At 38.0% G+C, this 72,089-nt stretch overlaps 1 protein-coding gene across 1 annotated transcript; it reads right to left on the bottom strand.

Annotated features, from left to right (window-relative positions):
• Positions 1–24,026: 24,026 nt before the first annotated feature.
• On the bottom strand, positions 24,027–59,779 carry TRHR (thyrotropin releasing hormone receptor). The gene is made up of 3 exons (XM_033126556.1): positions 59,563–59,779; positions 58,144–59,017; positions 24,027–24,614 (listed from the first exon to the last, which is right to left on the bottom strand). The coding sequence occupies exons 2-3, from the start codon at positions 58,930–58,932 to the stop codon at positions 24,207–24,209; spliced, it is 1,197 nt and encodes a 398-aa protein (XP_032982447.1). The 5' UTR covers positions 58,933–59,017; positions 59,563–59,779; the 3' UTR covers positions 24,027–24,206.
• Between the last annotated feature and the right edge of the window lie 12,310 nt (positions 59,780–72,089).

Below are 72,089 nucleotides of genomic sequence, written 5' to 3'. Positions count from 1 at the left end.
AAAATCCATTTATTTCCTGTTTACAAAAGACCCACTGAAGAGAAAGAAAATCAGCACACAGAAAGGTTGGAAATAATAAAATGACAAAAAATGTACTAAGAAAATATTAACAAAGTGAAAGAGAGCGTGGTGGCAATGTTAACAGAGAAAAAGTACATTTCTATGAATTGCCATAATGTATCTGTATGGGATGAGAAAATTAAATTTGAAGAGATGTTGTATAGTTTAGAGGACAAAGAGAGTTTATACCAAACGAGTACATATGGCCTATACACATCTAAATTCATAGTTATGAAATACATAAGGCAAAAATATCAGAATACAAGAAGAAATGAACATACTTACAATAGTTGCAGAAAAATTTATCACATATTTTTCAGAAATTAATTGATAAAGAGTAAAAAAGGATATAGCAAATTTAAATAATGTAATTATCAAACTGGATCTAATAAAGAGAACTTTGTACCCATGAACCAAGAATATATAGTCATTTTTATAAACATGGGTAAAGAAAGTCTCAATAAGAAAAGATACTACATATTAGTCTACTAAATATAAAATTATTTTAAAAATGGATGTAATAAGGAGTACGTTATTTGATCATACCACAATCAAATTAAAAATAAAGAAATTTATAGCAAAAAACCCTAATCACTTAACAATTCAATTCTAAGTATATTTTGGATCAGAGGAGAAGATAATAAAGGTGAAACTCTATTTAAGCCTATCTTTCATTTTGACATGAAAGTTAAAATGCATAAATTCCTAACTTGGAGGGCAGGAAATAATTTCTCCATTTTTCAACTGAAACAATTTTAGAGAACTTCAATGAATGAAACATCTGAGTAGGTTATCCTGCCAAATGGCATATTAATTTATGTTTTGTTTTTTATTTTATTTTTTATTGGTTTTTATTGGTGATAAGACTTACCAAAACACCAGGATTAGGGGAAGGAGTAAAATGTACTGAAGAAGGATGCTTGTCCTGATCTGAAAAAAAATTAAGTTCAAGTTAAGTGAGTGTCAATTCACACGGTAAGAATTAGGTTATATCAAGAAGTTAGTCAAATTTTCAGGGTCGGCAGGGTTAACACTGGTAGTGACGTGGTGGGGCAGCTATCAACATGTTACGAGAGGAAGGGACCAAAGATCTATCTGCCCAAAGGGGTTTCTTCTTCCTTTCTTTCTAAAAGTCCTCTTGGAGTCACTTGTATTGTTATTGTCTCCAGGTGGATCCAGCAAATGACTAAATGGCTTATTGAATAGCATGATACTTTAATCTCCTTTATAAAATGACATTTTATTTTGATATGAATGTCAGTGTCTAGTGGATCCAGGGCAGGGTCAGAGATCACCTTGTGACGCAGTTAAGGTAGATTAATTCTGGGGGGTGGTAAATGAGGGTAAAGGGGATCCAATATATGGTGATGGAAGGAGAACTGACTTTGGGTGGTGAACACACAATGTGATTTATAGATGATGTAATACAGAATTGTACACCTGAAATCTATGCAACTTTACTAACAATTGTCACCCCAATAAACTTTAATTAAAAAAAAAGGTAGATTAATTCGTAATCTACGAATGAGTAATGATTAAGTGACAGAATAAGGATTCAAACCTATGTCTTTAGAATCTCAATTCTGTTCTTTATTGATTCTTACACCACCTATCCATGCCTTTCCTTCTGTTCCTTTCCTGAAATCATCTTAACAATGTGTCTACCTATTTACAGCCCAGATGTTGTCATGCTGACTCATAGTTTGTGCTTTTGCCCATAAAATTCCCTTTTGCTGAATATGTATATTTTTCAACTCTTTATCTCAAGATTTTACCCATTTTAAGGACCTCTTAGAAACATTGCCTCCTTTGTGAAGGCTGTCCTGATATCTTCAGAAAGAATTTACCACTTAGTCTGGGTGATTTCAAATCACCTTGCAGATCTCTAGGCTAGAAAGCCTATGTCATTGTAGCTATACATATGTCAATTTACAACTGAGGATAGAGGTGGCCCTCACCTAGCACAGTGCCTGGCACATTGTAGGTACTTAAAAAACTATTACTTAATAAATAAAATTTCATCATTTTTACATTCACTGACTCTAATTAACATGGGTCTATGAATTGGAGAATGTATAATCAAAGCTAACAGAAGCTAATACTTACGGGCAGCTATAAGAATTTATCAACTCAAATCATTGCCTTAGATCACAAAGCCTGGTTTAAAAAAATGGTCTTTGGAGTCCAGCCGGCTATGCTTCAATCAGATCATATCAATTTTTCCATTTGGTATAATGGATTTTAACAATCGTTTATTCATTTCTCTGCAGAGTAGAGCTTAGACTTGGATATATGCAGACTATTCAATTATTTAGATTTAATTCTAGTTTTAATGCTGGAGGTTGCTAGCATAGTGGGGTCTCCGATGGAAACCGAGATTGTGTACCCACAGGATGTTCAGGTTCAGGCGTGTCCAGCTGTGTCTGAATGGCTGACAGGTAGAGTAATTGTCACCAGCAATTTTTTTTTTTTTTGAGGTAATCTGACAGCCTCACCCACAATGAAGGAAAAGTTGAGAAATGAACTCTTGGTGTGAGTACAATGGGGTATTTTGAATTTAGCAGGAGTGTGACTTCCGGCCCAACACTACTGGTATCAATGAAGTAATCTGTGAATTCAGGCCATCACCATTGTTCTTTTTCATACTACAGTTTACTCTTGAACAATGCAGGCGTTAGGGGTGCCAACCACATGAGCTGTTGAAAATCCACCTAACTGTTGAAAATCCAATAACTTTGGTCGGACCCTCCACATACTCGGATTCCCAAACATCAGCTGACCCTTGAACAACTTGGGTTTGAACTGGGCTTGTCAGGTCAATTGAACTGCTAGGGTCAATTGGAAAAACTCTACGTGTAAGTGGACCAGTGAATTTCAAACCTGCATTGTCCAAGAGCCAACTGTACTTGCATACTGATAACAGAGATATTTTAAAACTTTTAGAAACTTGCTCTCTCAAGTAGTTCAAAATATAGAGGTGCCCCTTCAGTTTTCTAAGTGTGTGAGTTATTCCCAGGTGATTCTTGGTCCACAGCTCCTCTCTTTCCTACATCCATTTCTTCAGAAAATCTCCCCACATGACTACAAAGCCAAGGACTACTGTACTGGCTACCTGACATTCATTGCCCCTTCTTCTTCCTACACTGATTTTGCTCAGGTATCAATACCTGCACCACACAGTCTACATGATTAAGGGGAATTGGACACTGTCCCCAGTACCAAGGGTGGATAATTTTTAGCCTAAAGGAATCAGCATGTGACATTCTCTTGGCAACTGTTACTGATGTAGAAGCGGGCTTCTGACTTTAGTTGGTTCAATCAGATTTATGTTCCATTCTTTGGCAGTAATCTCTCTCTCTTCTTCTCGATGTGAACAAGAAACCATGTTGTTATAGTTGCTGCAGGCAGCCATCTTGTGACCAAAACAAAAAGGACCCTTAAGATAAAGAAAATGCTAGCAGAGCAGACAGATAGAAAAATCTGGGTCCCTGATATCCTAGCTTGAGCCACTGAATCAAATCATCCAACAGTCAACTGCTGTACTTCTTGTTATGTGAAATAATAAAGTTTCTTACTGCCTGATGAATCATGGCTTCTATTATTGCAGTTGAAACCATACCAACTGATACATTATAAAAACAGCTAATTATGAAGACTGAGAACACAAAATGTTTTGTTGTACTCAAACAAAACAGTTAAGCTGACTCATGTAGTGATTTATGTAATTTTTATCACACCATGTAATAATTAGATATATATGATAAACAATTCACAAAAATAACTAATTTTCCAGGGAGATGGTGGGAGAAGCTGACATGGAGAAATAAAAAGCATACCTTGTTTGGAATTATAGAGAGAAATCTACTCTTCTTATTTCTAAGAAAAGGAGCCACCTATAAATTTGTGATCAATAATCTGCTCTCAAGTGGAAAAAGCCAGGCACTGTCCTGGGCACTTTTTACACAGCTGGAATCAAGCAGTCATTAAGCAGTAGATGGGGAGTCACTCAGAACTGGTTCTGTGGGTGCCCGTGCTGGAGCTGGCCAGTTCCGAATTGAAAAAGCAAGTGGAGTATATGTCTTTCCCACTCTGCTTCATCCAAATTGCACACTTGGATTCCCAAGACTCCCAAAATTAGTCCACTTAGCTCAGTCAATCTTTCCCAGCACACACAACCACTATGCCCCAAGGAAATGGTTCCAGAGGAATTCCGAAATTAGCCACATGCAGAATCAGAATCAGCCCTTCCATGCAAACTCTTAGGCTCTTGTGTTAAGGTTCCATTGAAAGCCCCTAGCTAGTTATGCTTTTCATCAAGGTAAGTTTATGCCGTATTGCTGTTTCCTGCCAATGAAACCTGATCAGAGCAATCCCAGAGAGCCCCGCCAGGTCTCCCTAAATTCTAAGCTCAGGACTGTGAGTCCCTGACTCTCAGAAGTCCCATGGGTTCCTAGGGAACTCCTCTGAGATCATGACCTGATGAAGTTACAAAAGGTTTCATTTTACACAAATCTAAGAGTGCTTCCTTTCCTTCACTGGAACAAACAAGGGGTTTGCTCAGGTGACCTTCACTTCATAAAGAATTTTAAAAATTTACATAAAAACGACATATACAAATTATACACATGTATATATGCATGCAAAATCAGATCATTACGCAAATGCTATATATCTTTTTAATAGTCCCATGGAATTTCTTCTGTAAGAATACCATATAGTTTACTTAATCTTTTAATACTGAATTTTTAGATTGATTCTAATTTTTTCTCTCTTATAAATATTTCCTTGCAATGAACATTAGATGCATAAGTTTAAATGCTCCTGTAACATTTAAAAATTTTTAATTCAATTTATTGGGGTAACATTGGTTAATAATATTATATAAATTTCAGGGGTACAATTTTATAATACAACATCTGTATATTACATTGTGTACTCACCATCTAGAATCTAGTCTCCTGTCACCATCCCTATATAAGTTCTGACAATTAAGTTCGCAAACTCATTCTAGAAAAAGTGCTACATACCTCATTGCTGAATATCACTATGGTCACCTTTGAAGTACTCCCCTTGGGAAGCTATGCACTGACGCCAGCACCTAGTCCACCCTTCAAAGCAATTTTGGAACTTTTTCTGGAATGGCCATCAGAGATGTAGTCGTATTGCCCTTCACTTCCTGAACGTCATCAAAATGTCTTCCTTTCAATATTTCCTTTATCTTCAGGAAAAGAAAGAAGTCATTGGGGGCCAGATCAGGTGAGCAGGGAGGTTGTCCAATACAGTTATTTGTTTACTGGCTAAAAACTCCCTCACAGACAGTGCCATGTGAGCTGGTGCATTGTTGTGATGCAGGAGCCATGAATTGGCAAAAAGTTTAGGTCGTCTAACTTTTTCACGCAGTCTTTTCAGCACTTCAAAATAGTAAACTTTGTTAAGTGTTTGTCCAGTTGGTCCAAATTCATAATAAATAATTCCTCTGATATCAAAAAAGGTTATCAAGATAATTGGCAACAAGTTTGCAAACTTAATTGTCCGACCTCGTATTTGACCTCCTGTTAAAAGGCCTTTCAAACTGAGAGTGAACTCAGGGAACTCCAGGTTCATTGTAAAATAATTTGGGAACTGCTTCCCACATTATCTTCCTCAGTCTTTAGTGATTCCTCATTACTTTCCCCAAGATGACCTTTAACCAAGGCCTTGCTCTGTTTTTGCCAACTAGGCACTGGGGTGCAATTGGGAACCCAGCCCAATGACTGCTTTCTTCCCGAGCCCCTTTAACAACTGACAGCTTGCACCAGCCCTGCTCTGTGGTGAAGCACAAAGAAGTGAACATAGCAGGGTTTTTCTTTCTTTTTTTTTTTTTTAACTAAAGTTTACTGGGGTGACAATGGTTAGTAAAGTTACATAGGTTTTAGGTATACAATTCTGTAACATATCGTCTATATATCACATTGTGTATTGACCATCCAGTCAGTTCTCCTTTTATCGGTGTTTCCCTGAAAATAAGACCTGGCCGGACAATCAGCTCTAATGCGTCTTCTGGAGCAAAAATTAATATAAGACCTGATATTATATTATATTATATTATATTATATTATATTATAGTAAAATAAGACCGAGTCTTATATTCATTTTTGCTCCAAAAGATGCATTAGCGCTGACTGTCCAGCTAGGTCTTATTTCTGGGGAAACATGGTAACGTGTTCGGATTAGGGTGGGAGCATAGGCAGGATGACGAGTTGTGCTGAGGCTAGGTAGTTGAAAACTTAGGGAAAACAACTTCAGAGCACAGATCCCACCCTTTTCCTACGTGGCTGGTAGCCATCATATTTTACTTTATTTCCTCTTTCTGACTCAGACTAATGTTTCAGTGAACTGCACCTGAGCTGTAAGTTTCATTTGTTTTTGTGTTTTACTTGCAAGCATCTGGCTGGGCTCCTATATTTTACTGAGCTGCACTTGCTTCTGACTATTCTTCCTTCTAACTTTTCTTGGCTCCCCTGGGGACCCAGGTGCCTCTCCTTCATCAGGTTCTCTTGGTAATGAAGTGGCTGTGTTGCTCAGTCATTTATTCAGTCATTCCTATTCAGAGAAAAGCATAAAGACAATTTTCTTAATTGCTGTACTTGATGCTGTGATGTGTCTCCCAATTTTCTATGTGTGGTTTCATCTGTGTAACAGACACTCTGCATAAATTCAACACTTTTAATTGCTGGGGAATGTTCTCCAGGAGAGGTAATATGCAAAGAGGGAAATAGACTTCTAAGATTCCATTTAACGAATGATAATTTGACTCTGGTCTTATTGGGTACAGGGGGCCTGGCTGAGCTGTTGCTTTGTGATTTACGTGTACAAACCAAAATTAAGCTTCTGGTTTGTATTCTTCATTTGCTAATAAAGTTCTGTTTTGTATTTACCTATAGGTGAAGATTTAGGTCTCTCTCTCTCAGGAAATCTGTGAAAGGAGGTATGAGTAATTTGATGGTCTCTAAAACATGGAGAGAGAAAATGCTGCAGCCTTTCACCATAAAAGTGAATTTGCGAATCCATAAATTAACAGCTATGGATTGTGGGGGTAGTAAAGTATAGACTCTGTGACCTCCCTCTACATGCAGTGGAAAAATTCAGCAGGTCTAAGTTGGTTGGGATGACTGCTTTGTGAGCTCAGGTCAGTCTGGAGGATTTCAAAATAACAGCAGGAAGGAAAATAAATATCACTGAATACATTTACTTTTAGCATCTTAACAGCGAAATCTTGTTTTATTGCAAACTTCCATTTTATCAGGTGTCAGTTGGTCAAACTAAGCAGATATTTGTCTTTTTAGTCATTTACAGTCTAATGACAGTCTAATATGTTTCATTCTGGCTCTGTCACTCACTCATTCCATCTGAATGCTTGAGGCTAGTTCTGCTTGACAGAATGTCTGAAACCAGGAATACTCATGTCTGTTGCTGGTATTAGCACCTCTTGTTGGGGGAGGGTTGAACTCGGATTCGAAGTAATCCTTGGGATTTTCTCTCCTTTAACATTTGTGTTTTTTTTTTAAGTCCCAGAAAGAAGACTAAATTAGCATGTCTACTTTGTTCCTCAAATTTAATTTTCAGTACAACTATAACTTTCACGGAACCTAAACTGGGATTCTGTTTGCTGCTCTTGTGAGCCAGTGCCCTTCGTTGTCTGCACTCCTGAGTTGATTTGTATTCAAGCAGAAAAACACACCAGAGGCAGAATTTTGTGATGAGTGTCTGAGAGCAGAGATGAGGGGAGGAAGGCAGAGGATAGTTTTTCCTTAGCCTTGAACTCAGGCCAGATGTGGTCTTCTAGCAAGAGAACCTTTGCCGGTAGAAGCTGAGAGCTTATTTTCATAGGAATCATTGCCACACACAGAACACAAGCAGTGGTATCCAGAACAAGGTTATTATAAAGGATGATGTAAAATAGGGGAGAGAGGCACAGTTTACATGGAGCAGGGAAAGAAGTGCAGTTCTTTTCAGCAATTCAAAAGCTTTGCACCTTTAGAAGTCAAAGGAGATGGTTACCTGGGCAAAGCTGCATTATCATGGTGAGAAGTGGCAGACACGGCAGTTAGGAGATGCTATCCTCTGGTGGTTTTGCATTCGTGAGGGGGACAGAAGTTGAAGAACAAGAGAGGTCCTGAGCATTGTGATACAACCCCAGGTCTGTAAGAAATAACTAAAGTGGAGGCTGAGGCCCTCTAGTTAGACAGATGAATTGACCAGCCAGTGAACCTGTCTACTAAGGCTAAGGTGACTTCATTTGTGTCTGCAAATTTTAATTCACTTGGAAACAGAGACATTGCACTCTTGTCCTAGGGCACTTTGAATTAGTGTCAAATTATTGGCAGAGAAAATCATCCTTTTTGCTGCGTTTCCATTATTTCAGCCTATTTGCATTTGATGTCTTTTTCTAAAATCTGATGAGGAAGACTTTTACATTCTTTTTGTGTTGTATCAAAAATAGAAGATTGGAGGAAGTGGTATGATCCTAGAGTTGATACAAAAAAAATGTGGAAAAGTTTATTTCATACACCTATAATTAGAGTTTTGACATCAGGAAAGCTAGATAGAAATTATTTTAATTTTAGCATACGTAAAAGTTTGGTTTTATAATTTCGGGTGGTTTTAATTTTGAATGACATATTTGTTCATGTGGAAGAAACTATATATTTTAGTGCTGCTAAAGATTATAATGTGACCCTGGAGTCTGGAGTCCAATAAACAGGCTGGTTTCTGTCTCTGCTTATGTGCCCTGAGCCCTTGGGCACAATGTGACGTGATGTGAGCTCCTAAACAGGGCTCTGAAGTCAGACTGTCTGGATGCAAATGATCCTTAGCTCTCCGCAAGCTGTGTGACCTTAAGAAATGTACCCATTGTCGGATGGTTGCTGGACTTATCATGGTGATCACTTCTTTAGGTATATAACTGTTGAATTACAATGGTATACACCTGAAACTAATATAATATTGTATGTTAGCTATATTTTTATAACAATCTTAAAAAATAAGTAAAAATCAAAAAATAAAAGCTAAAAAAGGCAAAGAAATAGCTTTTACCATGGAGTGTCCAGAAGGAATGTAGCCCCATGACCCATTTTACATTTCTGGTCTCCACAACTCTAAGATAATAAATTTATGATGCCTTTAACTTCTAAAAAGAAAGAAAGAAAGAAAGAAATTTACCCATCTCTCTGAGTCATAGTTTTCATCCTTGTGAGTGAAGGATAATAATAAGACTTTATGGAATAGTGTTAGAGATCAAATGAGACGTTCTCAGTTCTTTTTATGGTGGAGTTCCTTCATTTGTAAAAGGAAATACATAGTACATATCTTATGGGAATCTTGTAAGAATTATATGAGATATTACATGCAAACACTTGGCATGATGCATAGTGTATAATAGATAGTGAATGTTATTGATTTTTCTTACTGCACGTTCTTAAAACAAGGAAGCCACTTTTTGGTAATATGTCTATTGAAGGCAAAGAAATATTTTCACAAATTTCTGATTTGGACAAAGGAGATGTGCTAATGCATGAAAACATTGTCCGTAAAAGGAAGTTTCACAAGTGTATCAAAGAATTTTCATTTGAGAGCCATCTAGGCTCTCTTCATTCTCTATCCAGTTCCTCTTCCCCTAAACTAATGACCATTTTCCACCAGTGTGCCCTGCCTGCCTTATCTGACCAGCTTTGGAAATCTCCCCTGAATGTCAAGAGACTATTAAAAGCCAGGAAAGCAGAAAGCAATGGAGAGGTGTTTGCTCATTTTATTTACAAATGTTAATTATAATAATGATGATGACCTACCGTGTGCCAGGTACTTTACATACATTATCTCTACTCTTCGCAGCAACCCCAGCAAGGCTATAGTCTGTATTTTCTAAGTGAGGAAACAGCTCAGTAAATTGCAAAGGACACCCAGGTAATAAGGGCAGAGGGAAAGTTCAAACCCAATTCTGACTTTAACGCTGCTTTAGATGGAATGTTTCTGTTCCCTCCAAATTCATATGTTGAAATCCTAACCCCCAAGGTGATGGTATTAGAAGGTGGGGCCTTTGGGAGAGGATTAGGTCATGATGGTGGAGTCCACAGGAATGAGATCAGTACCCTTATAAAAGGCGTCCCAGAGATATCCTTTGTTCTGTTTGCTGTGTGAGGACACAGCGAGAAGATTGCTGTCTATGAACCAGGAAGCAGGCTTTCGGAAAACACCAAATCTGGGGCGGACGGGTGGCTCAGTTGGTTAGAGAGCGAGCTCTGGGCAACAGGGCTGCCAGTTCCATTCCCACATGGGCCAGTGAGCTGCGCCCTCCGCAACTAGAATGAGGTCAATGAGCTGCTGCTCAGCTCCCAGATGGCCAGATGGCTCAGTTGGTTGGAGCACGTCCTCTCAACCACAAGGTTGCCAGTTCGACTCCCACAAGGGATGATGGTCTGCGCCCCCTGCAACTAACAACGGGACCTGGAGCTGAGCTGTACCTCCACAACTAAGATAGAAGGGACAACAACTCAACTTGGAAAAGTCCTGGAAGTACACACTGTTCCCCAATAAAGCCCTGTTCCCCTTCCCCCTGCAAAAGAAATTATAAAAAAAAAAAAGAAAACACCAAATCTGCCGGTGCCTTCATTTTGGATTTCCCAGACTCCACAACTGTGAGAAATAAATTTCTGTGGTTTATAAGCCACCCAGTCTGTGGTGTTTTGTCACAGAACCTCAAAGAGACTGAGACAAAGGCCCAGGCTCTTTGCACATATGTACTCTGACTCTTTTATATCTATAGTTGGTCATTGTCTCTACTAAATGCTGTGATCAGTCAGGATATGCTTTCGTCCCCAAAAACCAAATGTATCATTGGCTTAACACAACAAAGGTCACTTGTTACTCATCTAGTCTGATGCAAATCTGGGTGACTCTCTAGTTGGATGGTTAGTGAGCCAAGCATTTTGATTTGTGTCACCTCTGTCATACACATATGTTATCATTTTGCCAGCAGGGAGAGATAGTATGAATTGTGTGCTGTGTCTTGAGTACTTCAACCTAAAAGCTTAGCCACAACTACTCCTATGACACCACCCAATTGCAAAGGAGCTGGGGTATGTGGTCATCCTGTGTCTGTGATGGTGAAGAGAATTAGAAATGTCGATGCTTTCCACAATGCTCAAATAGCTTTACGAGACATGGCAGCTCCAATTCCCTTGACATTTTTACAAATTTCTCACAATACCCATGTCTATTATTAATGTGTGTATTAATGTGCCAGGTGCTTTGAACCCATTTCTCACCCATACTTACCTAAATCTTTAGTTTGGTCATTTTATAGGTGGTCAGGGAAATTATACAGCCACCCTGAGATCACATAGCAAATAGTTGTAGAGCTGGGATTTCAACCCAGATCTGCTTTACTCTAAAGTCTCAAATGTTTAGAGTAAGTTTCCATATTGTGATTTGATATTCACCAAGACTGGACTCATCAATTTCTGTAACAACTGATGAACACTGAGATCATCTTCCCTTTGAGTTGATTCCTTTCTCCCACTGAGTGGGATTCTGAAAGACTAAAGTGTCTAATTCCTGACACACTCTTCTTTGCAAACACTGTATGGGTTGTTTTCCATCACCATAATGACCAAAACTTTTTTTCCCTAAAAACTCTACATAAGTCTCAGCATACAAAAATATCCTGACACAAAACAATCCTTTTAGTTATTCTTTTATAATCTGCATGTTTTATTACTTGTGATCCCAAATATTGAAATTTATCCTGCTACTTGTTATAGATTTTGGTATGAGAACACACACACACACACACACACACACAGGCAAGAGATCTTAATAATTTTTATCGATTCTGGAACATTCTTTCATTCCTAGTTTTGTGGTTAATCAGAGTTTTAAAACCAGTAAACATGGGTTTCTTTCTCTTTCCAATAAAAACTTTTTGTTTAAAATATTTAAAACATTACAGATCAAATTCTTCAAACATGTACCCTGCTTTGCTCTGGCAAACAGCTGGGGTAACACATGTTTCTGCTCATCCCATCTCTGAAAAGACAGACGGAAATTTTCCTTTATCTGAATAGTAATCATAATGTTTAAGTAGGTGAGGAAATAGGTCAGGTCTGTCTGGTCTTTGAGTCTCTGCCGTCTCCTTTCCAGGGCTGGGGCCACTTGCCCTCCCCTTGCGGGCCCAGTCCTATTTCAGGTTCCCAAATAAGTTGTGACATCAGTTGGCTCTATGTAAGCACATAGCTCATTACTGCAATAAATGCACAGCATCATACTCAGTGTGGCTCTGATTATTTACATTGCTGTCTGCCTAGGTAGGTTTCTGAATAGCAGTAAATTCTTGCAGGTTTCTTCTGAGTCAATAAACAATTCTACACTGGACTTCCTGTTATCTAATATATGTAGTGTATTTTGTATTCTACCAGTCATAGTGTTGACACACTGTAGACGCTCACTTCCATTGGCTGCCTTAAATTGAATTATATGGATGCCATTTTCCCTAATGGACTGGATTCCCTCTCCATTTCTGTAGATAGATGGGCCTTCACCCCAGCTTCCTACACAGTGCTTGCTTCTTATAGGCAGCAGTTTTGATGCTGGGTCCCAGTTGCTTTGTGTCTTCTAAGTGTCGCTCCGTTTGCTATATCATGCCAATCATAAGGCATAGCAATATTAATTTTTATAAAAATCCCAAACATGTATAACTGACACAAGAAATTAAAGGACAGCAATTCATATTAATTGCATCCATTGCTATTTCTGATCTGCAAGCAGAAGGACAGTCTGAAATACAGCTTAGGTGGATAGTACGTGATTTGGGTAAACTTAGCAAATGCTCTATTTGAAAGAAGCTATAGTTCACCATTTGACTATAGAAACCAGTGTTTCCACATCTCTTATATCTTGGCTTTAAGAAGAATGTGTTCGATGATCCAAGCAAAGGCAATGATTCTTTCAGCTATCTCAAATCAGCTGGTGGCCAATTTCATTCTTTCGAGATAAAATGACTGATTGGGAATAAAATAACAGTGTTCATATTAAATATTGAATACTAAACTCAAAAAGAAGATTTTCTCCAGTAGATCCAACACAAAATATGCTATTTCGAAGTTATTTTCATTGATTCTGTTTTATCTTCTTGTTTTTCTTCTCTTCATCTGACTGTTGGGGTAATGTCTCAAGATATTTCTGTAACTTCTGTCCAATTACAGCTAGGACTAAGAAGCTAAACAAACAAACAAATATTCTAATTGTTGCTATTGTCACCTATTTTTCAGAACTTGGAAGTTGCCACAACCCTGTCACCTGCCATCATAGCTTAAGACATGAGACATGTGACTTTTAAGGTGTGGAGTGTGGGGAAAAAGTTAAAACACCATTTGATCATTAATGCTAGAATTTCTCTGAGGGGAAGTTGGCAAAGGTAGAATCATTAGAAACTCCACGGAGTCAACCATTTTATAACACCTGAGAACGACTGAAGTCATGTAGTAGATATATATTTCAGTGGATGAACAGTTATATGGATGAAGTGAAGAAAGAAAGATGTCTACGGTCACTCTGGGCTCCCTATTATTTTATACTTTTGTAAATTCTGTAATCTGGGAGTGTGTGTGTGTGTGTGTGTGTGTGTGTGTGTGTGTGTGTGTGTGTGTGTTTGGGGTTAGGATGTGGCTTTTCTGGCTTATACAACTATATAACAAAATATGAAGCTAACTGACTCAACTGAAAGCCATTCAAAAGGCTCCTTGCAAAAACAAGGAGCTACACTTGAATTATGGTTGGATAGTTATGAATTTTGTTAGTGATTCTGGCAAGAGGGTTTGCCTACTTTTGCCATTTGACTAATATTTTTATAAACCGTGTTAATGTCAAAATAATGTGGGGCTGTATAGGGGAAACATTCTAGATCAAACTGCTTTCCTCCTGGACTTCCACAACAAACATTTGTTATTTATTTCAGTAAACATTTTATTAAGGAATAATTTAGGTTTATAGACAGGTTCAAAGAGAGTACTCTTATTCTGCTTACTTTGTACTTATATTAAACCAGAAGCAAGTTAATAAAAATAGTATTTGTCATACCCGCTTGGGCTGCTATAACAGAATACAGAAACTGGATGGCTTATAAACAATAGAAATTTTTTTCACACAGTGCTGGAGTCTGGAAAGTTCAAGATCAAGGCACTGACAGATTTGGTGTGTGGTACATAGATGGTAAAGTTCTTGCCAAATAACATGGCAAGAGTGAGGGAGCTTCTGAGGTCTTTTTATAAGGACACTAATCTCATGAATAAGGGCTCTGCTTTATGATCTAGTCACCTCCGAAAGCCCCTACCCCCAAACCCCCTTAGTTTGACCATCACCTTGGAATTAGGATTTCAACGTGAGTTTCAGGGGGACACAAACATTCAGTCACACAAACATAACAGTGTTATGATTTTCATGCCTGATAGTTCCAGGAAAAAGTTCTTAGTTTGACAATGAAACATACCCCAACTAAATTCCCGTTTTGAATTAGTACTATCTGATTTTCAGATCATTATTCTGCCCTTGATAGTCTATTAAGTTCATTTCCCATAGTTTCTATCATACTCCTCTGTCTCCACACCATCATATATATTCATTTTTTGAACGCCCCCCTTTCTGTCTACTTCACTACATAGTTTCTCTGCTCTTTCACAGCTTACTACCATTTAGCATTCAGTTCATATTCCAATGCCTTTCAAGGTCTCTTCTTGATGACTTAGCCTGCAGTGATTTCTCTCTCTTCTGAACTTTGTTGGTAATTATTTTCTGCGTTAATACTTAGGGAATTCACTATGCACTTCTTTTTTTTTTTTCTCTTGGCATCGTGAACTGCTAGTTAAATTTTGTATTGTTACCTACATTTTAAATGCTTGCATTTGATCTCTTCAGCCAGATTGTAAGATTCTTGAGAAGAATTCTTATCATCTTTGCCTTATCCTAGGAGCTAGGGAAGTGCCTTCTTCACAGCACTTCTTAATGAATATTTGTGACTTGACATGGTTGGAGCTCCTTGTCCTAAATTTAATTAGTAATTGTTAAAAAATGTTGAGTGCATACCATGGGCCATGTATCCTATAACAAATTTTATGTGTAATTGAATTTAATCCTCATAATTCATGCATGAATTAGATGCTTCTATCTCCATTTTATAGATGCAATGATTGGAGAAAGCTGGGTCAAATAATACTTATGCGTATAAAGATCATGAGATAGAATGAGGAGAACAAAAATGAAATTAAATGAAAGAATCTTTTAAGTTTCAGTAGAATGGAGGAATAACTTTTATTTCCTGTGATTTATAAAATGTGTGTTATACTAGAAGTGTAATAACTGATATACAATATCAGCTCTTTGAGATTTTAGAAAGGCAACCGCTGATTGAAAATACATTGAGATCTATTCTCGGTGTCAATTTCTCATGATGATGTTTCTGATCCACCAGTCATAAGACATCCACTTAAAAAATTGTAGCACTGATGGTACCCCAAAGCTGGGCCTCAAACAAGGATTTGGGTGCAAATGTTACATTTTGGAGCTGACTTCAGGAAGCAGAAGTGAGGAAATTGGGAAAGTGAGACACAGAAGGAAGAAAACTTAATGAAGCATGTGCTTTTGAGCTGGTTACCAATGTGGAGAGTGGGGGCTCATGCATGCTGAAGATCTTATGAAGAATAATTTTGAAAATGCCCCAGAAATATTCTCTCAGAAGATGAGAGGCTGGAGCATTTCTCTATTAGTTGTCATCCCTTACTGTCGTAATGTTGTCTCTAGGGGCATTAACTCCCTTGAAATCCTTGGCTACTTATGCTCAAGGTGAGTAGCTTTGCACCGCTTTGGAGAAAGCTGTGAGGAAGGAAAGCAGAGTCACCTTGGTTTGCTGGAGATGGGAGAGAGGCAACATGTGAGGAACTGTCCACCACAGCTGTGCTGAAATCATGGGAGCCAAAGAGGAGATGTGGCACAAAGCTCCACAAGTGGCTGCTTCCAGTGGTTTATTTACATAGCATCATCTATGTTATCTAACTTTTATAAGAAATCTATCAGCAGAGCTGGTAGTTTTGTGGAGCGGGAAGTGTGGAGCGGGACATTTAGTGGGTTTTCATATCAGAGGAAACAGTATAGAATTATGAAGCTGAACATATTTAAGATTAATAGGAATAAGTGGATGGTGCTTGAAATTGAAGAGACTTGAGACTTTCAGTATCTACCTGAAACCTACACTCTTAGAAGTATTATCTATGATATAAAATGCTTTCTGTTTATTAAAGTTAATTCTTTAATAAGCACATTCATTTATATACATTAACAGATATTTTTGAAGCATCCATATGTGCAAGGTAGTGTGCTATTCACTGCACTTTACTAACCATAGTAAGCAAAAGGTGTGTCTTCATTGATTTTTAGAGCATTATCAGGAGATCTAGGAAAGAAGAATACGCCACTTCGTAAAATCCTACTAAGCCAAATATGTGGGGGAATTGAGGAAAAGCTATATAGCTGGAGGTGCTAGATATCATAATATAAGAACAACTGAAAGGTAGATGGTGTTAATGGTGGCAAGGTTGTTCTATTCCTGAACAGAGAGGATTAATCCTCTCTTGTTCAAAGAACTCTACAGAGTTTCAAATGTATTTTTCATTTTATTTTCCCCATGTTTTCCAAGTATTAAAGAATGAGGTCATTCAAGCAAAGTGTGAGATTTACTTAAGCAAGTATTTCCTTATATGTCCAAATGAACTTTATCAAATGGAGCCTGTTTAGTAGAGCAGCCAAACCCACTTCTACACAGAAGTGAACTTTATAGTTTGCGTATTTTTGACTTGCCTATTCCAGGTAAATTGGAGATTAGTTGGAATTACAATGGTAATGAAGGAATCTGTTCTACAATAATACACAAGCCCTTGAGTTTACTTTTCTGTTGTTCAAAAAGAGACAGTTAGAGACATTTGAAATGATCATTTTAGTGTTACCCAAACTCCAGCCACTTATATAACTCTCATGGTTTTTGCTTTATTTAATATCAGTATTAAATGAACTAATTAATATTATTGACATGATGAATTTGATGAGCTAGTTATATTTGGGCCAATACACACGAAATTTGTTATTAAAATGAAAAATGTCTGTCTCTGTGTTACTTATAATCATCTCCCAAAACCACAGTGGTACATGTTAGGTGCCCCTGGATTAAAATGAAGTTCTTCTGGGCAAGTGGTTTAGGGTCAACTTACACCAAAAATGAAATAATTTGGAAGAAAAAGAAAGGTACAGAGCCAGTTCTTTCAGTTTGAAGCTTTATTGCTCAATATATGTGTGTGTGTGTATATATATATATATATATATATATATATATGAACAGACACACAGTTTCCCACAGCAGAACATGTAATACCTGTATTTTCTTAAAGAAGAGTCTTTGTGCCACAAGGATGCAACGATTGATTCCCAAGTAATAAAGAGAGCCAGCATACAACTTTCTAGAATTGATAGAAGGAAGCCAATGCATTCAGAAGCACATCATAAGCAACAAGCAAGTACACAATGTTGTCACAAGTAATCTGAAGCTAATCACTACATGCTTTTCAATTTCCTATTTAATTTTGAAGCTTAAGTTCATAAGGGGCCAAGCTCCCTGCGCTAGCTCTGATCTCTAATTTAGCATAATTGGGTAAACCTGCAGTTATTATGGACCCCTGAATAATATATACAGGTATAAACACTTTTAAATATTTGGTGACAATAAAATATAGAAACAAATATATATATATACATATATATGTGTGTATATATATATATATACACATATATATGTTGCACTTGGAAAATTAAGACTATGAGAATACTTTTAAAATTATAACATTTATAAGACAAATAATGCACTATTACATTTTTTATAGATAATCAATGAAATTTACAAAGTTTAGAAAATCAACATAGCCAACATATATGTTTTTTAACTCTCTCTATATTCTAATGTATGAGTGACTATTTCCTCACCAAATATAAGTACAGGTAGGTCTTTGATTTCTTTTCCTTTTCCTTTACTTGGGCCTTACTGGTGGTGACAAATATTAAAGGACTGCCTTGCTTAATCACTCCCTCATGAAATGGACTTGCCTTGGGCACAAAGCCTCCGTGTCCAGAGCCTTGCTCTAAGGTTTATCTCTGTCTCCCTGCCCTCACTCATCTAATTTCTCCTACATGGATCGTCTTTCCTTTAACTATCTAAACCCAACGTATTCTTGAAAAAAGTTCTATCATCTCTACGAAGTCATCTTTAATGATTCCAGGTCCTATTGACATTCTTTTTCCTTTGAAGAGCTCAGTTGCTGGTAGTTCTGAAATCACAAGTTGGTATGTTGTTACTAAATTGTAATCTCCTTGAGGGTGGAGGCAATGTGTTAGTTGTCTTTATTTCTCATTATTAAATCAGGACATGAAAATGTCAAGCATTGCATGCATAAAGGATTATTCTGAACATGATCTAGCATGCTTAATGCAGTGTCTTTCGCTGAGCCAGGGAGCTATTTAGAAAAATAAAAAACAAATAGAACTAGTTGCCTTATTGTGCAGACAGATCTGCAGGCAAATTGGACATCACCAGAAGATCTCCAAATGTATTGCTTAGTTTGGGATTCATTGATTCATTCATTCATTGAACAGACTTTGGGACGTCATCCAAGTTTAGATAATTTATGGTATACAAAGATGAAATAGACTTATCCTCAAGGAGTTTTCCATGTAGTTTGTTTGTTAAGAATTATGCGATAATCAAGAGCCTTGAAGCTTCTACATGGGGAGCAGGACTCAGTAGTTTTCAGGGTATGGTAAGACTGAGTATAAGCATCAAAAATCACCTAATAAATGAAAATCTTTGGGGACAGGGCCAAATAAAGCACATTTTAAGGAAAGCTCCTAGGTAATTCTTATGTACACCAAAGTGGGAGTAGTTTATCATTCCTGGCTAGGCAGTAAACATCTGGCTTCCTTACGGGAGCATTTTGTGCCATTTCAGGAATACAGAGACTGTTTTTTGTTGATTTCTGAACTCAGACCTCCCATAGGTGGGGTCTCATTCTACTGCTATGTTGGGTTTGTTTTTATTTTCTGAAAAGTCATCTTTATCCATATCAGTGCATAATATTCTTGAGAAAGTTCATACTCTCTCTTTTTCGCAAGTCAGAGTACAGCCACGTGTACAAAAATGAGTCTGTTGCTCTGTGAGGAACAAAATAGTCACTGATGGGTGTGGCTTCAGGGCTCAAATAAGTGGCAGAAACTCTAGCGAATGCCATTGTTTATCCCATCCTTTTAACTTTTATAATTTTCAAAGTGCTTTCATTTCCATTATTCTAGTTGAGAGCCTGTGGTATGGACTTGACCCAGATGCTCCTCCGTGAGGACGTACAGGCCATCATTGTGTGGATTTGCTGTCATTGGCCATAAAACTGTCTGTTATTTCCTTGCTGGATCCAGAGTTGACAGTTCTGACAGTGTGCTGTTCCGGCTGTCCTATTTCATTCAGCCCCTTTATTTTTCCAGATGTAGTTTCTAAAACATAAATCAGTCACCTCAGATTGGATTTATTATGAATGTGCTTAGAAGAATGTTAACAATCCTGACAACATTCTGTACAAACATTCACAACCATTTGTTTCAAAAGAGATTATTTGAATATTAAAATTGGAACCATACAGATCTAGTGTCCATCAGCATGTGCATTCCATTTGGTGGGTAACAAAACTGTTCCCCAGTGTGCAACTCTTGTGAGATTTTCTGCGGAGTGATTTGAGAGTATACTTGTAGACCAAACTTATAAACAAAAGTATTATAGGGTTTTATCTGAACTTCCCTCCCCCCTGAAATCAATGAAGTTAATAATTAAGTTAATCAATATTTCTAATTATAGTTCATAAAATAGAATCATAATACATCAATGATCTTTATATTGAAAGTCATCTTTGACACTTCTAAATAGACTTTTAATAATTGCTTCTTTAAAACATTTATGAAATTTCTAATTTATATTCTAAATATTGCCAAACTGTTATCTTGAAATGATATCATATTGGTCTTGTTTAGTTTTTTTCAAGGACTGTGAGAGCCTTAAGATTAGGAAGAGGCTTTTATTTTCTGCAGTGTTTTTTTCCACATATTGACTGTTCTTTTTTTTTGGTTTCTCACTGAAACCTCTGAAATGCCAAGCTTCTTTTTTGTTCTGTGAGGAAAAAGCCATATTGAGCAGCTCCACTCTACATATGACTTCTACCATAAAAACGGGGATGTCAGCTAAATAGAAATTTTAGAAGCATCGTTTTTCCATAATTTAAACATGAGTTTATGAAAACATGAAAGTGTGCAGAACAACAAAATATTTTCTTATAAATAAACATATTTTGAAGAAACATTTACACTTTTACTTAAGATATTTCATGTCCAGGTTTAGTCTTAAATGAAGTCAGAGGAAACTGCCTGCTCTGAGGAAAATGATATTTATGGAGGGATAAGAGTTTGATAGCGGAGGAGGGAAAAGAGAAAAATATGTTTATCACTACAGAGCTATATGAGACTTCTTCATGTGTATTACTCTGAAAACATATTTGCTCAGCCAAATCTTGGTTTTGATGGATATTTACTGTAGACAACGGAACATAAACAGAAAATACATTGCTAGACATTTTCATCCTCTGCTTCTTTTAAGAGGAACAAGTGATTCCAAACATTTGGAAAAAAATTTCTTTGAACCTGAGACTGACTAGTTGTTTCCGAATACTCTCTCATTATCTAGTTTCCTTACACCATTCTTCTTAGTCTATTCCTTAGTGTTGAATATAATGTTTATAAAATTCATAGAATCATGGGTAAACTATTTAAAATCTCCTTTTCCTCCAAAAATTAATATTTTCTCACTTCTATCATGTTTACAGATTTCACATAGTTTAGAATGAAAGACTAATTGTAATTTTTTTCAACATGTGATATTATCAACCTGCAATATATATATATGTACAATTTAGGCCATTGGGCCACAAGAATTTTAATCACTAGAATTTTAACCACAAGAATTTTAAACTCTTTTACTCTTCAAGAGCAGTTCAAAACCGTGTGCTCCCAGCTTTAAGACAGATGGTCCATATTATTCCAATACATTCTTCTGAAAATGAAACAATTAAAGTACCCATTTAAGATTTAGTTACACTAAACTAAGTTTTATGGCCATAGTTTTCCTTTGACTTTACTTGTCAGTTAGCTCAAACCACCCACTTGCTTTGAAGTATTATTAAGATGTACTGTTCTGTGCAATTTAACCTGTTTAAGAATGGATATAATTTGAACTTTTCCCATTTCTCTTCAGTATTTACAATATTTGTGCTGAGTGAAGCTCTGGAAATACATCAAAATATTGATGGTGAAGTCCTAAGAGGGAATTTATGTTCGCTTCTTTTATTAGTGATCTGCGACCTTTACCTAATTACCTCAGGTGCAAGATCTAATCAAAGACATCCAGCGATTAATGAAATTGGAAGTAATAAAACGATGCAGGAAGTTTTATTAAGGGAGGCCCTTAATAATATTACTTCACTCCATCAGCAATTTTTAATCTAGTTCTTTATTTTTCATTTGATGGTATATGTAGTTTTGATTCTTCATGGAAATACTTTATGAGTTAGTACAGTGTGAGAAAGAATACTTTAAGAAGTTATATCTCTTCTGTGTAAACCCAAATATCTATTCAACATTGCATGAGAACATTTAATTTCGTAATGGTATTTGCTTTAGAGTTGAAACACTGTGAACTATGTTCCTTTGAATTTCCCATGTGGTCTAAAACCAACAGATTATTAGCAAATAACTTTTTGAAATTAAAATGGAAAAACTGAGCTCATATATTAAATGTCCAAAGGTGGAAAGGGTATACTGTGTTCTCTGTATAACATGTAAGACTAATTGTAATTTTTTTCAACATGTGATATTATCAACCTGCAATATATATATATATATATATATATATATATATATATATATATATATACACACAATTTAGGCCATTGGGCCACAAGAATTTTAATCAGCATGCTGGCTTAAAAAAGGAAAATAAAAAGACATATTTTCTCTCCCCGGTATCTACATAATTTAGAGAAGCTGCATGGGTCCCTGATCCCTGGTCTTATCATCAGAGACATCACAGCTGTAGTGAGACTATGCTGAAGATAATGTAAATTAAGTACCTACCAGCATCATGCCTTAGTCGTAGTTAGATGCTCAATGATATCAGTTCCTTTCCCTAATGAAAAAAATCTAAGATATTTCAATACATTTTGTTAAGCAATTTATTTACATGTGTATATGTGTTTGTGTGCTTTGTGATTTGGGGTTGGGTCATTCCGATGCTCCATCTATTTGCTTCCAAGATTAATACTTAATCCAGGATAAAAGTCAGTTAGTGTCATGCAGATAGACTTTTAGGGTATTTCTTATAAATATTTGCTTACACTTTGTTTACTGATTCAGTGACAAATTAAGAATATTTTCCTGTAGTAGATCAGGCCAATTTTCACAAAAGCATATCCTAGAATGAGGTTTTGTACAGCAGAGTCTCCATGAAGCAGCATTTTAAAACTAAAGTTTCCAAAACAGAATGCTCTGGTTTTCATTAAGAAGGTAGTGAGGGGTAATTATCATTAGTGATCAGGATCTAGAAAAAAATGCACAGAAAAAGATACAGGCTGGAGAGGGAAAATTCCAGCCTATGGGACACTTAAATGTACCCAGTACTTTCTGGCCCAGTCATTAAAAATCAGCCATTACTGAATCATCAGCAAGATCAATTTATACACTTGGGAATGCTGATTGGCCAAAGGGATTTGAAAGAGATTAAAGTAAGACCAGACACTGTGCCTAGGCAAATACACGCTCACATCTCTCTACTAATCACTGGAAAAGAATAGCTGGTCTAAGTCATAACTATAAAGAGATATTGATTATGAATAAAATCAGTTTTATCTCTATTGAAAAGAAAGCAATAGAATTTTGCATTGCTTTGATTTAGACTCTGTGAACAAAACATTGCTAGCATTTGAAAAAAAAAATAAAGAACTTACAAATAAGAAGCAGGCAGGAACAACTAAGCTTTCGAAAATGTTCCCAATTTTTAAGCTAGATTCAGTTAGAAGGATTTATTCACTTGACATGGCTCAGTATTTTATATACAAGAATACTTGCTCAGAAAGGATTGTCTTCCTTAAAAGTTTCATAGAAAAAGTGAAACCTTATTTTAACTACTTGGTCTTGTCCTGGGTATACTTTTCAATATTAATTTTTTTAGTTTGTATCTTCACAGTTATTTAATTTGAATATTCCTCATGTCTCATCCATCATTTAGGAGGCTCTAAGAGTTGATGAGAGCTGGATTTGTCTAAAAATTAAATCTACATTTCCTCATAATTTGTCATTTTGGCTATTTTGAGGTTTATTTTACATTAAAATTGAATGATGTAAGATATTTTGTAAGATATATAACTCACCTCAGAATTCTATAAGCATTATGACATGTGTTTTTTGTTTTACTACAGTGAACATATTTGTCTGAACTCTCATTTTTACTCAATAAAAAAAGTATTTTTTTCTATTTTTCTCTTTCTATTTTCTCTAAAGAGAAAAATAGCACTGTACTTTGTTGAAATCCTACGTATAAACATTTAAACATTCGCATTACCAAATGTATAATAATTTGGGGGGCAGTTAAGAAAATCACATTTGATAAGATTATTATGAATAATGTAAATTGATGTCTCGATTTTATCTAAACCTCACAGGCCCCTAAACTAAAGTGAATTTCTCAAATTAAATGGAAAGGGCTACACTTCCGATTTCCACCCTTTGGCTATTTTACAGGTCTGCTTCGTTTTTTTTGTGATACCAGAACTGAAATATGAGCCATTGACATGGGTTAAAGTATTTTGGGGCCAGGACTTGTTGGATCATCAGCAAAGACTTTAAGTGTTCTTTCTTTACAGACGATTATTGGCCTTTTTTTCTCTGGGGCTGCACAAATTTACTTTGTGGTCCATTTTCATCTAATTCATGAATCAAGTTTGGCTAAAGGTTATTTCAGAAGCCAGGCAGGTGTCATCAAAGGACACTTTTGTGGCAGACAAATAAGTGTCAGTGACAGTGATATCATCAAGCTCTGTGCTGAAATGATCTGACTCCTTAATGACACTGTAATTTAGAGCCACACTGTAGTTAGCAGGTTTCTCCATTGGCTTCTGCTTACAGTTGCAGAGTTTTCTGAAGGCTGCTCGGAATTTCTGGGACATGAGATTGTAAATCACTGGGTTGATGGCACTGTTGAGATAAATGCAAATTCGACAAAAGAGTAAGAACCAATTTTCTTGGAAAGGGCTGGAGAGAAATGAGTTGACAACCACAAGAGTCCGGTAGGGCATCCATAAAAGGGCAAACAGAATTACAACCACTGCCAGCATCTTGGTGACCTATGGAGAGAGAAATAGAAAGAAATGCAGTACAAACACGAAGGAGAATAAAGCAAAGCAGAAAAATGAAATCAACACCCCCCCACCCACCCCGCACACACACGTTTAGTTCCCAAGATGTAGTCTGAGAAAAAGATTTAAGTTCAGGCAGTGTATTTGGGAGATGGTCCTACGAAGCCGGATTAAGGGTATAAAGGAAAGTGAAATTGAGGAGGAAAAGCCAAAATAGGGTGCTGAGACTCCCATTGTGGGCAACTGCAGACCAAGCAGGGCACTTCAGGCTTATCTATCCAGAGAAAGAGAGGTGAGGACATTTATCCACTGGCTGCCATCTCCTATTTGTAGAGAGGTGCCCTTGGGGACTTTAACAGTGCTGCACTTCCAGGAAACTCCTGGGGGCTTTAGAGAGAACCTTGAGGCAGAGGAAAGGATAGACAGTCAGGGTACAGTGGGTAAGTGAAGTGGGCTGTTCTCTGCATGCAGAAACCATCCACTGTAGCTATGGCTGAAATCAGAGTCCACCTAAGAGGATGTGACACAACACACTAAAAGTGTCTGTGACAAGTATTAGGAGACCTAAAGTTTAATCCCATCTTCATTTACCTATATGTGATCCTGAGAGATGATCATAACCTTTCTTATAGCTTGTCTGTAACATGGAGCCAATATTACTCCCCTTTATCAAATGAGGTCACACAGAAGTTTGAAAAGGATAAAGTGTCTTAAGCAAAAAAAAACACCACTGGTGATTGAATGCCTATGTGCCAGACACTATACGATATGTTTTACATAAGCTACCACATTTAAAAAGCTTAAAAACCTCCAAAATAGGTATTACATCCTTCATTTTTCAAATTAGAAAATGGAGGTACAGATGTGGGTAAGTACTTTGGCAGGAGTTGTAGAGTCTTAGAGTTGGGCTTGGAATCGAAGTCTTTTTGGGAAATCCAAAGCTTTTGCCTTCCCACTGCACAGCTTTCCTTCAAGGTAAAGGGAGATGGAGGTCAGAGAAAACAAACTCTGGGATTTAATGTAGTTCTAAGTATACAGGTACAAGCAATGCACAGGAGCTAGGACAATAGGTAGGATGAGGTTTAAAATCCAAGATGGCCCAGGGACAAGATCATCAAAGGATATAATTTAGCAGATTCTTCTCTCACCTCTGTGCTCAGTGAAGGGCTGGGAATGGGCCTGAACTCAGATTTAAATCATCTGGCTTTGACTTTACAAGTGGTTTTTAAGACCTTCATAAAAGTCATTCAGCTGTACTTCCATTTCTACATCTGGAGATATGTCTGATCATATTGCTTCATTTACTTCATAGAGACATTGAGAAAATAAAAGAATGTGATCAAGGCTTTGAAACTAAAACATAACGAAAATATTACCCTTTGACTGATGACACTATAAACAGACCATAGTATCTGAACTATAGGGAAGGGATGTTAAAATTGTAGCAGTGAGTATCTTTGGGTGGGGGAGATAATAACTGATTGCTCTTCTTCAAGAGCAACACTTGACACATTTACCACTGAAACAAAGGCTTAATTCAGCGGTAAATATTCTGAGCTTTGGAAGGAGCTATAGTAATTATCTCTATGATGATGGTGAGCATCATCGTTATCACTCACATCCCTGCCTTTGCTCCCTGCCTACTGCTCCAGCTTCTCTGACGTCCATCACTGCTTCACACTTGCCAATATCCTCCCTCTCCTTGCCCAGGATTAAGCATCCTACTTTGGAATCCCTGGCTTCATTTACAGATAGACCGCTACCATCACATTTGAGTCCTTTATGATGCTCCGTCACAAAGATATGTAAACATTATCTTACTTAATGCTTCTAATAACTCTACCTGTAAGCTACTAGTAGCTCTCTTCCGCATATGAAGAAATTGAGGTTTAGAGAGTACATGTGATTTGTGTAAAGACACATGCATAGTAAGTGACAGAGCAGTAATGCAACCTAAGTACGTAAGTCAAAGCCCATCCTTTTTCCTTTATACTTTGCTCTCTAGGAAAGTCTTCTGCATTTCAATGATGAGATTTCTGCTGTGTCATCCCCACCATAGTTGCCAAAACATTTAACTTCTAAGTATAAATCCAAAACACTTATTGCTGCTAAATTTCCGAACTTAAAAATTGAATTTCATTTAGCTTTATATTTTTCTCTACAATCGTCAGGTGAAACATAGAATCCGCAGTTAATATCTACCCATCTTTCAGTTAATGTCAGCGAGAGAGCAATTTTCATTGTCTCAAAGGAAAACAATGTAGTTTGAGGCTAGTTTCTGTGCCCTGAGCTTTCACAGCTCCCTTCACCCCCACCCTCATGCATATGGTGACATCAATCCCACACTTTACTGCGATGGGCTCTTTGTCCATCACTCCAATAGACAGCGAGCTTCTTCAGGGCATGGGTAAGTTTATTCATTTTTCTGGCTTCAGGCATTCAGTACAGTAGGTGACATAAAATAACCCTCACTAAATATTAAATAACTTCAAGCATGGAAAGAATTATTTCAAACTATTTAACAATGATCTTTCTCTGGGTTCTAGTACTCCAACATATTGTTAGAAGATTTTTGCACATAATTTTAGTTTTTACTATTAAAAATCCCTTATAAAGCAGAGACTGGTTAATTCATAAAATGAGTCCTTGATACATTTCAGCTTTTTGTTTGAAATATATTTTTAAAAAATTTAAGGAGGTGTGAAATGAAACATATAATGATTTTCTAAGATTGACCTATAGAAAAATATGTCTCCGGTGACATGCTACAGAATACATTTAATCCCACTCATAATTGTTTTTAGTTGATTTCAAATATCTTTGATTGAATTGAATCAGTTTCCAAAATGTTCACAAGTTAGTGTAGCCATAGCTTGGATTTTAATAACTCTTACTCAATATTGGGAGCAAACACACAGAAAGGAAATGTCCTGAAGATTGTCTTTCATATGCAATTAATTTCACCGTGGTTGCTAAAGTTTTATTTTTGTTGTTATTCCTATCTGAAATAAAGTGACAAAAATGCAAATTTGAAAATACCTTTGGGCCATTGCTTTTAAGCATTTCCATTTTTGCCAAGGCAATGCACGGGATATGCGATGATATGAAAGACTGCCCCCAAGATGTAAGGGTCCTTGAGAAACAGCATGACACAGTCATCAAGGGGGAAGTGATCTTACAATATATTTTTGATTGGGAAGGAATTGATCTATTCATTCCAGGAGATCCATTTGCATCTCTACTATGTACCTGTCAGTGTCCAGGCCTGTGAGGATTTGATGGTGATCCAGAGAGCCATTGCCAATGGTTTCTTGTACTTATGATCTGATGGGTAATGCTAAGACAGAGGAAATTTGGGATTCAATGAAAGCACCTGATCTGGACTTGGGGTTGAGGGGTGGAAAATGAGGGCTTGCTGATTTCAGTCACATCTAAGCCAAAATCTGAAGGTAAAGAGAGGCAGGAAGAGTGGTCCTGCAGAGATTTGGTGTGTGTGATAAGTAGGAAGCATGAGATAGTGGGGCATATCCTGGGGACCAGAAATAATTTAGGTCCAGTTGCAGACCATGTAAAGAAGTGGAGCTATCTCTCTAGCTGGCTTGTGGAAACCATTACAAAAGCCATCGTTTTTATATGATAGGTGATGTCACACTCTGAGGGGTGCTTGGCCTTCCATTGCTAAGACAGAAGGAGAGATGCAGCTGCCAAAGGAGATGGAGCTGCAAGGCAGTGTTTTCTGAAAATTTCAGCTCCATGGAGACATTTTAGTCAACTAGGAAGTAGACAGCCATTTTTGTAGAGTATATTGAAGGCAAAGAAACAAGGCTGTAAAAATCAGTTGACTAAAATATAGTGTTTAAAGAGAGACATTACCAGCAGAGATGGTGAGACAGGTTAGTTAGCAGGTTGTTAGGTAAACAGGGAGGTCCCTGGTGGAATAAACAAAAGGCAGCCATATCTTGAAACTCCAGATTCTGGAATGTCTCTTTCACTCCAGGACAAAGATATGAGAATGCACCTTGAGGTTAACAAATTCATAAATCCCATAAATCCCTTTTGGCTGGACAAAGGAGCTGATCTGATAGATAGGAATGGATTCATTAATCCCTTCAGGATGGGCAAACAGGACAAACCTGATAGATGAATTCCAATAGAAGGCGCCAGCCCCCTTTCCCAAGCAGGCAAAGGAAGGTATAAAAGTAAGAACTTTTGCCTCAGTTACTGGGCAACCGGTTGGAACCTATCTCGTTCCGAGAGCTGTGACTCTTTACTCTTTACTTTTAATAAACTATCCTCTTTTACAACTCCTTGCCTCTCCTTGGTCGGTGCTTCTATTCTTCGGTTTCACGAGACATGATACTGGCATAAAGAAAATATTCTACATCAATGGTTGAGAAGAGCAGCGCGAGAAAAAGAAGGTCTAATAGCTGGATGAGCTCTGTCCTTGCCCACTGTGGTAAAGGATTATCTTTTCTTTTTTTGTAAGGATCAGCTTGAAATTTTGAAATTAAGTCCTACTATATATATTTTACTTTCACTTAATTATGTGGAATATTGGCATATAGTTCTCATAAGAGAGTGGATTCAGTCCTTCTCAACTCATCCTTTTGTCATCTTTATAAAACCTCTAGATAAAGACTCTATTTAGGGATTTCTTTTCTTCCTTTTTCAAAAAATAAATGTGAACTGGATAGATTTCTATCTGATTGTTAAAGTTGAAATTATGGTTTCTTGAGTGTGCATGAGCTCAGCTCTGCATATGTGTGCTGCATATGAAAAATCAGAGACTAACTAGGTTCTCCATTCTAGCCTGCTGAGCAACCTTGTATTACTAACTACTATCACTATTACTAGTACTATGATTTTTAGTACAACTTCTAAAACATTAACAAACATTTATACATTGCTGTTTTTTAAAAGTGTTACATTTATAGAAAAGTTGAAAAGATAATAGTTTCCATAAACCTACTTCAAAGTCCCACTACTACTAAAATCTTACATTAGTATGGTGCATTTGTCACAATTAATGAGCCAATATTAATAATTTTTATATGGAGTTAGCACCATACTTTATTCAGATTTCATTAGTTTTTCCTTAATGTCCTTTTCTGTTCCAAGATGCTATCCTGGATATCACATTATATTTAGTGATCACATCTTAGTTTCTTTGCATTGTGACAATTTCTATAACTTTTCTTATTTTTGATAGCTTTGATAGCTTTGAGGAATATTGGTTCGGTATTTCATAGACTGTCTCTCAATCCGAGTATGGTTGATGTTTTTCTCATGGTTAGCATTAAGTTATGGATTTTTGGAGGAAAGCCACAGAGGTGGAGTGTGATTCCCAACAATGTATATCAAGGGTGCATGCTATCCCCCTGACTTATGGCTGATGATGTTAACCTTGTATATTGCTTTATTGAGATACAGTTTACATATAATTAAATTCACCCACTTAAAATGTACAACTTATGAGTTTTTAGTGTATTTCCAGAGTTGTACAACCCTCACCACAATCTAATTTTGGAACATTTTCTTCAACCTGAATAGAAATTCCATACCTATTCACAGTTACTCTCCACCTCCCATCTGTCTTCCCAAACCATAGGCAACCACTAATATACTTTATTTTGCCATAGATTTGCCTGTTCTGAACACTTCATATGAATGGAGTCATGCAGTCTTTTGTATATGACTAGCTTCATTCACTTAGTATAATGTTTTTAAGTTTCATCCATGTTGGTAGCATGTATCAGTACGTCATTTCTTTTTATTGTTGAGTGATACTCCATCCTATGTATATACCACATTTCATTTATCCACTCATTGGGCTGATTTCCACTTTTTGCCTACAATAAATAGTACTGCTATGAACATTTATGTACATATTTTTATGTGGATGTTTTTATTTTTCTTTGGCATATACCTAGGAGTGGAATTGCCGGGTTCTATTTTGCTTTTTAAGTTATAAAATATTCAAGAATATTAAACATTTAATCTTTGAAACAATTCTGAGAGACAATTATTACTACAATACTTAGTAAAAACTATAAATGACTTTACAGATATATTAAGACTCAAGAAAGATACAGAGTAAAGACAAAACTAAAACAGTTAGGATGCATTCTTAGGCTGCTCTTGAAAATTGGAGAAAAACTACAAGACAGGAAAAAATGAGTAAAAGGAAATGGGTAATTTTGGAGAAAATTATTTATATTATTAAAAACTTTTATTTATCGGACAAGCCTATTTGGAGTGGGTTCAAGAGAAGATGAGAAAAGTGGGTAGTGATTATAAAAATTTCTTTTGAGAGTTTTGTTGGAAAAGGGAGAGAAATAGAGGGGTCACCAAAGAAGAATGAAGAGTCAACACTTTGTTAAGAAATAGAAGATATTAGAGCACCTTTGTTTGCTTAGTGAACAATTCTATAGACATGAGAAATTTACGATCCAGGAGAGAGAGGAAGGTGACGATTGGAGGAAATATGTTCTTGAAGAGGGAATAGAGTCCAGTGCAAAAGTGGCAGTGTTGGCCTCTTCTTAAGCGTATACACAAAATTACTTTTTTGACATCTGTCCTTTTTTCCTGAGACATCAAAATAATGCAGGAGAAAATGCTACCTTTCTTGTCAATACCCTGAATCCTGAATGGAATCCTGAGAACAGTTAATTGTTTAATTTCTTAGAATTACCAAAATATTTTCATTGTCATTAAACCATCTGTGTTCATATCCCTGTAAAACCCATAGGATAGGTGTTATTATTCCCATTTCATTGATGAGGAAATGGGAACTGAACTCAGAAAGGCAGAGCTAAAGGTCATACAGCTCACATATAAGTAGCGACGTTAGTTATTGAACTAAGGTCTTTTGACTCTAGGTCTAGGTTCCTTTCTAGATCATTACAAAAATCAGCATATATATAGTGAGTTGAAGACTTCCAGTTGTTATTAATGATGTTTATGAAATATTTGGAAAGAATAATCTTGCTAGCAGAAACCACTGGTAGCCTGGAATCATATATGGTTTTTTGCCCCAAACTGGAGTGCTACATTTAGAAAGTATTGATTAGGGAGAAGAAAGTTGTCATAACAAGAAAGATAGGAATCCTTCACATCAATCTATTTCCTAGGGGAAAAAAAAAATCAAACAAGAAAATTTAAAAAACCCAAAAGTAACAAAATGGAATAAAGAAATAAAATGGAAACTTCTATTTTTGGCGTCACAGCCCAATTAACAGCATGCAACTTATGAGACTCTGGTTACATGGGGTCTGAGAACATTTTCATTAATTATCAGATATTAGTTCATTAGTCTGATTACAAGGTCATAGGGAGTTAATTGATACTAAGTTCTTGGGGAGATTTAGTTGGAATTCTTATACTGATTCAGAAAAAAAAAATCTGATTTGTGTGATTCTATGTATGATTCAGAAAAAAATTTGTGCACAATCATAAGTTTTGCTGGACATTCTTCCTTGGGAGATAAAGGCCGTGGCATAGTCCTTCTATATGTTTGTGAGTAACAAAGTGTAGTGAGTATAGAAGAAAGAGCTGGAATTGGCATCCAATATTTCGGTTTCACAATCCATCTGTGACTCTGAGGAGACTGGGAGGTCACGTGGTCTTATGTCTGAACCTCATTTTCCAGAATCAGTAAATGTACAGTCTGGATTCCTCTCAAAAATCTCTCCAGTTCTAACCTTCTTAGAAAATATAGCTTATATGTTACTAATGGTAACACAACATGCAGACATGTTTGTGATAATTTTCACTCAACTGGGTTTTGCTACATGGGGGTCATAAAACCAGGCAAAGGGAAATAGTACCGTGAGTGTCCTTATCCCTCAAGGTGCTAATAAACCATAAGAGTAGTTTCAGTTCTTAATCACAGTGACGGTCAGGAATCATCTTAAATGCTGCATTCACGACGCGATGAAGTTTCCTGAAGTGCTGAAAAAATTACTAGAGTACATTTTAATTTCCTGTAGCTAATGAAGAACATGGTGCACCTCTAGACTCAAGACCCTGGTTTACTGACCTATTATTATTTTCTCTTTTAACGTTCATTATAACTGAAATATTGCTGTAGAAATGGAGTTATACACAGGTTTAGAGGTATCCCGTTGAGAAGAAAGCAAAAACTGAAATCCTTTCTAGGGAGTACTGTCAATTTAAAGACAATCTATAGGACTTTTAAAAGAAATGTCCAGACAAAAGTTATTTAATAAAAGGTATCAGGGCCCATTCAAACCTTTGGCTAGCTTTTAGTCACATAGTATCTACATTAAATAGTGAAGATGGTTTCTTGATACAAAACAAGGCAAAGCCATATAACAGGAGGTGACAACCACATCAGTAAACTTGTATTTGAAGAGTATTTGCCACTTTCATAATCAATGATCTTCAAGAGCATCATGGGAGGTACATTTAATTTGTGACTAGGCTCTTTATTAATTCTGGACCCCACGTTGTATAATGTCAGGGCTCTATTTTTGGCTTCATGAAAAAGGAAATCAATAACAAACTCTTATTGAATCCCTACTGCACAAAAGATTGGGAGAAGTCATTAGTACATATGCCTGCCACATAATAAGTGCTCAATGCACAGTTGAGTTATTATTGAGTAAATATTTATTTTTCACAAATGTTAAAATATAATTGTAGAGGCATGTGTGGGTTTGGGGCTCTAGTTTTTGTACCCTGGCTGGAATGGTCCAATTTTTCAGAAGTGTACTTCTGTCTGGAAACGTTTTCTTGGTTACTGACTACAAAACAGCTAGCTTTAATTTTCCGATGTCATTCTTTAAGGGTAACAATGTATTCTGCATTTGGAGGCCGTCCATGTCCTGCAATGCTACCTATTAATAAAGTGTCCTGTTACTGGGGATATTTTGCTCTCAGATGGCCTACAGCAAAGCGATCAATGACCCTTTGCATTTTGTTGCATTAAATGAGCCAACGGAAGGATAAACTTGACTAGACAGTTATATAAACCTGAACTGGGCCAGGCTTCTACACTGACTGGGGCCTCTGGGATTTTCCTCTTGTAGATCTTTGTGCTCTGTTTTGACATCAATTTTTAAAAGATAGTTATAATCACTGTGGGTGCTTCATATCATGGAGTGAGATCATTGGTTGGACTTAGAAATTGAATGACGAGGCTGGAAAAGGGCTTGGAATCGACTCAAATTAGTTAAAGTATAATAAAAGTGAATAAAATCTGAGTGGTGATTCACGGAGGGGCAGATCATGGACTGTCACATCCGGCGTTGTGGATTAGATTCCTTGTCAAGAAGCCACCCAGAGACGCTAATGCATGGGTTCTTAACTCCACTTGTCAAGTTTAATATTTAAATGTTCCATCCAGAATAGCCATTCGGGCAAGAATTATGGAGAATTTTCTGGGCTCTGCTCTGATTAAAAATACCCATGGAAATATTAGCAGAGATTCACAGGAGAGAACCTTGGGTTGTATTTGGTGGTGCTTGAGAAAGGAGAAGAAGGGATTACACGAAAAAATGGTGACATAAGATTTAAGTGTCAATTTGGGTGGCGTGTCCAGTGAAATTGAAAAAACAAACAAACATTCTCTACAATTCTAGGGGTGCTGAGGAAGGTAGACTGATCAAGCAGAGCTGTTTCTTGAGTGAGACATTTGTGGGGACAGGAAACTGAACTCTATATCCTGGAGGGCTGCATGTGTCAGTAAGGTCATGAGTTGGCACTGCTGTTGGTAAGATACAAGGGCATGGATGACAGCTGGAGGTACAGGATGGCATACTTCTGTGCAGAACACGACAGACCCTTCCTCTCTGCTACCTCCTGTTCTCCAGTAAAATTATTAAGCATCATCAAATACCAAGAGTGAGGGAGGTTCCTGAGGAAAAATAACAGAGTTTTGCACCCAAATCTGATGTGGGATGAGCCCTCAAAGCCTGTACTTTCTTTCAAGAGTCAAGTTAGAGAGAGGCACAAGCACATGAAGAGTGGAAAAGAGTGATGGAACATTGAGCTGTCCTGGTTAGTGGATCTAAGGTTCAGGGCTCAATTATACCAAAACCTCTCAGGGGAAGAAAGACCTGAAGTGCTTGTAAACCTCACTTTCTGAGAAACTCTGAGACTCTGTGTTCAATAGAAGCTGTGCACTATTTCTTAATATGTTTCGATCTAGAAAGAGGAAAACGGGATGAAAATGGAAGATATTCCAATCCAGCAATACAAACTAGCAGATGAAAGGGAGCGAGAGCAATAAGATATATAAAATACCTACTATGTGCCAAGCATTGTGCTTGGTATTTTCTTAACAACAGTCCTACTTTATCTGCATTTTATAGAGAATAAGACCAATGCTAAGAAAAGCCATATGCTAATGAACCAAAGCCACATATATGTTTGACTCCAAAGTCTTCTTTTTCTCTTTACTATAACACCTGGAATTTGGGGAACAAAAAATTTTTTTCTGAGGTTTGCAAATCAAATACCAAAATTTGGGTTTAAAGGCTGTATGTGAGAGTGGAGCAGGGAGAATGCACAACTAATTCATATTTCTACCCAAGGGTTGCTACCTCAGCAGCTAACGAGGATATTTCTATTCACGCTGTGATACTAAGCCCTGGTGAAATGTATTTTTTGACTGTTTCTGATTTCAAGGTTCCTCTGCTCAGAGTGGAAAATATCTACATACTAGGTAATATTTGCAGCTAGACTCAAGGATTAGATGCACAACTTTCCACAACACTAGCAACTATTGTACTGTGGAGATAGATGAGTGTATTGATTACGGAGTCTGATGATTGTGCATGGTGAAAGTCTGGCTTCCCTCCTGTTGCTTGGATGTTTTCTTGTTCACAGGAGGTGGATATTTGGAAACATGCTGGGGAGGGAAAGACTCAGCTGGCAAAACCGGGATTCAAAATTATAACATCTCAATTTAGAAAATAAAATGTCCTTCTGAATTCTTTCATGAGCCATGCTGAAACAACGCTATAGTTCATCGGCCATGGGTTGCATATGCTATTTAGCCTTTTCTAAATGTTCTCTCTTCCAGGGAAATATTGGTGAAGGGCTAAGCATGTGGAAACGCCTGCCTTAATACGTCTGCTTGAATTTTCTTTCCTTTGATCTCTAGGGTATGTTTATTTCTCCAGTTCATTTTTCTTATTGGAACCGGCCTTAGAAATTCTGAATGAGGTATCTTGGCTGGCTCTGAGCTGTGAACACAGTTGCTAGCGATAACACTTCTGCAAAGAGATTGATCTTTTCTGACAGAGACATTTCCAGTATCATCTCTCCTCTGTGCTTCTCTGGACACATAGCCTGATAAGGGTGGCATTGTAGACTGTGATACAGACAAGCGATCCCTCAGCTGCTCACGCAGCAGGGGATGGAAAATCAATGAGAATATTTTAAAATGTAAAATGTGACTGATGGAAGGAAAGGCAGGTGTTCTTTCAATAGAAGTAAAGCTCTCGGGGTTGCCATATTTTTAGTGGGCATTTAGTTGTCTTGCTTCTAAAAGTCTTAGACAAAGTTCCTTAGCACGGGGCTGAGCGCACCTGAGAGGCAGCCAATTCCTTCTTTATAGGGGAGGCTGCCTGTGTCATGCTTGGGCCCGTCTGAAGTTACAGAGCTAATTTTCTCTCTGTCATGAAAGAACTCAGAGAGACAGCCAAAATGGTGGTGGTATGTTTCTCTCCTTCAGCAACCCACAGAGTCAGCATTTCCCATGGATTTTCAGCTTTCTAATGTGCTAAACATGGGACTCAGTATCAGAAGATTTGGTTTGAAATTTCAGCTTTACCACTCATTACCACTCAAAGCTTTCGGAGCCTTGGTGTCCACAGTTAGTATATGAAAACTTATGTTTGAGGATTAATTGCAAGAAGGACATGAAAACACATTGTAATGGATACTATACCTTTTAATAAAGGGCTGTTATATTTCTGACCCTGCCTTGAAATCTGCATCCTTGGTAAGGAGTGATAGCTTTAACATTCTGTGTTAACCTAATAGATTGAATGAAGCATCTTTGCATTTATCAGCTTTTTACTATTTGACTAGAAACTAATTTGAGTCTACAAGGTATAAGATAAAAACCATGGCATGCTGGTGCTATCCTATAAGGACTAAGTTTTCACCACAGATTGTTAAGTCATCATGGTCTCTTTTGGATAATATTTTCTAGGTTGCCTTGTAGTATCAGTAGAGTGGTTAAGGGATCAGGCTGTGGACATAGCTAGATTCTAATTCTAGTTCTGCCTCTTACTAGCTATGTGCTAATGGGCAAGCCATCTCATCCTTCCAAGCCTCAGTATATTCATCTGTGAAATAGGAGTAAGTATAAAAAATAAATGAGGTAATTTATGTAAAGCACTGGCATACAGTATGGTCTTCAATAAACAATAGCTCATTTTACCCTTAGAGTGTGAGTTTTCTCATCTTTGGGAAATGTGGGATTTAACCAAATGGAAAAGAAACCTTTGGTGATGATGATGATGAAGATGATACTTTACTGAACACTTAATGTGTCTTAAACATAGCACCCGAGACTTTATTGAATTATTTCATCTTTACAATATTTATGAATATTAGTTATTTTCTTCATTTTTAGGTGAAGAGAGAGAGACCCAAAGAAGTTAATATTTCTAGAGAGAGTGGGGGTCCTAGCCCTTCCCCGAGTTACTTTTTTCATATCTCCCTGTTTATTTCATCTGTTCTAATAGTCACATTCTGATAGGATCCTGTTTCTTCATTTGTTAACCTGTTTATTTGTCTCTCTTTCCTCCCTAGAATGATGGCTTTTTGAGGGTCCCTGCCCTACCCTACCTGCAAGGAGCAACCAGGTCTGGCACCTGGGAGGTGCAATACGTATTCAGGAAAGAAGTAAAGGAAGGAAGGAAGGTAGAGAGGAAGGAAAGCAAGGAGGGAAGGAGGGAGGGAAAGAGGAAGGAAAGAAGAATTCATTAATGCTATTGTTTAGTATTTCTAGTTCTAATACAAATGTCATTATTTTGGGTCTGACTTCCTTCCTGATATGTAAGATCTTGATGGCAGGAATAATGTGTCTAGCATATTTTTATTGCCAGCCACTGAAACCAGGTTTGGCATTAAAAAAAAATGCTTGAAGTTAAAAATTAAAATCAATGTGTAAAGATTCAGTCTCAAAAAGAGGCATGATAGATCAGACTGGAATTATGGGGAAGAAAATTTTCTGGGTAACTTTATTCTGTTATTTAGTCTGTTATTCTGCAGAAATAAAGAATTGTCGTATATATTGTTATGAAGCACCCAGGACATGAAGAGCTAAGGATATGCTAACTCAATATGATTTAAACTGAGTTTATTTTCCTATACTGGATGTTGATTGATACTGGATTAATATTTACCAAAGTAAGGTGGGATTTGCCTCCACAACATACATATCTCACTTTAACAGACATTCTTCTTCTGTCGTATCTGTTTCCTTTCGTATTTAATTGTCTGTGGCTTCTCTGTCACTCATAAAACTGTAGAAAACTTTATCTTTAGATGTCACTCTGCATCTTAAATTTGCATTTTTAGAGCCCATTGAAATCAAGGATTCTCCCATCTAATGAGCAAAGCATTTTCTCCAGGGAAGACAGAGTCAAGATGAAGGCAAGGGGTACACTAGTGGCTAATTAAGGCTGCCTGTAGTAAGTGTGAATGGTCCTGTTTATAGTTATTTTGTGGAACCCGAAGTTATTTATTTAATATGTATTTATCATTTATTTCTTGAACACCTGTCACGTACCGGTGCCCGTACTAAGTATACATTATTTCCACAAATAAACTTTTAAATGGGAATATTTCAGCAGACTTTTATGGTGAAGGGCCAGATAAGAAATATTTTAGCCTTTGTGGAGCCCTACAGTCTCTGTCACAATACTCAACCCTGCCATTGTAATGTGAAAGCAGCCATAGACGACAGAAATGAGTGGGCCTGACTGTGTTCCGTTAAAACTTCATTTAGAAAAACAAGTCGTAGCGCTCGATTTGGCCCAGGGCCATAGTTTGCCAACCAATGGAAGAGTCCAACACTTCTAATAAATCTGACAAATGACATATAACCTATTTCAGACCACTATTGTGATTTATGGTTAAGTTTTTCAAGTTCTTCACTTGATTACCAACAGATCCTATAAGAAATATGGACCAACTAATGCTGGCTCTCAGCTAGTGGACCAAAGTTTTCATTTAAAACTTGATGTCTCTTATGACAGAATCATGGTTAGCATTACCACTCTAAAAAATGTCACCTAGAAAATATAATGGCAACACTGTACTTTTAGTAATCCTGGGAGCTACTTCCCCAGAAGATGTGCACTTTTATGGAAGATTAAATCAGGAGTGATGTAGAAAACAGTACAGGAGCCAGTCGGAGAACGTGCACTGTTGTATTGATGGAGCAAGGCAGGCTCTTGGATTTTATATCAGACTCTCCTAAATTATCCAGGTCAAAGGCTCCTCTTTGACAGCAGTCACTCTGTGATGGGATCCTGGCTACACCACTTACTGACTGTGAGACTTTGGGCCAGTTACTATTTCTGAGTCTCTGTTTTCTCTTCAGTAAAAATGGTGAAAGAAATATTACCTATTTCCCAGGGTTGTTACAGGTAAACGCGATGACGTATACTAAGTTCTTTATGCTAGTACTTGGAACGTAGTAAATGCTAGAAAAGCAAAAGCTATTTTTGAAACTAATGGTAGAAAACACTCATTACTTACTGTGCATCAAACTCTGTTTTAAGTGCTTAATTTGCATATAACTCATTTAATCTCAACAATGGCATTCCAGAGGAAGGTACTATCATTACCTCCATTCTACAGTTGAAGAAGTCCATATCCCACTTACAAGTGGTAAACCTGGAAGTTGATCCCGACAGTTTGCCCCTCTACCGACTTTGAAAAAGATGAAAGTCTCTGGTCTAGCTGCCCCTAACAGGGCATTGTTTCTTATTCCCCAAGTGAAAATAGGTAGACGTTGTCATACTTTTTCTTACAAAAATGAAGAGAGCTAATGCTGTATTTGGGTAAAGGAATATTCATCACAAACCTCTCTCCATCTCTGACCTACCTAGAGGTCCCACTCTCGCCATTGGGACATGTTTTGATTCTGAATTAGAACATAGAATGCATTGTCTTTTAGAATAGTTGTTACAAAAGTTTATAGAATATAATTAAACAGCATCACGAAAGCTATATATGCTTTCTGTGCATAAAAGCCAAATGACTTATGTAGGCCAGCCTGGTGTTTTAACATTTCATTAATGGGAAAAACTCTGCTGTTTCAGGCATTGATTTAATAAATGACATTTGCTAGTGCCTTGAATATAGAATCAAAATAGCATTGCACTCTGAAAATGGGCTACTTATTTGATATCTCTAACTACCCTATTTAAAATTGCACCCGTTGTATTTCATTATTTCATGTCCTTCTTATTTGCTTAATTTTTCTCCACAATCTGATATGTCACAATCTGATATATGATACATATTTGTTCACTTACTACGTGTACTTATTCCTTGATTTGCCCCCTCCTCCTTAGAATGTAAGCTCTGTGGATAGGAATTTTTGTTTATTTGCTCATTACTCTGTTTCCAGGGTCTAAAACAGTGCTCAGAACATTCAGTCAGGTGTTCAACATATTTTGGGGAACGAATGAGTCCATTTAATTGCCACATATAGAAGAAGAAAGTTCCTTTTTCTTAGGCAGATATAGCCCATACTATACCTCATCTCTGAGATACTATTAGTACCATGGTGCAGTGTGTGAGGAAGTAGAGGGTAGTATTGTTATCAGAGGCTTTGGATTCGATGCTAGGATGAGATTCTTTGCTCTTCCATTTTTTGATTGGGTGACCTTGAGCTTAAGGTGTCTAAATCTCAGACTTTTCACCTTTAAAATGGAGATGGTATATTATACCTATGTCATCAGTGCAAATAAGATGATGCATGAAAATCCTTGAGCACCATGCCTGGCACATCATACGAGCTCATAATTATTACTTATTCGAAAGGTTAATAAACCACTGACACCTATGCAAGTGGGACAGACTAGTTTTTAGGGTACAATGGTATATGATAGTAACTGAAGAATCTAAGCTGGAATACTTAAACAGGGACTCTTGAAATGGGATGCGGAGGCTTTGAGGAGCGTCAGAAGAATCTCTTGGAATTTTCAAAACTCTCCATGCTCCTGGAGAGACGACAACATTCTCTCCCCTTTAGGATTTGTGTGGGTTATGCTTCTGCTGCTGAAGGGAAAAATGTCCTGCTCCTCTGGGTCTTGGGAGTGAAATAAAAATTGATACATTTACAATACATTACTACTATGTAATATGTTCAAATTTTTATGATGATTGCAAACATGGTATGCGGCTGAAATATTGGCCAGTCATTATACAAGGAAACCACTACTCACTACAGAGGCTTTCCCATAGCTGAGTGTGTCCCACAGCACTGCGATAACAGTTTACTGAGATGTTTTACTTCTGAATGCAGACATTTCTATTTCTCTTTGGGGAAAAAAATGACTTTGTGACTTTTATCTTTGCTATTCGTTGTACGACAAGTTGTCTTTATTATAAATTATTGGTGCCTTTGAAAGAATATTTTATAGTTTAAATAACTTGACTTTATTTTTAATATTAGGATCATATTGTGTCAGTTTAGCTGAGGCAGAAAGGTGACCTTACCCAATAAATAGAATTCTGATTTTAATCGCTTTCCTCTGTAATACCTTTGAAAGATACTGGCATTGTCTCAAAGTGAGCTTACATTAGGTATCAGTTTGCAAAAATTAATGTACCTTCCATGTTACCAAGAGCTTCTTAATGACCATTAAAATTATTTGAAAAGGTAATTCATATTGTCACAGCCCAGAAGTTTCTGTCATTTGACTAACTGGGTGTAATAAGAACACAAGTTTTCTTTCAGGGCTGTTGTCTTCATGATTTAAAAAAAAAAAAAAAATGTCAAGACTGCTTTTTCTACTGGTGGTGTTTGCATGCATCATTTTCTTTTTTTTAAACATGTTTAGGATGGGGACAATAAGCCGGAGATGATTTAGTCACCTGTCTTGACTCATTATTCTGTTGGGGAGGAGCCAGCAACCAAAACAGTTATTCATTAGCTTAAAAGCCATGGTCAATAGTAGCAGTTTTCCACATATCTGAACTGTGGGTCTGGACTGGATTTTGAGTGGTCGGCACAGACTTCTTGAGTTGGGAGTGTTCCCCTAAGGAATAAGCAGACATCCGGCCTGATGGCTGAAGCATGAAGAGTGGTGCACTGATGAAGGAAGTGTTATTCTGTGGAGCCTCTCTGGCTTTTACCTTTCATGTCTCAAGGGTCTTGGTAAGGCACAAACGCTCAGTATGCCTGCAAATGGACGAGAAGAGTCAAGCACCCTTGATCGTGTAGATCCTTGTTTATTCTCTGCACCTCCTAATGCCATCTCTTTCTGAGACACACTCAGTCACAAAGTCAAGAACTGTGCAAAATGGAGTGTGTTGCTTTTGTCACAAGGCTAATTGCTTTGAAGTGTGTTTCCGGAATCCTTCAAAGATAAATTGGAAAGAGCTGAGAGAGTTGAGGGAAGAAAAAAACAGATTGTGAACCCCAGACATGTCGGCTGGAGAGGCTGATAAAGGAGAAACCTGGCTCAAGACGGTGAGGACAGAGTTATGGCCCATGAGGAGTTCCGTTCACAATGTTTTTGAGTAAGAGATTTATTGAGGCACCTCACTTCTATTTATCTGAAGGCAGGGCTTCAGAAGAACTTTTTGGTAAATGTAGAAATCCCTGCCCTGTGGTAATCCATCAGCTCTGATCCAGTCAGGCCCTTATCATGAAATCGTTGCCTCAGTAAAGAGGGTTGAAGGGCTAAATGGGAAATTGTACTAGCTGTGGGTATGTCACTTGCCACAACAGAAAAGGAAACAAACTTGAGGACAGTGAAATGGCTCATCTAAATAGGACACCATGTGTAAGGACCGTCAGGATCAGTGCCTCTGGCTGTCAAAATAAAGAGAGGCATTTCCCTAACTATCTTGAGATGTTTATTTGGGAATGAATCCCCAACAAGCCCACTACACAGTGTTTAGATGTCACTAAGAAATTCAGATCACCTGTAGTTTACTACTACACCAGTTCATTTTTTTTTTGAAACATGAATGGGACTTAATCTTGTTATCGTTCTACTTGTCATCTACCTATCCCGTTCCCCACCATGAACTGCCACACCTCTATTCATGTCCCCTCCCCCCACCATTGCTTCCTCTTTCTCCAGAGTGATCACTTTGCCCATATTCTTTATGGTATATTTTCTTGCCTCCTCAGGAATCGTGCCGTATCACAATTGAGACTTGCTCGTGTACCTACAAACAATTCTTCAGACTCCACTAGCTTTTTTTCATCGGAATTTAAACAGGCTCAGGTTTCTTCTGTCTTAAAAAGTAAAACAAAACAAAACAACAACTATAAATACTCGGCCTTATTTCTGCCTGCCATTACTCCTCTCTTTCCCCGCCCCCAAATTGTTTGTTAAAACAGCTGTCTACCCTTACTCTTTCTATTTTCACCCCCTATCAATTCATTCACCAACTCCATGAAATCTAATTTATTCCCTCAATACTTTATGGGAACTGCACTCACAAAAGTTATTAATGCCTGATTGGGGTGCTTTTCCAGTTCTTATCTTGACCTCTTCCTATTGACCATGATTGCAAGTCTCCTCCCTTGGATTTTGTGATTCTACTTTCTCCTGGTTTTCCCCCTCCCTCTCTGGCAGTTCCTTTTGTTTATTTTACAGGCTTTACATCCAAGTCTCCCCAGAATTCTAGCGACTCCAGAGTTTCTTTTCTAATCCACAAAATTTGCCCAGTCATCACATCTACTCCGGGTCCTCGACAAATTGTCTATATACTGATTGCTCCCAATATATATATCTCTAGGCCAGATGCTACTTTAGAGCTCTAATTCCATATTTCTAACTGTATCCTTGTAGTCCACAGACACTTGAAATACAACATGGGCATAAATGAAAGCAACATGCTCACTGCCCTGAAATATGTTCCTCCACTAATTGTCCTCACTTAGGCAAGTTACCCTATACAATTAATAATAACAGTAGCTACCATTTATTATTTCCATGTGCCAGGTACCATGCTCAGTTCTTTGTAAGGATTTTTGCACTAACTCTTAATAACTACCTTTATAGGACGTTATTAGCATCCTTTTTACAGATGTGTAAACTGAGTCAAATTAACTTGTTCATATCACATAGTCAGTGGCTAAACCTGGCTCTGACCCCAGAGCATGAGATTCTGGAATGCAGGGTCCCAACTGTCAGTCCACTTTCTTTCTCAATGCTTCAATTGAGTTAGCTTTGACTCTTTTCTCTCTCCCTTTCTACACATCTACTCACATCATGTCTATTGATTCCATTCCCAAAGTATTTATTGATTGCTGTTCTTACTGCTATTCATCTTATCATTTAGGCTTTTGCAGAATCATTATCTTGCCCATACCGTTACAGTACTCTCCGAATTAATGTCCTTGACTGTGGTCCAATCCTAGTCTACCTACAGTAATCTTTCTGAAGCATAGATCTGATTATAACATGCTTTGCCTTGTAATCTTTTAGTGACTTCTCATAGCCTTTACAATATTGTTCAAATCTCTCAGCATTTTATATAAAGACCGTATTTCCTGGTCCCTGCTTGCCTCATTAGTCTCATCTTTTGTTGTCTAGCCCTAATGAGCTACTTGAAGTTCTCTGGATTGATCGTGTTCTTTCCGGACCTCTGGTCTTCACCTCTGCAGCTCCCATTGCATAACTGTCTTCCTTCCCTTCTTCATCTACAAAACTACTGTTAATTTGCAAGGCGCAGCTTAGGAGTTTCCTTTCCCAAAAAGCTTTTCTGTTGTTCACCTTTCCCCAAGCCATCTAGGTGAGGTAACACTAATCTGTGCATTTTTCCATAGTAACACATATTCTTTTATGGCTTTAGCTATCAGTTTACTTTCCTGTGTTGCCTGTTAGACTGTGAACTTTTTGTGAGCAGGTACCCTGTTTTGTTCATTTTTATATTCTAGTACGGAACACAGTGCCTCGTATACAGTAGGTTTTCAATAAAATCATAGATAAGTAGGTACAAATCTGTCCTCACTTTTACTATTTTCCTATTCCATATAATAACGCTGTGGAAGGACTTGTAATCATTTAAGAAGACCATCTTTAATTTCAAGATAACACTACCACTGTACACAGCAGTTGGTTTATACAAAAGTCTTGACTTGATTTCTCTTGACAAGGTCAGAGAGATATCTAATTGATTCATGAAGAAATGCCTGGAGGTCCATCCTAGCTTTTTATAATCTCTCGTTAGATAGTTCTCCTGTAAATTTGAGCCTTGAATCTGAGCCTATTCTTATCTTTCCTAGCAAAGCAGAAAATATATCAGTGCATGCTTTTCTCCCACTTTCCCAAACCCAAATTGTCTGTATATGTAATCTTTCAAATATTTGCCAAGTAGAATCAGTCATATAGGCGAACTCCTGTCAGAGGGAACATGGCAGGCAGGGTGTCAGCCTGCATATTGGTGGAGGTTTTCATCATTTGATTTTACCAATGATCTTTAAAATTTCATGGGGTGCTCTGCACTTACCCTGCTTCTGTCCTCTCTAACTCTCACAATGGTGCCACATTTTTCTGAGTCACTTCCTTATTTTCCAAGCTAAAAGCTGCTGCCTGCAGAAAATATGCTGTGTTCTCCCATAGTCATAAATTCCCATAAAGCTCAAAAGCCAAAGGCAGAGAATGGAGAGGCATAGAATGCCTTACTTACTTACAGCTACTGTATAATTATGTTCAGACCATCTATCCAAAGGGCATAGCCAAAGGTCACCAGTGTTGTTCATGGAAGGCTGCAGAATTCTCTTTTCAAAAGTGATAGTCTCTATTTTTATTTCAACTCAAGATGACTCTCAGGTGTTTTCCATTATTCATTCTATTTCATATGCACAGGTATTGAGCCTTATTTAAGTTTTTGAGCTGATTCAATTTTTCGTTTATTCAAGTTCTTCTCATGTGCCTCTCAAGCAGCTCTGAAGAGCTGTGTTTGACGCTGTGACAAGACAATGGCTTCTCAGTTTTAGATAAATCCACTTATTCAGTGTTTTAACTTTAAAAACAGATTTTAATGCCTCCCATGGCAACATTTTTACTATTTTGCATATTTCATATTTGTAGAGTAATTCACTGTTTAAAATTGAACACAAAATGTATTTGTTGAACGATGGATGAACATTCACCAAGGAATATATTCATTCTTTTTTTTTAACCTTTCAGAAAATTTTTATTTTGTATTTTTTTTTAAATTAAAGTTTATTGGGGTGGCAATTATTAGTAAAGTTACATATGTTTCAGGTGTGCAATTCTGTAATACATCATCTATATATCCAATCCCCATCAAAATCCCTATGGCATTTTGTTTTAAAGAAATAGAACAACAACAAAAAAATCATCAGATTTGTATGGAAACACAAAAAACCCTGAATAGCCAAAGCAATCCTAAGAAAAAAGAACAATGCTGAAGGTATCACACTCCCTGACTTCAGCTGGTACTACAGGGCAACAATAATCAAAACAGTATGGTATTGACAGAAGAACAGACATGCAAACCAATGGAATAGAACTGAGAACCCAGACATAAACCCCCATAAACATGGGCAGATAATTTTCGACAATGAAGCCAAAAACATACAATGGAGAAAAGACAGCCTCTTCAATAAATGGTGCTGGGAGAATTGGAAGGGCACGTGGAAAAGAATGAAACTAGACTGCTATCTGTCACTGTGTACCAAAATTAACTCAAAATGGATTAAAGTCCTAAACATAAGACCTGAAACAATAAACTGCATAGAAGAAAACGTAGGTACTAAACTTATGGATCTTGGATTCTAAGAGGATTTTATGAATTTGACCTCAAAGGCAAGGGAAGTAAAAGCTAAAATAAACGCATGGGACTGTATCAAACTAAAAAACTTCTGCACAGCAAAAGAAACCATCGACAAAATAAAGAAGTGACCAACTAAATGGGAGAAGATTTTTGCAAACAACACCTCCGATAAGGGGCTGATATCCAAAATATATAAATATATTCATTCTTTTAACTGAACCTTCTCTCTCTCCTTGGCTCATTCTTCTTTTTTTACTTTCCCTCCCAAGTGGGACCATCCAGTAAGACTCAATCTTCTTCCCTCTGGCCATATTCCAAGAGGGGAAATTAGGTCTTTTTTTATTTTATTTTTTTTTTTTCTCCTAGCAACACCACAGTGCTCTTCTAGGCTCCTAAATGTAAAGATTCCTCCAGAACTCAGTTTTTGTCAGTCTCTATTTCCTCCTTTTAAAAATCAACTTTAGTCAATAGTCATACTTTTTTTTCCCCTCATTATTCTAATGATTCCTAAATCCACATATCTGGTCTTGACCAGTTGCTTACAATCTAAAATTTCCACATCTTCATCTTAAACTGAAAATTTCTGGCGGTGTTTTTTAATATCTCTCCCTCAACATTTGTATCAACAATTCAATTTTCAGGCCACTGAAAAAAATCTTTAGAGGCATATTAGATCTTTCCATCTTTCTCATCCTTTATATCCAGTCTTTACTAGTTTAGTCATTTATCAATATGTTCCTGGACACCATGACACTAAGTGGGCACAAAAATGAATGGGATGATGTTTCTGCCATTGTGGTGTGTACAATCTGGTGGGAAAGACATTTGAACAAATTGTCACAGTGACATGGTATGCTGTCCAGATGCAAGAACAAAATGCTACAAAAGTGCATATTTAATGATCTACAAAGAGAAGGAAGAAACACCAAACCCTGCCAGTGGAAGTCAGGAAAGTCTGCTCTGCGGGGTAATCTATGGGAGGGTAGGTGAGAAGTAACAGGTCAAATGAGGGGATGCAGAATCCTTGTGGCTGGAGGAGTGTGCACCCTGGTTTAGAGCATCATAGAGTATGGCCAGTTTAGGAAACCGCTTGTCAAGTGGTATGTTGGGGACAGGGATAGGATGAGTTTGGGAAAGTAAGCAGAGAGCAGAACACAAATATCCCAGTATACCATGATAATGACCTTGGGTTTAAACCTAGAAGAAATGGGTATATTGGAGGATTTTAGGCAGTGTAATGATACTATCAAATTTGCATTTAGTGATTGCTGGGGGATGATTTAGAAGAGGGCAATTAAGAGGCAGAAAGATTGGTTAGAAAGCATTTGCAACAGTTTGGTGAGGCAGAGAGACCGGACTGCTTGTCTCCGGTGCAGAGAGGAAATGATGAGACTAGAATTGATGAGCCTGAGACTAGCAGTAGCAATGAGGGGTTGGACACGGGAGGCAGTTCAGAAAAAATAATTCCACGTACAATGACTTGAGGAGAGTATGAAGTTTTGAAATAGACATTTAAGTCATGAAAAGAGGGAACTGATTACGGTCCTGTAAATGGATACGTGGAGATCACCGAGGGCCCGCTGGAATGGAAACTCCAAGGGTGAAGTAGATGCTATCTATAAATGTGATTTTCCTTGCGTTCCTCAATAGCATGATGAGGAACCTGAGAAGGTTGGGGGGGGGTGGTGGTGGTGGTGGTGATGGTGACCCTGTGCTTGGTTTTCCATCTTCATTGATCCAGGTCCAGCCTATATGTCCTCCAAATTTATAATATTTCCCAAGTCTCCCAAACTTGAACCTTTGGTCCACGTCTGGCTAATCTCCTTACTATTCCTCAGAGAGCACATGCTTTTTTAAATTCTGGGATTTTTTTCCCCTGTTATATCCTTCCCTTCCTCCTCTATCTGGAATGAACTCTCTCCTCTCATTTTCCTTAACTAACCCTCTCCAAACTTCTAGACCCCTATCTACTAGCTCCAGGAAACTTACTTTAACCACCAGCAATCTCACCTTTATCTGGTTTTCTCTTGCCCTATGATGGATATTATAGAAGCTCAGGAACAGGAGTGCTGGGTTCAAATCCTGACTTTGCCATGACTAGCCGTGTGACCCAGAGCAGGTCACTTAGCATCCTTTATGCCTCTACCTCCTTTTCTCTAATTAGTTCCTACTTCCCAAGATTGTTGTGAGGATTTATTGAGTAAGTTCATGTAAAATATTTAGAACAGTACAGAAGACATAATCAAAAGCCAATAATACCTAGCTTCTGTTATGGGGGTGATTTGGTATTGTACTTACTGTATTTCTCTCTGGGCACATAGTAGAAGCTCAAGAATTATTTACTAACTTGAACTTATGAATATAGTTTTAGAGGAACCTGAAGGATCTACCTCTATTATAACCTCTAAACTTTATCTTCTTCAGGAAAGAATTACTAGTTTCTATTTTTGCTTTCGTGAATAAGGAAGGAGCAAATGATATTTTAAATATAATGCATAACTTAAATACAGTAGATAAAAAGTATTGAGTGCTTATTTTGTATCAGACATTTATTTCTTCACAGCAACCTTACCAGTGGGTATCATTAGTATCCCATTTTTACATACGAATACACTGACGTAGTAAGAAGTAAAATATCCAAAGTTATGGAGATAGGAAGTAGAAGGCCTGGAGCTTGAACTATGTTTTTCTGCCTGTAGAGCTCCTACTCACCTCCCTTCCAGTATATGTCTAATATATATATAGAAACCCTTGATCAAACTGCAGCCTGAAGTGGGATCTTGAGCGTTGCTTATAAGAGTGGAAGTATCAAGAGTGGAGAGGGCTTTATAAGAAGGAAACAATTGCATGAGCAAGTTTGCATAGTCCAAATGAGCTTGGTATGTATGGGAAAATCCGGTGCGACATGCCTGACTCCACAGAGAAGGAATAAATATAGACAAGACGTCTGTGCGTGGTTATTAACTCCACTGCCTGTCTAGTCACCCCAGCGAGGACTCCGGGACTCCCTGCAGGAACTTCTTTCATCTTCATCTGCCAAAATAGTAGTTAAATCCCACTGATTTGACTCATCTACATCCTTTCTAGCCTTCCCTACTGTGACCTCTTAGCTCAAACCTTCCTTGCTTCTTGCTTGAATTGCAAAATCCTTATTTTTATTTCCCTGGTTCTACATTGGCTTCATCGTGCAATTTTAAGAGAAAAGTTCCCAAAAGTCAAATTCCATTTGCCACTGTCCTTGTTAGAGGTCTTCATTATGTAAATGACTACTTCTGTTGGTTTGAAGGTCTTGTTTTTCCTGTTGGCCTGGTGAATGCTTACTCAAGGCTTATGTAAGAGCGGAAGTGACTCTGACTCAGCAGGAGGCTTGCTCTCCAGCCTTAAGTACAGTGTGCATCCCTTCCTTTTCGCCACTTCTGCACACTGTACAGTCTGCACATGTATTTTCCAACCACTTTTAGGTAGTGATCTTTCATATGTTATTGAACGTTCCATAAGATAGGGGCGGGCTATCATTGGTTCTCCGGAGCAATGCCTGGCATGAAATTTGTGTTCAATAAGTGTTTATTGCATTCACAAAATAACTGATGAATGAAGCCAGAAAAGTGATACACAGGCCAGATTTCAGTGGGCGTTGAAAGCCAGTCAAAGGAGATTGGGGATATTTCTTTTTGAAAGAAGGTGGTGTGTGCCAATTGTCTTAGGGAAATTAATCACATAGGAGCCGTCAGATAGATTGAGTCTCATTTTATACCTCTGCTCACGTTGCTTTCCTTCCCTTAGTTGCCATCCCTCTGCATCTTGGCCAGTTCTAGCCAATGTAGCGCCTTCATCATGGAGGGTATTTTAAAGGCTCATTGGAAAGCCAGTGGGAGTTTGTACAAAAAGCAAATTATTATTTGAGTCTGCCGTATTTTTAAGTTAGCCTGTTCTGTCTGAAAGGGGAGAGTCTTCCTAAAAGGTCTTACCTACTAACAAATTTGCCATCATACTACTTAGCAGCCGGTTTGGCTATTTTGGAATTCAAAAGAGATTTAATAAAAGGACATTTTAATTAAAATTGGAGAAGGATATGGCATAACTGAACAATAAATTTTCAGAAAGCAAAACAACTTTCTGATGTTGGATTTGACTGAGTCCCAAAGTATGCATGTAGGTACTCTCATATTTTCATTCATTATATGTAAAATTATATACGACACACACACCTACACAGAAGTGCATATTTAATGATCAGCTCTCCACAAAAACGGGAGGGTCCCCTGAGTTGTTAGATTTGCTGATTTCTGTAGTTTAAGTACTTCAACCATGACCAATTTTAAGTAACCAGTGTGATGTCACTGAACACACAATTGGGAAGAGATACTAACAATCTGATCCTGCAACGTCTATATTCTTTGGCTGCAACACACGTCTGTGTATATACACTTTTGGGAGCCTGCTATGTGCTAAAGTCAGTGCTGAGGACACTGAGGATATAAGGTGATGCTCTTAAGGATGTTAGTGGCAGTGGGAAGACCAACAAGGTAACAATTATGATACATAAGATTATGAAACCAGGAGTATATGCAAAGTACTATAAGAGCATAGGTAGAACACCTAACATACATACTTATAGCTAGGCAATCAGGTATATAAATCTGCCTGAGAAATTCAGGGAAGGCTTGGTGGGGTGCATGGGGACAGCGTTTGATCTGAGACTTGGAAGATAATCGGAAGTTTGCCAGATGAAGGGCATTCCAGCTGAGAGAACATAGCAAGTTCAGAGAACTACAAATGATACAGTATCACTGGAGCATAAAGTGTAAGTTAGAGGAGCCACAAGAGATGAAGCTGAAAACATCGGAAAGAGCCAGGATCTTATCTGTTATCCTGAGGAGTTTAAACTCTAGGCCTCAGGGAGTTATAAAAATCATTTTGATAACATACCTCTGTGTTACAGAAATCTGTTAGAGAGCAAAGTGCAGAATGATTGGAGTGGGTAGAATGGCAGTCAGAGAGGCTGGCGAGGTGTGTATTGAACTAGAGCAGGTGACAAATGGCGGACAATGGTAGTGTGATGGAATAGGTTAGATGTGAGAGTTATGAACTAGAAGCACTAGGACTATTGGCTGTTGCTTAGATGTACAGGTGGGTAGGATGGAAAGGCACTGAGAGGGACTCTTAGATTTCTGGCGTAGGAACCTAAAATAGGAAAGAAAGAAGGAGGTAAGGGTTTATGAGGGAAAATAATGGGTTTAGTTTTAGACATACTGGATTTGATGTACTTACATAAGGTTCAAAAAAAAAAACAACCAAACAAAAAAACCATTTACGTATGGGTCAGGAAATATCTTTGCTAGGGCTCTATACTGGAGACTCATAGGTGGTAGTTGTGACCATCGACATGGTTAAAGTAAGTAACATGACAAAGGGCAGAGTGGGAAGGGGACCCGAGCGTTAGCTGTAACAGGACTACAGTCTGGTCGGGCCTCCCCTCACTAGACAATTCTCTTTTTGTGTCCAACTGTCTTCCTGCCTTTTCTCCCTCTGTCTACATTGCTGCTGTTAGACATTCTGCCCATACAGGCCCAACTGACACAATGTACTCCACAAAGCCCTCCTCCATGTCCTCCCATTTCTCCTCTCCCTCACAGACGCCCGTCCTCTGTTGTAGAACATGATGGTCCTCTCAGGATTGTTTGTGTACGTGGCCAACAGTGACATCCTTGAAGGTGAAGCCTTTGCCTTTACATATCCTGTAGTTTCCACTCCTAGCCCGATGCTGGGTGCTTTTTGGACTGTGAGTGAATGTTTAATTACAGTGAGGAAGCTATTGAATATAAAATAACCTACTGCACGATTTTGCGAAATGTTGAACCAGCTCTGGCTTTATACCTTTTACTCTTCCTCCAACGGATTAAAAACAAAGAAAATAAAAAAAGAAAGGAGCTTGAGAACATAGATATAGCCCACCTTCATCTGTTTGGAACTTGGGATACCTGTTTACAGTTTGAAGAATTCACAAGAGGCTATATAAAGAAGTATAAAGTAGTTTGTCATTTGCAAGGTTAGCTGATTTTAAGGTGTCTTTTTGGTGGCCAAATTGAGAATTCTAAAGGAGTGCAGGTTTTTCCCTTTTGTAGGCATTTAGGAAAATTAATTTTTCTCTGCTGGTGAAATTATGGCTTGAAGCTGCAAGTATATAATTGGGAACAAACAATGTGTATTCATCTAACCACAGGACACAAAGCATGTAACTGCAGAGGATTTTCACTTAGTCAATTTATGGGAATGTACAACCTTTCCTTATATAGGACGTGAATCAGAAGATGGAAAGCTATTTTTTAATAATAGAAATAAGATGGCACACTTAGGTATTTGTGTGCTAAGTGACAAAAATTGTACTTTTGCCCCCCAACTTAGTAATCTTTATCCTATTAAGGATATAGTTGAATCCAGGTGGAACAAATAAAACGATTAGAAATAAAAGATGGGCCTATGAAAACACTATAAAAACAGTCCTAGAAAACTGCAGACAACTCTAATGCTGAAGAACTTAGTATCATTAATTTGCCCTGTAAAGTTAATTAGTGAGTAAGCTACCCATACAACTTAAGGGATTTTATGCTCCCAAATATCAACCCTACTGCCTGAGATTCCATCACTATACCCATTTCCTTCATGTCTTAAAGGTTTTTCCGTGTTCAAGATTTCTTCTTTAAAAAGTAAATAGCACTGGAAGCGGGAACTGGAAAGAGACAGGGGGAGGAGAAGACATATTTAAGCCCTTTCTTTATCCACGTGTCTTCATTTTCCATGAGTACATCATACTACAGGAAACTACTTAAGAGAGAGACAGGAGTCTGCCTAGGGGATGGAGATCACTGGGAAGGACAGGAGTAAGGAAAGGGTAGCTGATGGGACAGGAGGGAGGAGAGCAAAGATGCATTTCGAATGATGCATCTTGCGTAATTTGAACAACTCTATGAGTCATTGTTATTCCCGTTTTATTGATGAGAAAACTGAGGCTGAGAGAAATTGACTCACAGTCGTATCCGTTTTCTTTCACTTTGTGCTATTTCCCTTGAGAATATTAATTTCAATATTTTGTGTAAAAGCAGAACATAAAATTACACATACAGGCTGTAAATATACAAAAAAGAAAACATAGTAAGAAAAAGAATATAACTACATGCTGATAAATCATGGTTTGAAGATGTAGGATAAAGGATGCTTTTTCCTTATTCCTAGTTTTCTGTGTTTTTCATATTACACACGATTGCAGTAATGATAGCAACAATAGCAAAAGGCACGTGTTGCTCTACAAAGGAAAACTGCTTTTGTTTTTTTGGGCTGCCAACAGTCTTCTAGTAAGGTAGAGGCTTTTCAGAAATTTATGGAGACAAAAGACTGTTTAGTATTTTAAAGGCTTATTTAGTCAAATAAAATCCATAATGAAAAATTTGCCATAAACTCTTAGAGTTTTTATTTGGACTATGCTACTCAATTCCCCCACCGGTTATACTGGCAGAAAACAAACAAACAAACAAAGAAACAAAAATATTGGAGTGACTCAACTGGAAATAAAACTGGTAGCCTGATCTATAAAATACTCTAAATACCCCTGCCTCCTGTGGAAAGCAAATATTTGAATTGAATGTGTTTATCCATATGATAGTCCTTTACCAACATATTTTTTTTTGCCTCCAAAATACCGAAAAAACTAATCAATTCCTTTGAAATATCCAGTTAATATAGAGATATTCTATCTACACGGTGCCGAACACCCGAAGGGACTGAACTGAATCTTTTGACATTGTGCAGGTGCAGCTGAAATGTGGCAAACTGATGGTTTAAACCCTGTCTCCTCAACATGAAAACAACCATTTGAAAAGAAAGATTTAGTCACTCAGAGAATTCTTTGGTCTATACTATCCAAAGCCATTAATTTGAGTAATTTATTTCATTGAATTTACCATGTATTTAGTTCCTAAAATATGATTAAATCTCTGAATGGTAGAGGAGGAAAAAAAAGATTCTGGCCTGGGTTTTCTGCATAGAGTATATAAGTTAAAAACAAACAAAAAACTCACATTTGTCCCTTTTGAGAACTGTGATATAAATGCTCTTTTATTTCCTTTTTAAATGTAGGTTTTTTAGGTTATGTACATTTGATTTTAACAACTTGGTTAGAAAGACCTGGCCCAGACAGAATATTTATTAAAATGTAAATTAAACTTGCCTGAAATAAAAAAAAAAATCAGAGAAAACATTAAAATGAAAGTCTGTGGGTTATAGGAAGTGGAGGTTTCAATCTTTCAAAGATTTAAGGAAAGAACAATTTCTGAAGAGGAAAAATCCAGATAAAGAGTCATTGATTTTGGACAAAACTGACTCCCCTTCATGGCTCTCATTCTCATTTACCAGGGGCACCACCATTTTTCCAGACTGAGAACCCTGGTGCCACATTGAATTGTCCTGTCTATATGTTCACATCTCACCCTTCTTTTCTTTGAAACATCTTTCCGGTTCACACCTTATTTTAAAATTTCCTGATAGAGCATCTTATGACCTCATGCCTTGAATCACTATCACCAACCTCCAGATTGGTCTTTCTGCCAGTCTCTCCCTCTTCAAATCTGCCTTGCCCACAGCTGTCAGATTTAGCATCCCGGAACACCACTTTCCTCACTGCGGCTTCCTGCTCCCCACTCACAGTCTTTGTTACTTTTGCACTAAGTTCGAACTCCTTTCACTGCTTGGTAGTTGGCATCCTTCACAGCTCTCTCTCTCTCTCAGACACACACACGCACATACACACACACTTTTCTATCAATCCAATCGTACTCTTTACTTCTCCTCCAAATACATCATTCATTTTGATCAACTACATCACGCTATCGCATAAAAATCCCACTCTATGTGCCCCTCCTTGCGCCTTCTCCAAACCTCTGCCATTCTTGTCCCAGCCACACCCTTTCTGTGTGGAGTGCTGCCTGTCCTGAGTTTTACTTTCCAAATGATCCCCATCTTTCTAGAGCCTTCTCAAATGCCACCTCTTCTATGAAGTCTTCTCTGATCCCTCAAACCCCATAATTTCCTTTTTTTCCCCTCAGTACTCGCATTCGATCTAAAATCAAGACTGAATGAAATGACATAGTACTTAAATGTACTTCTATTGATTTATATGACATCCCGTGTTTCTCAAGGAGGGTGTTATTGGTGTTTGTCACAGAGTACTTCATTGTGCAGGATTGTCCCGTGTGTTTCAGGACATTTGGCATCCCTGGCTCCTGATGTTAATTGACGATAAGTAGCATTATTGTGACACCCCAAATGCTTCCAATACATTTCCAAATGCCTTCATTATTAAAATGTTTCTTAGAGAAGTTACTACATCATGTACACACTTGTTCAACAAATAATATTTGTTTAAATGGCAAACGGGTATTTCTGAGAGTAAATCTGCATTTCCCTTACAGTTGCCAACCTATTAAACACCTAGGAAGGAGGCTAATTAACACTCAGGTGTTAATCACCACTCCATTTTAGGTGTCTTTCATAAGTTAGATCCCTTACAACTCTGGGTGTTGTTATTTCTCCTCATTTTACAAATAAGGAAACTGAGACTCAGAGAGTTCTGCTTATCCAGTATTGAACAGGTTGATTAGAACCCTGGCATTTAAGCTCAGGATTGTTTGGAGCCAACATTTTGGCTTTTTCTTCTACCACACAGCCTCTATAAAGACAGCCTGTCTAACAGCTTTGAAATAAGAGTGAACATGTAACACGATTAGCAATTTAAAGCCCATTATTAATGCTGATAGGTACTAATGGCAACAATTGAAAGGAAGGACACTAGAGCAGATAAACAACGTTTTAGAATTTATAACAAGAACATAAATTGGAATATAACGAATGAATTTACTTCCGACCTTCTTGCTGAAGACGTTAACCCATATTTCAGCTCTAATTGAGATGTACACATTCTTTACTCTCTTATTGTATTTGTTAATGTTTGTCTTGGCAGGTGGTCAACAGTTCTCTCTAAATTTCCCTTAATCAAGTTTTGGGTAATAAATGGCCAAATAGGCCTTGTACTAGGCAGCACTGCTAGACCCAAAGAAACAGAAATCTAAGAGCTGGCAACAGTTGCTCAGGTCCATCATCTAGGTCGCTTTAATAATAAATGTTATATATATATCAAGTATCACCATATTGTCTAAAACGCTATAAATATTTCTTCTCAGTTACAGTTCATCATTATTCATTTCATGTATATCTAAAACACATACATTTATTAGTAGCTTATATCACTTGTGCCCAAGTGTCCAATTACAATTCTTCACATATCAACTAATCTAGAGTTTAGGAAGTGATACATGGATGATCCATATGCATACTTTCAAAGGTATACTCATTTTCTATCTATGCACACAGGAAGAATTGTATTCTCTCTCTCTCTCTCTACACACACACACACACACACACACACACACACTCTCTCTCTCTCTCTCTCTCTCTACACACACACACACACACACACACACACACACAGCACATCAACTCATTTGAAAGAGCCAGTATTGTTGATTTCAAGTTTTCTTTTTCAGCTATGAGGCTAAATGTTTACGCTGTGTTAATTTTGTTTATCAAAGACAGAAAAGGAACTGAAAGCTAAGCTCATAAGTAACTTAGAACAATTGTGTAAATATAGATAAATGTGTATATGATATAAAAGTATTTTATTCTTATATCGTCTTATAAATCATATCTATTGTAACAAAGTTGCACTTCATTCACTAGTAAAACCACAATACTACTGCAACCACATGAGCATTCAGTGATCTGAAAGTGTAAAGGGATTTTTAGTTATGCTTAGAAGGAAAAACAGACATTAAAAAATTCAATCATTTTTTTTGGTAACAAGTTGAGCTTGATGTTAGCCTTCTTATTAGAACATTTCCTGAGCAAGGTGAATTTTCAGCTTCTGCATGCTGGGACATTTTGTAGGGACCTGGGGGAAAGGGTGATAGAATCTTTTCCACTAAGACTAAAAAAAAAAAAAGAAATCCAGGAACCCCTCTCAGTTGTAAGAAGCTATAGAATGGTAAGAAAAGTTTCCTGATTGCTTCGAATTATCTTTTCTCAAACTATCTTGTCAAGTCTTTGTAGTGCAATAGAATTCTTAAAGATATTCAGCTGCTCCCCACAGAAGCCAGAAATGGTCTAAATATTTTGATAACATTTCTCAGAGAGGCACAAACATTTTAAAGGTGGATTTTTAGAGCTTCTGTTTATATTTCCTTATATTTTAATAACACCTGACTGGTACCCCACTGATGTGCTATCAACATTTCCCCCTCTATTTTTAGATCTTTAGTTGCTTTAGAGATGAATTTAATATGTAAAGCAGAAGCTTACACTGTGAAATGTTTGCATGACTGTATTTTGGTTTTGCCATCAGCTAAGTAGGGCAAAGTTGATCCCCTCTCACAAGGAGCTCTATCCCACATTTTCTCTGTGTCCCTGGACATTTGGGTTTGCTTACCTGCTTCCTTGACGATACTGTGCTATTAAAACATCTATTAGAGGTCTTTGAAGTCAAATTCTTGCTCTGATGAGTTGAGTCACTGGTGCACATCTTAGAGTTTTCTTTAGGATCCGAAGGAATGGGATTTAAGAAGAGGATCCTAGCTATGAATCCATAGAGGACAGTGGCCAGGATCATTGGCACAACGTAAAAGACAGCCAAGTCCATTAGGTAAATAGGGGAGTAGTAATTTCTGGAGATCTTGTAGCCACATGACACCACAATAGCATCTTTGTAGGTGCTAATATTGAGATCCAGCAAGAAGAACCAGAGCATACAGTAAATGGATGTGAAAGCCCAGACAAAGATGATGATCTTTTTGGCTCTGGAGAATGTGCAGAGAAACTGGGCTTTGATGGGGTGACAGATAGCTATGTACCTCTCAATGGTAAAGGCTGTGATTGAACAAGAGGAAGCATTGATGCCCAAGTACTGGAGATAAGTAATGCAGAGACAGCCGACGTAGCCATAGACCCAGGAACCATAGATGCTGTCTGTTATGTTGGGTAGGCCTGCGGCCACCAAGACCATGAGATCGGCTACTGCCAGACTCACCAGGTAGCAGTTTGTGGGCGTCCTCATGTGCTTGGTTCTCATGACCACCAGGACCACCATAATATTGCCCACGATGCCCAGGCCGCAAATGATGAGAACAAGTAAGATGGTGACCACTTGGTATTCTAGGGCCACCACTGCTCGCGGCTGAAGCTGTGTTTGGTTCAGTTCACTTACTGTTTCGTTTTCCATCTTTAGTAGCTTGAAGTTTTTCTGAAGCACTTCTCAAAACATCTTCTCTCCAGGGCCCTGCCTTTATCACGGTGCTTCTCTCCCCCTGTGAAGAGGTATAATCCATATTCATTCATAGTGTCACCATTTTAGATCAAGTCACAGTTATTGCCAGGTAACTCTCACCTCTGCTCCTTTCACCTCCCATTTTTCTGCAAGAATAGGGCTCAGGCATATTTCTGAAAACTCCTTTTATTGCAACTCGAGTGTAGGATGGAGTAACTGTTTTGACCAGCATACAGGGAGAGGGGTCAGTTTCCTCTTGGAGAAAAATGCTTAAGAAACCAGGAACAGAAAAAGCTCCCTGTTTTGAAAGAGTGCCCAATGGGAAAAACTAAACAGTATCTGCTAGCTGAAAAATAAATGCAAAGAAATCTCTCAGATGCTTGGGAAAACTATAAATAAGGTAAAGGTACTGGGGGTAGCAAAGCCAAGAGGCTCAATAATCAAGCCCGGTAGGGAATCAGCATTTGCCTTCTTTACTCTCAGAGGGTAAAATCCCTTTGCTAGGAAACAGCAAGCCTTTGAGCCTGTATCTCCCCATGCCCCCTGCCCTACCTACCCCAGAGTGCACACAGTTTCTTCTCTTACCTTTTCTTCTGTAGTGTTGCCTGCTTCTCTGGGTGGATGAAGCAGTAATAAGTCCAAGTTTCCAATCCTGCAGCAAATCTCATCTACTTTGTTTGACAGGGAGACCACTTAGCAGTGCTCAGTCTTCAGAACTGCAGTTCCTCTAAACCCTCGCAGCCCTTTGCAACTGATGACATACCATACAGCTGCAGCAGGAGCAGCAGCAGTGAGGCTGTCAAATCATAGATCGTCCCCTAATGAGAACACACGGTCTCTCGCTCTCGCGCTCTGCTCTCTCTCTCTCTCTCTCTCTCTCTCTCTCTCACACACACACACACATTCACATACACTCACATTCACAAATGACTGTCAGTCCTCACTGATTCTTAATCTTCTCCCCTTGGAGGATGCACTTTTCAATGTGCCGATGTTACTGTCCTCAATCTGAAAGGCTGAAATCACAAGCGTGTGGTCTAGAAGCAGGTGGTTTTCAGAGTTGCTTATGGTCGAAGTTGTGCCGCAGCTTCAGTACCTGGGCAGCCCGGAAATGTATTAACACTCCCTGTTCGATAAGACTTTGGGAAGAGCACATCTTCCTCAGTCCAGACAGAGACCTTGAAGCTTGAAATATCTGTCTGAGCTGAAATCAACTTCTTTCTCTACTATGGAAAGAAACCCTTGGACTATTTCTCCGGTAAACCAGTAAAATTGTCTCCTTCCTCTCATATCATATGAATGGAAAATGAGTTAAAATTGATTTTAAACCATTTCAACTGCAATCTTCTGAGGCTTATAAAGGTTATTTATTATTTTTTTTAAAAAAGCGATTTGAGCCAAGAACATCAATTTAAACTTGCATATGATCTGTTAAGTTTGTTTTTTCACTTCTGCCTCTGCATCATTTAATATTATAGAATTTCCCTAATTGCTCTGGGGATCTTTCTCCTCTTCACCCACCCTCTGGACTACCAATCACATGTACCATCCAGCTGTTTTCTGTCATTTTATTTCTAGGTGAAAACTCATCCAGTGGAAATCTAGCCAGTGCCACTCTTGTACTGTACCTTTGAAATGAAACTTTATAGACTCATCTTTTTTTTCCCCTCTCTTTTATATGAAAAGTGTACTTCACCTTGATTTTTATTTGTCTAAGATAGCCTGTGGGCTAATCTTTATACCTTTTTTATGGAAGCTCAGAGAAGAGGTCTCCCTTCTCTAGGCACCATGTAAATACACCAAATGTTAATGCTTGTCCACTTTTATCAACTGACTACGAAAAGAGGCCCCTAACTGAATTCCCTATATGGTGAATGGGTTGATTCTCTGTTTTAAGAAATTTGGATGATCTTCCTTCTAGTAGATATCAATGGCAGAAGGGATTTTGAGTAGACAGGACCATGGGAATATCAAAACCATGTTCAAGACTAGGTAACAATGAGATGGAGGTGAAGCTCTGGATCATATTGAATAAATTCCACCCTCTGAACCATCAAGGGCTCCTTCAATATCTACTTCTCCTTCTAAATGATGCATGATAACAAATTAAAGACCCACGACCCAGATTCAGCTTTCAGATGTGTATTGCTTGGCTGACACAATGTAGACTCAAGTGTGATTTAAAGTAACTTGATTATTGTCTATCTTTCAAAATTGAGAAATTGTACACTAAATCTGAATTTCTGCCTTTCATAAAAATTAGAAAGATCTGGCCATCATGGGCCCATATTCCTACATAGCAATTATTACCTGAAGCTGAGCAATGGTTGTGGGGAGCAGTTTATGGGAGCTCTTGATACAGGATGAACCCTCTTCTATTTTCCTCACTGCACACTACTTCCTTTTTATCTGTCACACATGCCAGTTTCACCCAGTTCTCACACATACCTGGTCTCTGTGGCCGTTTGAGTCTCGACCCCTGTATCACCTACACATTCCTGAGAGCAATTGGAGAGTGCCAGCCAAATGCAAATTCTTTTATCCCGAGTAGAATTTCAGCCCACAGTCTGTTTTTTTCACCCAACTGGGTTAGCAGACTGGACAATGGATGCCCCCTTTACCTCTCTCTTGGGACTAGAAGATATAGATTACTCTGAATACCCCATTTCTTAACCAGGCCTCTGCAATTCAGATTAAAAATGTTTCTGAAGGTGAAGACATTGACTCTCTAACCCATCCCAATGTTACCATCTTCAACCCAAAATGCCTATGAAAAGTCATACTTCGTAAAACACATCTTCCCCTGTCATTCTCCCCAGGACTTTAGTTAGCTTTCAGACCTCCCCACAGAACCTTACTCCAAGTCTCATACTTGGGTAGTAAAGATGAAGGGAGAGACCATCTATAGTGCTATGTACTAGGGCATTCCACTTCTGCTCCAGATCTTTTCTTATCATGTTCTTCAACATTTATATGCAAGGTCATCATTCTGAGGCTCCATTTTTGTCTCTATTCATTCTTTTAGTACATAATTAATTGTTAAGCTCTTACTATGTACCAGGCACCTGGTATCTAAAATTTTGTTTTTACCTTGAAATAGGTCATGGCCTACTGGGAGAAGCAGAAGTATAAATAATTACAGGGAGATAATGCATTAAAAAACGTATGTTGAGAGGGTTTAGGTTGTGAAGAAGTCATTTGTGGGTGGTGGAGGCAATCGACTGAGGGACCACAGTGAGCATAAGAAGCAAGATAACATGTGAGAACAGTCTCAAAGAAAAGTACAGCTCCCTTTGGATAGGTGGGAAAGTGAACATTTTCTGACTGGAGGTGACGGGCTATGTAAGGCCCTGCTGTGTAAAATGGCGAGGATTTTGGAGAGGAAGGGAAGGGAGGGAGAACGATTTTATGATACTGCTTTGGCCATGAGGAGTTTGAGCTGCTGACGAGACACTAATCAGGTTTTCTAGTAAGGAGCCCTCCCTTCTGCTCTGACACACACCGTCCTTCCCGCCCCCTTAACTTGTTCTTTCACTTCTAGGGCGTCCACATTTCTGACTTCACCATCCCAGGCTTACCTGTTCATTATGGTGCTGCTTATTTTCAATTAACTTCATGCTCCTCACAAAATTATATTTTCAGTATAACTGATTTCATATGGTGGGTTTTTTATTTGTAAATCTCAATGAGATAATATCTAATAAATGCTCCCCATGTGTAAAGCAATGCACAAAGATAGGGTACAGGGCTGGTCCGGTGGCTCAGGCGGTTGGAGCTCCTTGCTCCTAACTCTGAAGGCTGCCCGTTCGATTCCCACATGGGCTAGTGCCAGATGGCTCAGTTGATTGGAGCAAGGGCTCCCAACCACAAAGTTACTGGTTGGACTCCTCGACTCCTGCAAAGGATGGTGGGCTCCGCCCCCTGCAACTAAGAACATGGCACCTTGAGCTGAGCTGCAGCTGATCTCCTGGATGGCTCAGTTGATTGGAGCATATCTTCTTAACCACAAGGTTGCCAGTTCAACTCCCACAAGGGATGGTGGGCTGCGCCCCTTGCAACTAACAATGGCAACTGGATCTGGGGCTGAGCTGCACCCTCCACAACTAAGGTTAAAAGGACAACAACATGACTTGGAAAAAAGTCCTGGAAGTACACACTGTTCCCCAATAAAGTCTTGTTCCCCTTCTCCCGGCCCTCAGGCAAAAAAAAAGATAAGGTACAATTAGAATAAACTTACACTGGGTTGACATTTTTTTTCTCACAGCAATATCTTAAATGCTAACCAACTGTAGCTTTTCTATCTTTTGAATATTTCTGACTAGAGAGAAATGCATCCTTTGAAAACAGTTCAGTGACATCTGTTTTGAAAAAAAGTTGGTAAGTCATGTCTACAGCGGTGTAGATGGCAAACCCGAAACCCTGCACACCTTTCATGCCCATTTCAGCCTGACTCTGTTTCCTCTGACCATGTGTCATTAGCCAGGTCTTCTCACTTGGCTAGCATCAATAAAAATGAGCATCAGAATTCACAGGCTCCTCTGTAAGAATGTCCTTGGAATCCTAGTTGGGACTATTGTTTTTGTCTGGCCTCAGACTTGCCCCTTGAACTTGAGAGAAGACCTGGTACTTCTGCTTCCCACCCACCATTGGCATTCCTGGTCAGATGGTTTGCTCTTCGTATCTGGCTGCTCTTTCCTTGCAACCCCAGGAAACCATCTGCTTGGCCAGGGCTCTGTCCCTGGAACACAGTGTCTGATATGATATCACTCCTGCTGGGCCCACCTACCTCTACACAAGAGAAATTCAAGCAAGCCCTATTCTTGTCTCTGGAAGTGATCGAGGTGGCAGGTGGCCTTCCCCTGGTTGTCATGAAGACGTTCGTGGACACATGATTATTTAAGCTATCAGCACTTCTCAGACTTTAGCATGCATCTCCTGGACCTTGTTGAAACCTAGATATCTAACTTCATCCCCAAATTGCTGTTTTAGTTGCTCTGTGATTCAGACCTGAGTATATGCATTTTTTACAACCTTCCATGTGACGCAGATGCTGTTGGTCTATAGAGTAACCACAGTGTAACTCTGTGATTTAGCTCCAGGTCCTAAGGTAGGAGGTGGGGAGCAATGATGAATCAGAAACACCTAGAGAGAGTTTTAAAAAATGTGCATACCAGCCCGGCTGTCCCATATATTTTAGGTATAGGTATGTGTTTCCTACAATTGGACTACGGCCTGAGAAAGAGATTGGGACTCTGGGCAAAAGTGTTCTTCTCACTCTCTATCTTGAACTGTCATAACTGGAGCGGGTGGGGGATTGTTGGGAAAGAGAATATCTCTATGCTTACTAGAGTCAAGCCCCACTGGACTCACAGAGAGTGGACAGCATCCAGCGGGGTCAGTGGTTTACAGAACTCAGAGCAGGATGAGGAGAGGGCAAAATTTAAGGAAGTGTCAAAAACCTCAGTAATTAATATATTTAATATTTTAATGCAACTTTTAAAAATTAAAAATAAAAATTAATGCAAAAAAGTCTTTGAAGAATAAAATGTCAAAAATGTAAAGACCAGACCAATATTATGAATTTTCCTTTTCACCTCAGGCTGCAAGTACTGATCCTTTACTTAGGTTTAGGTATTTTGTTTATTAAGGATTATTTGCCATTCATTTTGATTGTTACAATTATTGCATCACTGGGTTTGTTGGAGCTCTTTTGAATTTTGCACCCTCACTTGCCTCAACCTATCCCCTGCTTTCTCATCCCTGGTTGAATTTCAGAATCATCTGGAAAGTTTTAAAAAATACAGATACATCGGTCTCTCTCTCAGTAAAAGAAATTCCCATAAAGGGGGTAGAGGATTATCCCTGTGGAACTCTGTGGCCCTTTCAATCCAAAAGCTCTGTGATTATTTAGTCTCAACACTAACTTTGTTTCACCTATTTGGAAAAAGTTCTGTGAGTAGTAACTGTGCAATTATATCTCTGTAAACCCCTAATAGACAGGATGTATTTAAGTTTCATAAAGAATATCTTACTGCATAGACTTGTATGCCTATTGTTGAAAAGTTTTAGGGAATTTCAAAGGTCTTTGCCTTTATATCTTAAGTCGACTTGTTTTTAAGCTATTTAGAAGGACAAAGAATCAATCATCTGGAAAGTTTTAAAAAATACAGATACATCGGTCTCTCTCTCAGGTAGTCTTATTTAATTGGTTATGAAGTGAAACCCAAGCTCCGGTACATACGTACAACAGTGGTCAAGAACCTCTGGGCTCCATCAACAAACGCTGTTCTCTGGAGATGGGGGATTGGTGGTACAGGGCGATCCTCACTGCAGGACGGCTAGGGAGGTGAAATAAACCGGATGCAAGGCCCCTGCCAAGACTCAGAAGGGGACATCAGAAAACTTTGGGAACAGAGCTCTGGCACAAGACTCTGGTTCCTGAGAGAAATTGTATAACAATGCAGTGTCTAGGCTTGGAAGTGCTGAATGTGGTACAGTATATCAATTTAAGATTCAGACACAGAAACCGCGGCAAAGACTTGGTCCCTGGATTCCGGATACAAGATCTGGATTCTGGAAGTAGAAAACAAAGGATTTTTATGCTGAGTCACCTCAGTATTGAACTAAGGATGCTTCAGTTTCCTCTGTTCAGGTGTAACTTCCTCACAGAGCCTGAGGTGGAAGAAGGCATTTGGCAGACTTCATAGAAACAAATGTCAACATCCATTTTTGCTGAAATTTAAATATTAGCTAAAAAATAAAAATGGTTGGCTGCTGATCGACAAAGGAAAATACTTTATGTAATGGGATTACGAAGTTGTGTTTGTGCTTACTGGAAAAGACATGAAATCTTGTTTACTTGGAAAGGTAAAATATGCTGTATCGTAATTTGTATATTTTGAGTACAAGCTGCCCTTCCTTTCTATGTCTCTTATCGTATGTACTTTGATATATCTTAGTATTTGTGGAGAAAAGAGGATCTTAGATTTAAAAACAAAGCTCAGTAGAACTCAACCTAAAAATGCTTAAAAATGAAAAAGTATAAACCCATATGTAACAGAGTGAAACGCTCTGCCTCTCTGACTCCATCTTGTTCAAGCCTGCGTACAGACATGTTAAGCATTAGATGCATTCTGCTTGCTGCTTGAGTTTTTACAAAAACAATCCTCTGTCCCCCACCACCCTTTGCGGAAGGTACCTCTACAAAGGAGATGGGGGAAATATGTACAAAAAGAATGATTGTTTATCAAAGATTTGCAGGATCCTCAAGACCAGACTCAGATCAGCTGGGGTCAGGAACAAAGAGATTTAGAGATTTCTCCATCTTCCTTCCACCCCTGCTAGTGCCTCATGACTGCAGTTATCAATCACCTCTTGCCCCTCCCATTTTCCCTTCCCTTGACATAACAGATGTCTGAACTTTGTACTTTTTAAAGATGGATTTGAGAAACTGCTAAGTCTCCCATCTCCTGGGTTGGCGCCCTCTCAATCAATACACCTTTCCTTGCTCCAAACTATGACCTTTTGTGTGTGTATGTTTTCTCATGCATTTAAAAAAATTATTTGTTTCTTTTCAGTGACAGTGAATGTTCAATATTATTTTATATTAGTTTCGAGTGTACGGCATAGTGATTAGACATTTATATAATTTAGGCAGTGATCCCCCAATTAGTCTAATACTCATTTGGCACTAGACATAGTTGTTGCAACATTACTGACTATATTCTCTGTGCTGTACTTTGCATCCCTGTGACTATTTTGTAAGTACCAAGCTATGGCCTTTTGAGTTTTGGTCTTTCGAAGCACTGGGCACACAGACCTCAGTAACATATACACATAGCTCCTTCTGCTCTTCAGTCTGTACTGTTTATTATCTGGTCAGGTGAAGCACCTTCAGGAAGAGTTAACATTGTGTACAAAAATTTCACCGAAATGTCACTTGAGGACACGACCTACACAAAAGTTTAAAGAGTAAGAATTTAATCATAATATCTAACTTCTGAATTTGTGTTTATCTTAATTTAGTGCATGTTTTTTATCTTAATTTATTGCATCTGACTTCTATAAATCAGCATAATTTTTTTTATGTTTATCTATTTCATTGCATGAATCAGTAGTTTGTTCCCTTTATGGCTGCATAATATTCCATTGTATGGATATATAGATATATATATGCTGTTTATCCATTATACATATGCTGTTTATCCATTTATCTGTTGGATATTTTTATTGTTTTCAGGTTTTGGTTTTATGAATAAAACTTCTATTAATATACACAAATACAATATTTGTGGAAATATTTTGTCATCTTTCTTGGATAAGAATGACCAAGTTCTTACTGACTAAGAGTGAAATTATTGGGACATAAATTTAGAATAGGTTTACATTTTTAAGAAACAGCCAAAATATATTCCAAAATGATTACACTATTTTCATGAAAATCTGCATAATGGCTACATATAAAAAATTCAAAGCAGAAAGAAACCCTACATGTTTAGGGTAAATTTTGCTTTATGTATTTATGTGTCCCTGAGCATGTTGCAGACAGAATATAGAGAATACGCTGAGAGGGCAGTTTGTGTATAATACACATTTGTTGTATAAATGAATGAATGAATTTTCCCAAGTAATTGATGTGAAATGTAATTCATAGAACAGATGTGATGAGTAAATGACATAATACATATCCAGCACTCAGTCTGGCACTTGGCACATAATAAAAATATAGTATATTTACTACTCTATAAACACAATTTATTTGTGTTTATGAAACTGGCATTATTAAACGTGCTAAAACAACACACTGTACCTTTAAACATCTAAGTTATAAAATATATCTTGCTGCATCTAATGGAGTTTTTTAGTGATTTGGCTGAGAGCTATCTCTATGGAGATCCTAGTGCCATATCACTCTTATTCTTGTACAACTGAGTTAATGTAATATATAACATTAAATATTTTCATGTCTCAGTAATTTGATTAATTGATTAACAAAAATGCAAGTATTTGATCATTCACCGTCATTATGTCCATAAGAAATGGGGAAATTTGTAGAATTGAAATTCTTACTGATGTCTTTGAAATTATAATGATGGTGATAGAAAACCTTGAAAAAAATTATTTATTTTCCTTCTTAGGATTGTTATCTTAAATAGTATCCTAAAGCAGAAAGGAGAGTACAGAACATTGAAGCTGTTTATAATAAAAAGGAAAGGAAGGCAGTAGTTACAAATATAAAAATCCAGTCAGTCATGAGGTTGTTAGTTGCAGGTGGATATTTTGTGTTACTGATGAGATCATCCTAGCTCTGATTGCAGAAAGGGTGACATCTCCATGAGAGATGTTTCCTGGCCGCCCCACAGGTAGCCCAAGTGCATGGAAAAAGTGGGTGAGGGAGGAGCTTATTGGGCATAATGGTGATAGAAAGTGTTAGTTTGTTTGAAGGAGTTTGGTAAGATCTGCCAGAATCGAAAGTATTGCATCATAGAGAATCAAAAGCTACTTTAATATTAGAAATGATTAGAAAACAAAAGCAAATAAATAAAAGGAGACATTAATGTGGAACAAATTTTCAGTTGGTGAAATCATCACAGTAATTTCCTCTGAAGCGAGACCGTTGTGAAGTGTCTTATACTTTTCCTTAAACTTTCCGGTCTGGAGGGAAGCCTCAGTGAAGAAGAATGGTAGGAAAGAAGGGTGGTGAATGAGTTAAGAGACATTACAGAGTGATTTCTCACCTTCAGTGTAAAGGTTCAGTTGTCTGTCCACCTTTTCATCCATTCACACTTGGCAAATGCTTACTTATCGAGTGCCAATTATTAGACAGGCTCTATGCCAGACCCTGCAGACAGGAATGTGAATACAAAAAGCACAGAGGAGCTCCCAGCCTGGCAGGGGCGTACTTACATAAACTGCTATTTATAATGCAGTGTGTTAGCTGCTATAATGGAGGTATGCACACATTTTTAAGGGTGTATAGGAGTGCTAATTCCATGGGAAATAGTATGGAGTAAGTTCACAAGACCAGGGAGAAAGTCAACAGGACTCAGGCCCAGGAGAAAAAACTAAGTAATCAAGTGTTGGACAAATAGCCCCTGGCCAATCAGATGGCACACGGGCAGGAACCCTGCATAGAAAATCCTCAGTGCAGAGCAGTAGGTGCTTGGTTTCTCTCTGGAGATGCCCTGGGTGAGTCAATGCAACGCCTGACTTCCTCATCCTTTGGCATGGAACCCAACTTCAAAGGCCCACGGTCTTGACTCAGGCTGACTGCTCTTTAGTCCCAGCTCATTTACTGTCTGTGGGACTTTGGCAAGTCGTTTTAATAGTAGCTATCTCATAGGGTGGTGTGTCTTTTTTAAAAGGATTAAATGAAATAATGAGTTAAAATTATTAGACTTATGCCCACACAGAGAGTGTACTGAGTAAATGTTAACCGTTACTAAGAGTAGGGAAAAACAAAACAAAAACAAAATGACTGTTTTCTAGTTCTGCTGATTTTTGAGACATGGCCCTCTACAGTTGTATCCAGCTGACTGCTTATTGGTTTCCAGAAGTGGCAGGGCCATCTGCGGAGGCTGGGTGCTCATGTGTATTGCAGAGAACCAGCAGAGAAAAGGTAGGATTCAAATCTATTTAATGATGAAAAAAATGGATAGGGAAGCTCCTTTTTTGCTTATTCTTGAAATGAGTCATGGAGACGAGGTCCTGTTCTTATGACTTCTTCTGATTGAAGATTTATAGTCTCTCTGGCTGTTTTAAAAACGATTTCCAAAAGCAATCAGTGTTTACCAAACTCGAGCCAATGAATACTTAAAAAGAGAATGAAATTGCTGAGCACTGCTAATTTTTCAAATGGTAGGACAAGATCCAATATTGGGTTGTGAAGTCAATTTAAAGTTTCACAACAAGTGCTATTTTAGATTGCAGATAATATGGGTATTAGTTCATAAATTTCTGGTTTCACTTAATTCATACAAGTAATAATATGATGGGCAATGTTCTAAGAACTTTATAATAACTCAGTTAATTCTTATAACAATCTTAGGAGGTAGATTTCATGACCAACTCTATTTTGCAGATGAGGGAAAGAAGGGGTTAAACAACTTTACAAGGACAGAGTTGATATATTCCAGTCAGGGTGCAGACCTAGAAGTCTGGCTCCAGAAGCTATGAGGTACCTGGTTATAATATAAAATGTACATCTTACTGTGGGCCTAGGTCAAACGAGTTTGAAAGCCACTGTGATGAAGAAGTGCAACTTTTACCACCCCAAAGTCTCTAGGAAAGTACGCTACCTTTGCAAGCCTTCCCACATCTTAGCAATCACAGCTGGTATTAATCTTCACATTTCTTCTGGGTTTCAGCCAAATGATTGAATCAATTTAAGAATGAAAGAGGAACATAAGTGTATGCAAAAGAGTAAGATGTCCAAGTCTTCAAGGGCTTTTTTTTAGGGAGAGAAAATAGTGAACAGCTGGCATGGGCAGAGCATAAAAACTTGAGTTAGTATCATTCACAAAACACTATTTTAGCAAATAATATTCACTGTGAACCTATGTATTCCAAATATTGGGGGGAGCAAAGATAAATAAAACAGGGTCCATGGTTCTCAAGTAGTTTATAGTCCAACGGTAGAGACAAGCAAACACAAAATATGAGTTACTATCTGACCTTGCAAGTTCAATGACAAAAATGTGAAGAAATGCAGGGACCTCTTCAGTTGTACATAAGAATGGCCGCCACCTTGGCCTGAGGGTGTAAAAAGCTCGTAGAGGAGCTAATCCTTGACGAGAATCTTGAGAATAGGAAGAGGAGGGGGTATGTATTTTAGGTGGAGGGTAAAAGGCAGGTAATAAAGTGAAGGAGTGGGAGGGTGGAACGTATTTATGGAACATATCATACGTCGTTCCAACTCACGTTTCCTGGTAATGAGAATGTCTTTGAAAATTAACATTCTATATTTTTCTACAACATCCTAATAACTGAAGAAATGTTGAACCTTGCCAAAATAGATGCATTCTCCTAGGCTCTAGTGAATGTGTGTAATTGAATACTAGCGCGGCTGGAAAAGAAAATTTCTACAGCATTCTTCTTGTTCCTAATAAATTCTGGCTGAACTGGCTTATCTAAGGGGTTAGTGTGCTTTAAAAATCGAAACACTTTGTATTCACTGATTGACTGCCTTTCAAGGAAGACACCGCAGGCAGCAATTTTAAACTTCCCTTGCTGGTCTCAATTAGTATGTCAAGTGTTCACCAGCTCCCCAGGGAAGAACAAGTGGTGAGAATATCTTCTCATTCTAGATATATGTTTTCAACAACATGTTGCAACAAGCAATATTAGCTTTTGACAACCCAGAGTTCAGTATAATGTGCAGTGATCCAACGTCATTTTTAAAAATAATTGGTCCATACTTGGAAGAGCAAGGAGGCAAGGTGGTAGGTATAATGGAAATGAAAGCCTTGAGTGTCCCTTGAAAGACTTGAGTATCTCATAAATCAGCTGGATGCCTGGATAAATTTGCTTCAGTTCTCCGAGCCTCAGTTTCCTGGTCTGTAAAATTAGGGTGTGGGAATAATTGACATGTTGTGGTTTTAAATGTTTGATTTTGAGTATATTTTAGGTTCTCCTTGAGAACCAAGAGAAAAGATGTTTAAGGTTCAGGGACCACACAGTCTTACTCTAGCATCTCTCTTACCCATCATCTCAAGAGAACGAAAAGGGAAAAAGTCAGTTTCCTCTCTGAAAGTGGATAAATCTATCTTCTGGGCCTAAGCTGGGAAATTGGACCCTCTGGTTGTGCCCTTAGGATTTCATCCCATATCTGTAAAACTGCACTGCCTGCATTTACTGGCAGCCTACAAGGCTGCTCTATTTGACTCTTCTGTGTGGGTTTACCTTCAGCGTGGAAAAAGGCCAAAGCTCTTGTGCATCACAAAAGTAAAGCTCTTAGCTTGCTGAGCCTGCGGAGATTCAGAGCTGCATAAGAATCAAGTTCTTGGGGACCTTTAAACCCACTGTACATATGCAGATGAGTCCCCTTGACAGCACAGGGTAATAACTCCTCTTTGGAGATAATCATGAGATTTACCATCTTGCTTTCTGTTCTT

The sequence above is a fragment of the Rhinolophus ferrumequinum genome, chromosome 14 (genome assembly GCF_004115265.2).
Source record: "Rhinolophus ferrumequinum isolate MPI-CBG mRhiFer1 chromosome 14, mRhiFer1_v1.p, whole genome shotgun sequence".
Lineage (NCBI taxonomy): Eukaryota > Metazoa > Chordata > Mammalia > Chiroptera > Rhinolophidae > Rhinolophus > Rhinolophus ferrumequinum.
Note: the sequence above shows the minus strand (reverse complement) of the source record. Positions and strands in the feature narration are given on the sequence as shown.

What these genes read in the sequence shown, in the direction of transcription:
- TRHR (XM_033126556.1), bottom strand. Translation starts at nt 58,932, where the DNA reads ATGGAAAACGAAACAGTAAGTGAACTGAACCAAACACAGCTTCAGCCG. An exon ending in CAGTATCGTCAAGGAAGCAG is followed by an intron (nt 24,615 to 58,143) that starts GTAAGCAAACCC and finishes CTCTCTCCATAG; the next exon opens with GTCACCAAGATGCTGGCAGT.